We start from the raw sequence: 72,089 nt of genomic DNA, 5'->3' as shown, positions 1-72,089 counted from the left end.
GATTGTTTAAACCACATTTGAATAAACATCTAGGACATTCGGTATATTTCCAACATACAGCGGGCAATATCAAAACGATTTTTTGTATATTATAAACAACGAGTTAAGCCATAAGTGGTGACGCAACGGCGGACGGGCGTTTCGCAAACGAACCGCGCGCCGGCCGCCGCTGCCTCTACCTTATTATGTCATACTTTCACAGTCTATGCTGTAGGTACACTAACAACCTAGAGTTTATATTAATTAAAATAATGGTAGGTATGTGTCTTTATCAACGTAAAGATAAACACTGTCTATTTATGTCTCTTTCTCTGCCTTAATTCTTAAAAATATGTGTCATCAATGGCTTGAAAATATTTTCAGTATACATATTTTCAAGCCATTTGGTAGGTACTCTACATAGAGTACCGAGATATTTTTGTACCTTTTAACTTGCTCGCCCAGTTTGATTGAACATGTATGCCATGAATCGTGACACTATCAGAAAGGGATGTAAAGATGGAAGGATCAGTGTACATTTGGTTTTATGTTTAAAAAAAGTAAAAGAAACAGATATACAGGAGGCGAATGGAATGCGCTCGAGCTAGTCTTTGAAGTGACGCTCGATTATATAAATGTAAGTTTTCAAAGCACTTTTTGGTTGAGACCCTAATCGCAGTCGTTTAAACGCGCTCGGTTAGAGTCCCAGCTGAGTTGTTTTGCCTTTAAATTATCATATGACATTAATTTTAATTGAAGTGCACCGACAACACACTATGGACTTGTAACGAGTCTCACAGGGAACTCTGCGGTAGGTACACAATATAATAGTGTCGAATCGTGACGTAATATCATTAGTTTAGCTAGATGGTATGCTACATAACAATGGGACATAATCTCCATCAAACATGCACCCTTATATAACAATGAGACGTTTATATAACGATAGCTAATATAGAGCAGTTAATTGCGTACTTACGAAAAACATAGTACTCTTTAAAGTTAACAAGATTCAAGATTTCTGAGAATTAAAAAAAAAAAAAAAACAAATGTTAAACATTTAGTTAAGACATATGACAGGAATTAAAAATATTTAGTCTGCGTTATTACTTGTAATGAAAAAGATATTGGTATAAAATCTAATTTATTTTTGTTAACCTTGTAAGTTGTAAGGTAAGGTAGGTAAGGTAAGGTAAAGCACAAACTGACTGCAAAAATATTATAGTATGCACACAGATACTTATTTATTTTAGGCAGCGTCTATTACTAATCGCAACGGGTAATGGGTCTTATGAAAATGGTCTTATGGTCTTCAGGTTGGAACGCACTACAGGAAACAGAAGATATAAAAGACAATATTAATAATTTTATAGTAACAAAATTGTTAATAATAAAAAGGAATTTATTTACCTTTCTTTTAAATTGTTCTTTTAGATTTTTAGTTCAACTTCTCTTAATTTTTTTGTAAAGAGTTTATTTTTATAATTTCATCAAACTTTTGGCTAAAGTGATACTTGCATAGTATAGAATAGTTATAATATTCAGGTATATAACTTGTATCAACGGATGGATAAATGTCTCCTGTAACACAGGACATTTCCTAGCATAGGAGACATTGTTCAAATATTGCAATTAATTGTACCTACAGCTACTAGTATATATGTTTTACTTTTATGTAAGTTATCCCATAATTGCATGTACATGTATATTTTTTTGTTGTCAAATAAAATAATTTATTTATTTTTATTTTATTTATTTTTTATTTTTACACGTATACATATTGCCTACACGTAACATTATTATCTTCAATAACAGAGATGGTCGACGGTTTCGCTTTATCTACAGCTGATCTCAACGAAGAATATTCTCGGTTGATTCAGTTTTAACTGCTAACTGTCCCTCTTATCAAGATCTGTAAATGAAAGACAAGCATCAATCTTGGCATTACGTAAAGGATGCAACTGTTTTTTGCACGCTAACATACAGGAAAAAATTATTGGGTACTTGTTACTTCCTATTTTATACCATAACTGACTAAACGGGGTTTATTTATTATTTATTTATTTATTTATTTATACACTTTATTGTGCTGCCAAAATACATAACATACAAACAATACTTATTCTAAAAGAAAAACACAGAAGGCGGCCTTAAGTAAGAGTGATCTCATCCAGGCAAACAACTGATAAAAGGATAAATAATAAACTAGAAATAGGAGGTAGGTAGGTAGAAAGTATACGCAAAGATAAATAAATAATAATGTTATACAAAGATAACAAAAATATTATTAAATAAAGATTATAAATAAACTAAATACTATAAAATATATATTTTTAGGGTTAGGGTATATATATTTTTAGGGTAGGTTTATATATTTTTAGGGTTTATATGAGCTAATCTATTCCACCATAACTGTTGTTTATCTTCATTAAGAGCTCCCCCAGCAGTCATTGTTTTGTCTATTGCTTTTTCTTATTTACTCGCCATAAGATCCCTTGGTCGAAGCATTGTCGAGTTCTCTTGCGTATTACAGTTACCAATACATTTGGCGATTCATTTTTATAATAGAGGTACATTTATAGTTGGACGCAAATAGTAATATAAGAATACAACACAAAGTACGCATACATCGAGTTGTGGACGAATTCCACAAAAAACCTGCTACCTAACACCTAACACGAACACGAACACGAACACGAACACGAACACGAACACGAACACGAACACGAACACGAACACGAACACGAACACGAACACGAACACGAACACGAACACGAACACGAACACGAACACGAACACGAACACGAACACGAACACGAACACGAACACGAACACGAACACGAACACGAACACGAACACGAACACGAACACGAACACGGACACGGACACGGACACGAACACGAACACGAACACGAACACGAACACGAACACGAACACGAACACGAACACGAACACGAACACGAACACGAACACGAACACGAACACGAACACGAACACGAACACGAACTCAAACACAAACACAAACACAAACTCTCAAATTCAAATTCAAACCCAAACTCAAACACAAACAAACTCTCAAATTAATAAAATAATAATAATATAAGTAAATATATAAAAGAAGAAAAATAATAATAAGTAAATATATAAAAAAGAAAAAATAATAATAAGTAAATATATAAAAGAAGAAAGAATGTAATAAATAAATAAGTACGTTATTCCAAAATATTTTTGTCAAATCCGCGAACGTCTCGACACTTTCAGCGATTTCCTTATTGTTAAGAATTCTCCGAGTTCCCTTTGAGTTATTGCTTCAATCCTTACAATCTGCAATACGATCTTTATCGACTTTCACTTTCTCTTATCCCTCTGTATCTACACGCTGTCCACCAATTACACGTTAATGTTCACTATATTTTATACAACGATCGGAGTCGCTTGTTTATTAGCTAAATAAGCTTTATCTATACCATCTTAACTAGTCTAGATAAAAGATATCGTGATACATAGCTAGCATCTAATGAAATTGAGTCAGCTGAATTATAAATATGGGCTATAATAATGGGTTGTTTATTTATTTTTTTTTTATGGTAGAAGGAGGCAAACGAGCCGACGCCTTGCCTGATGGTAAGCTAAGTGCGCCGCCCATAGACTACCGTAACTGGGTTACGGGTGTTGCCTACTGGTAAAGGGAGAGGGACAGGATATTAATTAATAAAATGGAAAATAATATTAAGGGAAAGGCTTCAGTGGATCAGGGAGTGGCTTAATTTATTGGCCCTTCAGGTAGTCATAAGCTCTCTTTTTGAAGGCCTCCATATTGAAGCTGTTCGGGAATACAGACTTTGGCAGTTTGTTCCAAAGTACAGCAGTACGCAGAAGAAACCAACCGCCAACCGTCAACCGTCAACAAGCCAACCGTCCAAATGGTGTGGATGGTAGAGGTTCTTGTGACGGGATGTGCGGTGGTGAAACTGTGCTGCAGGGATAAGGTCAAATAGTTCTTTAGAACACTCCCCATAATAAAATCGGTAGAATATGCAAAGAGACCCTAAGTCCCTTCTTAATTACAGAGGGTCAAGCTTATTGGTAATCCTGGGATCGGCGATAATTCGAGCTGCCCGACGTTGTATGCGGTCAAGTGGAAGAAGTTGGCACTGCGGGGCGCCAGCCCATAGATGAGAGCAGTACTCCAAGTGAGGACGTACCTGCGCCTTATACAATGATAGGAGGTGACTTGGCTCAAAGTACTTTCTCGATCTATTGAGGACGCCCAACTTTTTGGAGGCCAGTTTTGCTTTTTCTTCCAAATGACCCCGTGGTCATTGCACGTCACTCGAAATATCGACGCCCAGAATTCCGATGGACGGCGAAATATTAAGAGGAGTATTCTGAAAGCGAGGTGAATGGACAAATGGGGACCGTTTCACGGAGAACGCGCAAACTTGAGTCTTATTGGGATTAAATTCTACTACTACTATTAATAATAGTAGTAGTAGTACTAATTAAGAATAATTTTGTAACTTATACATGTAATGTATGTGACGTAACTCAAAACTCGTTAAAGGCTTTTAAAACTTGATTAATTTAGTGTAATTAGTAATTAGTATTATTACCCTTTTGGGAATTGGCTAATATTGAATATTTAATTATATTGTAAGATATATTTAAATATCATAGAAGGTTACAAATCCGTTTCGACTGGTTTAATTCTTATTGCACGACCTTGGTTAAGCGCCAGTAAAAAACAAATAACGGACTTTCTTTCCATGTAAGTCTTATATAAGAAGTTATGTAGAAGTTACTAGATCACATCGCGAGCGAATGATATATACTTATTTCATATTTTATTTTCATCACAGATCTTAAGATATTCATATAAAAGATAGTATCTTTTATCTTACACAAACAAATAAAAACTTTGGAATGCAATAGTTTGAAAGTAAAATACAAATAAGTTTTAAAATTTGAAAGTTAATAAAGAACATTTTTTTACGTCTAACATAAAATATTTCATTTAAAGATTATTTAATCACAAAGGTATTAAGATTTCTTTGACTCTACCGTCTCTACCTACACCTTCCTACGTATATAGATGCCATGCTAATAAAATCGACTAGGAAAATATTGTAGAACTTATATGTTTAAAGTCCTCTTAAATAATTTCCTCCTTATGTCACCTCGTTGACAATCTGCGATAGTTTTGTATGACGTCATCATACGCCGAATAAGATGCGATTAGCGTAATATTTTATGTAAGAGAAAGGGCTGGGTCGGTCACTGTATTATTGACGGAATCAAAAGTATGTCAGTAGGTTCTGCTCAAACGTCGCACACGCATCGAAGAGGGGAGGACTTGTATGTAAATATCGAATATCTCACTTTTTGCTTGTGGAATGAAAGAGATGCAAAAAAAATGCGAACACTGTGTTAGTGTGTTTGTAATACGTTAGATAATATTTGTGACCTTTGAAATACAGGTAGAGTCTAGGTCAGGTCAATAGTTACGGTGAATACATTACGAGATGCTGTGCAGAAAATTAAGAACAACATTAATTGCTTAAAGTTTATTTTCAATTTCAATTTAGAAAAGCTAAAATTAAATTTCATAAACAAAATTATCCACACTATTCGTAAAATGATACTAATTTATGTGTTGTGATTGCGTACTATCAAATATTAAACAGTCGCATAGTTCACAGCATAATGTCATAAATGGGTTTCTATTACAGGACAGCAGTTGATGATTATTCGCTTATCATCGCCCTTTGTCCCTCACATTACAACAAGCGCTAATAAAATAATATTATAGTATATTGTTATTCCAATCAATTTAATTGGGTTTTATTACGACCCAGAAAAAAATATTTTTCTGATCAGCAAATAACAAGTAAGTAATTTCCTAGATGCATATATTATGTAACTAGAAATGACGGATTTCAAACGCGATTTTCGACGTTTCGAGCACAAAATAAAAATAATACGCGCGTAAAATGAAACTCAAGAAAATACATTACTATATATTGTTTGTTTTAAGTTTTAACTGTAGATTGTTTGGAAATAATATTTTTAATTTACTTGTTTCGTTCCACGCTATTTTCATTAATCACGTAAAACATTTACATCTTCTTTTGTAAATATTTAGTGATTATAAGGCAATTGTGTGACAATGACCGGATGTCACCTCAGCCTAGCGTTGAGTAATCTACTTAAGTTTTAAATTATGAGTACCAGCGGGATTTATCTAAATTAAATAACTCGTTATTAGGATAAACTTCTACGAAAACCATTATGCGTCTCTTCACAACAATGCACAAATTGACAATAGATACGTACGCATTTTAAGAAGCTAAGTAGAGTCGAGATTTCGACTGATATATTTGTGCGATTAAATATTATGTATACGGAATAAATACGGAATAACAGACTATCAGTATTACCCGATTATGTATTTTTTAAATGATATATTTATAATAATATCGTACGCGTATCGCGTAATATCACTTCTTGCATTCCTCATAAATTACGCCACACCATCTACAACACGTTAGTCAAACCTCACCTAATGTATTTAATAGAAGTATGGGGTAGCGCTTACAAAAATAAATTAGCGCCACTACAAATTTTACAAAATAAAATTATTAAAACCATTTTTAAATATCCTTTTTTAACTTCTACAAATAAAATCTACGACGATACTAAAATAATGAATTTAAAACAATTATACTTTTATAATACGTGTATGTTCATCCACAAAGCGCTACATAAAAACATAAATACAAATATAATATTCTCAACATCAAATCGCCACTATCCTAATAGACGAGCTAGCTATCTTGCCCTCCCGAAGATCCGAACGAATTATGGAAGGCGAACGGCAACATACGAGGGAGCACGTTTCTATAACGGATTGCCAAGCAAATTAAAAAGTGTAAACTCATTCATTGTATTCAAAAAACAATTAGCGAAACACATCCTGGAAGACCACACGCTCAAACTTTGAATGCAATGAATGAGTACCTAACCTAAACTTATGTTTATAGTATGTAACTTACTCTAAATTTTTAACTAACGAATGATATTTTTTATAAATACCTATGTTTAAAATTTAAGTTTCTCATGTAAGTGACTTAATGTCTTAATGGGAATAAATGTCTTTAAACCTTAAACCTTAAACCTTATTTCGGAAACGTATTTAGACATACTTATTTCTTTTTAAAAGTTAACAGGTTTATGAAATTTTGATAAAATTGTTTGTAAGAGCATGGAAATTCAATAATTCTCCGACTAAGTCTGCTCAGGTATCGTTGATACTATACACACATACACACAGACCTGAATACCATACACACACATTTTACATTATTTTCGAATGGTGGATCCCCAATATTATCGATGTCAGTAATAAACGAGATAATTGGCTTACATTCAAATCTTGCTTGCGATTTCGGTTGCTTCGGAGGACGTTGACCGACATACTTTGTATACATAAATATTCTTATGACCACACAATTTAATAATATACCGTTATAACATTCAAACATTTATACATTCTGTACTTATTGCAGTAACAATTGTTTGTAAATAAGAATGTAGGTATGCCGTTATAAATTACCTACAATTCGCGGTATTCGCTTTCGATTGAGCTTACATGATCATCTCTTCCTGATATTATTTCATAGGAATGTACGATACAATCGCATGTATATTTTTTATATTGTATGGGAATTGACATGAATGATATTTCTTATATTCTTTATTCTATAGATATGTGCCTGCCTATTTTTATCTCAGAATTATATAAGCTGCATCGTAAACTTTATCCGTTTCGTAAATGCTTTCCAGATAAATGTTAAGTAATCCGGCGACATAATTATGGGGCAACTAATAGAATTTTCTAGAATTAGTTCGTAATAATCATTACCTAATACTAAACAAACAACATTTTATACGTTATGCGCATGTAAGGGCAATACATATGATATGAAGGGCCTCCTAAATCTCATCCATATATTGATGTTTACACGCCGCCACACGTGTTACGAGGGGTCCAGCAAATTGGCCATGTCCGTTCTCACTAATCATATCAGGCATTTACTTGTGAACGGTGTTGAGGCCTACGATCTTATTAATAGATCTACTTGTACACGCAATATGGAAGAGGATGTACGAAGAGTATTGTACGTTTATATTGAAGAGAGAAAGAACAAATAACAACCGCGTTTCTAGAAGCAACGAAACAGTCAACTAAACTCTCATAAGGAAATGGAAAAGAGGTTGGTTAATATTATATTTGATAACAGTTGGGATCATAACAGTAAAACACCGACGAAAATAATGAATCTAAACACCCATTTCCCACAGTTTCTGTCCTAACTCTAATTTCAGTTAATATTATAAGGTTACTGCGCTAAGCATTAAACGAATGGTTTTCAAAATGCCCAGTCATTTAATTGTATCCACTATCCATAGTTAAATAATAATTAAATAATTTGAATCACGTCGAATAGCATTATTTACAACGTTACGTGCACGCATTAATTGATGAAGACATCGTTTTACCCAGCTGTTTACGTAGAGGTGAATTCTAAGCATGTCCGTGAACTTAGCAGAGCATTTTTAGCAGATCAAAAAAATAATGTGAGTTCATATTGCGTGCAGTTGAGTTCTAGAGTTCCTGATACTTTTTAGAAATAGTTCTGGCGTTTTTACCTGAAAAAACGACATTTGAAAAAATGATCTGCCAACTTCCCGTAGCAGAGCATTTTTAGCAGATCAAAAAAATAATGTGAGTTCTTATCTCGTGCAGTTGAGTTCTAGAGTTCCTGATACTTTTTAGAAATAGTTCTGGCGTTTTTACCTGAAAAAACGACATTTGAAAAAATAACTTAGCAGAGCATTTTTAGCGGATCAAAAAAATAATGTGAGTTCTTATCGCGTGCAGTTGAGTTCTAGAGTTCCTGATACTTTTTAGAAATAGTTCTGGCGTTTTTACCTGAAAAAACGACATTTGAAAAAATAACTTAGCAGAGCATTTTTAGCGGATCAAAAAAATAATGTGAGTTCTTATCGCGTGCAGTTGAGTTCTAGAGTTCCTGATACTTTTTAGAAATAGTTCTGGCGTTTTTACCTGAAAAAACGACATTTGAAAAAATGATCTGCCAACTTCCCGTAGCAGAGCATTTTTAGCAGATCAAAAAAATAATGTGAGTTCTTATCGCGTGCAGTTGAGTTCTAGAGTTCCTGATACTTTTTAGAAATAGTTCTGGCGTTTTTACCTGAAAAAACGACATTTGAAAAAATGATCTGCCAATTTCCCGTACTAGATAATTTTTAGCGGATCAAAAAATTAATGTGAGTTCTTATCGCGTGCAGTTGAGATCTAGAGTTCCTGATACTTTTTAGAAATAGTTCTGGCGTTTTTACCTGAAAAAACGACATTTGAAAAAATGATCTTCCAACTTCCCGCAGCAGATCATTTAGTTGGCAGATCATTTTTAGCAGATCAAAAAAATAATGTGAGTTCTTATAGCGTGCAGTTGAGTTCTAGAGTTCCTGATACTTTTTAGAAATAGTTCTGGCGTTTTTACCTGAAAAAAACGACATTTGAAAAAATGATCTGCCAACTTCCCGCAGCAGATCATTTAGTTGGCAGATCATTTTTAGCAGATCAAAAAAATAATGTGAGTTCTTATAGCGTGCAGTTGAGTTCTAGAGTTCCTGATACTTTTTAGAAATAGTTCTGGCGTTTTTACCTGAAAAAACGACATTTGAAAAAATGATCTGCCAACTTCCCGTACTAGATAATTTTTAGCGGATCAAAAAAATAATGTGAGTTCTTATCGCGTGCAGTTGAGATCTAGAGTTCCTGATACTTTTTAGAAATAGTTCTGGCGTTTTTACCTGAAAAAACGACATTTGAAAAAATGATCTGCCAACTTCCCGTACTAGATAATTTTTAGCGGATCAAAAAAATAATGTGAGTTCTTATCGCGTGCAGTTGAGTTCTAGAGTTCCTGATACTTTTTAGAAATAGTTCTGGCGTTTTTACCTGAAAAAACGACATTTGAAAAAATGATCTGCCGACTTCCCGTAGCAGAGCATTTTTAGCAGATCAAAAAAATAGTGTGAGTTCTTATCGCGTGCAGTTGAGTTCTAGAGTTCCTGATACTTTTTAGAAATAGTTCTGGCGTTTTTACCTGATTTTTTTACCTGATAAGAACTCACATTATTTTTTTGATCCGCTAAAAATTATCTAGTACGGGAAGTTGGCAGATCATTTTTTCAAATGTCGTTTTTTCAGGTAAAAACGCCAGAACTATTTCTAAAAAGTATCAGGAACTCTAGAACTCAACTGCACGCGATAAGAACTCACATTATTTTTTTGATCTGCTAAAAATGCTCTGCTACAGCTCCGTCACGCTGGAACCCGCTTTAAAAAAAACCTTACTTTTTTTCAGCCTATTTTACCTACAAACGATGCTAATAAATGTAGTATAGGTCAATTTTTTGTAGTCTTATTAGTTACTTAGAAAACATCATTGATATCGTTCGAAGTAAAAAATATAAATAATAGCGTGTTGATTAGTTTTGGAATGGGTTCCAAATTGATTGTAGTTTATTGTGGTGGCAAGAAAATTCTTTATTTGCGTTGTTTTATCTCAAATTATTGCAAGAAGGTCACAATAACAAGATTTTAAAAAATAAATAACACTTGTTCAAAAACTACAAACGATGCCAATAAATGTAGTATAGGTAAATTTTTTGTAGTCTTATTAGTTACTTAGAAAACATCATTGATATCGTTCGAAGTAAAAAATATAAATAATAGCGTGTTGATTAGTTTTGGAATGGGTTCCAAATTGATTGTAGTTTATTGTAGTGGCAAGAAAATTCTTTATTTGCGTTGTTTTATCTCAAATTATTGCAAGAAGGTCACAATAACAAGATTTTAAAAAATAAATAACACTTGTTCAAAAACTACAAACGATGCTAATAAATGTAGTATAGGTCAATTTTTTGTAGTCTTATTAGTTACTTAGAAAACATCATTGATATCGTTCGAAGTAAAAAATATAAATAATAGCGTGTTGATTAGTTTTGGAATGGGTTCCAAATTGATTGTAGTTTATTGTAGTGGCAAGAAAATTCTTTATTTGCGTTGTTTTATCTCAAATTATTGCAAGAAGGTCACAATAACAAGATTTTAAAAAATAAATAACACTTGTTCAAAAACTACAAACGATGCTAATAAATGTAGTATAGGTCAATTTTTTGTAGTCTTATTAGTTACTTAGAAAACATCATTGATATCGTTCGAAGTAAAAAATATAAATAATAGCGTGTTGATTAGTTTTGGAATGGGTTCCAAATTGATTGTAGTTTATTGTAGTGGCAAGAAAATTCTTTATTTGCGTTGTTTTATCTCAAATTATTGCAAGAAGGTCACAATAACAAGATTTAAAAAAACAAATAACACTTGTTCAAAATCTACAAACGATGCCAATAAATGTAGTATAGGTCAATTTTTTGCAGTCTTATTAGTTACTTAGAAAACATCATTGATATCGTTCGAAGTAAAAAATATAAATAATAGCGTGTTGATTAGTTTTGGAATGGGTTCCAAATTGATTGTAGTTTATTGTAGTAGCAAGAAAATTCTTTATTTGCGTTGTTTTATCTCAAATTATTGCAAGAAGGTCACAATAACAAGATTTTAAAAAATAAATAACACTTGTTCAAAAACTACAAACGATGCCAATAAATGTAGTATAGGTCAATTTTTTGTAGTCTTATTAGTTACTTTTTGTAGTCTTATTAGTTACTTAGAAAACATCATTGATATCGTTCGAAGTAAAAAATATAAATAATAGCGTGTTGATTAGTTTTGGAATGGATTCCAAATTGATTGTAGTTTATTGTGGTGGCAAGAAAATTCTTTATTTGCGTTGTTTTATCTCAAATTATTGCAAGAAGGTCACAATAACAAGATTTTAAAAAATAAATAACACTTGTTCAAAAACTACAAACGATGCCAATAAATGTAGTATAGGTCAATTTTTTGTAGTCTTATTAGTTACTTAGAAAACATCATTGTTATCGTTCGAAGTAAAAAATATAAATAATAGCGTGTTGATTAGTTTTGGAATGGGTTCCAAATTGATTGTAGTTTATTGTAGTGGCAAGAAAATTCTTTATTTGCGTTGTTTTATCTCAAATTATTGCAAGAAGGTCACAATAACAAGATTTAAAAAAATAAATAACACTTGTTCAAAAACTACAAACGATGCCAATAAATGTAGTATAGGTCAATTTTTTGTAGTCTTATTAGTTACTTTTTGTAGTCTTATTAGTTACTTAGAAAACATCATTGATATCGTTCGAAGTAAAAAATATAAATAATAGCGTGTTGATTAGTTTTGGAATGGGTTCCAAATTGATTGTAGTTTATTGTAGTGGCAAGAAAATTCTTTATTTGCGTTGTTTTATCTCAAATTATTGCAAGAAGGTCACAATAACAAGATTTTAAAAAATAAATAACACTTGTTCAAAAACTACAAACGATGCCAATAAATGTACTATAGGTCAATTCTTTGTAGTCTTATTAGTTACTTTTTGTAGTCTTATTAGTTACTTAGAAAACATCATTGATATCGTTCGAAGTAAAAAATATAAATAATAGCGTGTTGATTAGTTTTGGAATGGGTTCCAAATTGATTGTAGTTTATTGTAGTGGCAAGAAAATTCTTTATTTGCGTTGTTTTATCTCAAATTATTGCAAGAAGGTCACAATTACAAGATTTTAAAAAATAAATAACACTTGTTCAAAAACTACAAACGATGCTAATAAATGTAGTATAGGTCAATTTTTTGTAGTCTTATTAGTTACTTAGAAAACATCATTGATATCGTTCGAAGTAAAAAATATAAATAATAGCGTGTTGATTAGTTTTGGAATGGATTCCAAATTGATGGTAGTTTATTGTGGTGGCAAGAAAATTCTTTATTTGCGTTGTTTTATCTCAATTATTGCAAGAAGGTCACAATAACAAGATTTTAAAAAATAAATAACACTTGTTCAAAAACTACAAACGATGCCAATAAATGTAGTATAGGTCAATTTTTTGTAGTCTTATTAGTTACTTAGAAAACATCATTGTTATCGTTCGAAGTAAAAAATATAAATAATAGCGTGTTGATTAGTTTTGGAATGGGTTCCAAATTGATTGTAGTTTATTGTAGTGGCAAGAAAATTCTTTATTTGCGTTGTTTTATCTCAAATTATTGCAAGAAGGTCACAATAACAAGATTTAAAAAAATAAATAACACTTGTTCAAAAACTACAAACGATGCCAATAAATGTAGTATAGGTCAATTTTTTGTAGTCTTATTAGTTACTTTTTGTAGTCTTATTAGTTACTTAGAAAACATCATTGATATCGTTCGAAGTAAAAAATATAAATAATAGCGTGTTGATTAGTTTTGGAATGGGTTCCAAATTGATTGTAGTTTATTGTAGTGGCAAGAAAATTCTTTATTTGCGTTGTTTTATCTCAAATTATTGCAAGAAGGTCACAATAACAAGATTTAAAAAAATAAATAACACTTGTTCAAAAACTACAAACGATGCCAATAAATGTAGTATAGGTCAATTTTTTGTAGTCTTATTAGTTACTTTTTGTAGTCTTATTAGTTACTTAGAAAACATCATTGATATCGTTCGAAGTAAAAAATATAAATAATAGCGTGTTGATTAGTTTTGGAATGGGTTCCAAATTGATTGTAGTTTATTGTAGTGGCAAGAAAATTCTTTATTTGCGTTGTTTTATCTCAAATTATTGCAAGAAGGTCACAATAACAAGATTTAAAAAAATAAATAACACTTGTTCAAAAACTACAAACGATGCCAATAAATGTAGTATAGGTCAATTTTTTGTAGTCTTATTAGTTACTTTTTGTAGTCTTATTAGTTACTTAGAAAACATCATTGATATCGTTCGAAGTAAAAAATATAAATAATAGCGTGTTGATTAGTTTTGGAATGGGTTCCAAATTGATTGTAGTTTATTGTAGTGGCAAGAAAATTCTTTATTTGCGTTGTTTTATCTCAAATTATTGCAAGAAGGTCACAATAACAAGATTTTAAAAAATAAATAACACTTGTTCAAAAACTACAAACGATGCCAATAAATGTACTATAGGTCAATTCTTTGTAGTCTTATTAGTTACTTTTTGTAGTCTTATTAGTTACTTAGAAAACATCATTGATATCGTTCGAAGTAAAAAATATAAATAATAGCGTGTTGATTAGTTTTGGAATGGGTTCCAAATTGATTGTAGTTTATTGTAGTGGCAAGAAAATTCTTTATTTGCGTTGTTTTATCTCAAATTATTGCAAGAAGGTCACAATTACAAGATTTTAAAAAATAAATAACACTTGTTCAAAAACTACAAACGATGCTAATAAATGTAGTATAGGTCAATTTTTTGTAGTCTTATTAGTTACTTAGAAAACATCATTGATATCGTTCGAAGTAAAAAATATAAATAATAGCGTGTTGATTAGTTTTGGAATGGATTCCAAATTGATGGTAGTTTATTGTGGTGGCAAGAAAATTCTTTATTTGCGTTGTTTTATCTCAATTATTGCAAGAAGGTCACAATAACAAGATTTTAAAAAATAAATAACACTTGTTCAAAAACTACAAACGATGCCAATAAATGTAGTATAGGTCAATTTTTTGTAGTCTTATTAGTTACTTAGAAAACATCATTGTTATCGTTCGAAGTAAAAAATATAAATAATAGCGTGTTGATTAGTTTTGGAATGGGTTCCAAATTGATTGTAGTTTATTGTAGTGGCAAGAAAATTCTTTATTTGCGTTGTTTTATCTCAAATTATTGCAAGAAGGTCACAATAACAAGATTTAAAAAAATAAATAACACTTGTTCAAAAACTACAAACGATGCCAATAAATGTAGTATAGGTCAATTTTTTGTAGTCTTATTAGTTACTTTTTGTAGTCTTATTAGTTACTTAGAAAACATCATTGATATCGTTCGAAGTAAAAAATATAAATAATAGCGTGTTGATTAGTTTTGGAATGGGTTCCAAATTGATTGTAGTTTATTGTAGTGGCAAGAAAATTCTTTATTTGCGTTGTTTTATCTCAAATTATTGCAAGAAGGTCACAATAACAAGATTTAAAAAAATAAATAACACTTGTTCAAAAACTACAAACGATGCCAATAAATGTAGTATAGGTCAATTTTTTGTAGTCTTATTAGTTACTTTTTGTAGTCTTATTAGTTACTTAGAAAACATCATTGATATCGTTCGAAGTAAAAAATATAAATAATAGCGTGTTGATTAGTTTTGGAATGGGTTCCAAATTGATTGTAGTTTATTGTAGTGGCAAGAAAATTCTTTATTTGCGTTGTTTTATCTCAAATTATTGCAAGAAGGTCACAATAACAAGATTTTAAAAAATAAATAACACTTGTTCAAAAACTACAAACGATGCCAATAAATGTAGTATAGGTCAATTCTTTGTAGTCTTATTAGTTACTTTTTGTAGTCTTATTAGTTACTTAGAAAACATCATTGATATCGTTCGAAGTAAAAAATATAAATAATAGCGTGTTGATTAGTTTTGGAATGGGTTCCAAATTGATTGTAGTTTATTGTAGTGGCAAGAAAATTTTTTATTTGCGTTGTTTCATCTCAAATTATTGCAAGAAGGTCACAATAACGAGATTTTAAAAAATAAATAACACTTGTTCAAAAACTACAAACAATGTAGTTGATTGTAGCTAAACTCATATGTTTGTAGTGGCTGCTAAACCCCTGTAAGCAATAAAAAACAAAAAATTTAGTGTTCAATAAGTTAATATATTCAAAACAATTATGAGCCTTGGATTTCGTGTCGTTTGTAGTTTTATTATTAGTTGAAATTATAAAAAAATAACAAATAGTAGTACTTAGTTATATCACATATCACTCTTGTAATTGCATATAAATATTTATGATTATTTTATTACATAAAATAGCATATGTATTGTTTTTTTCTTCATTAAATCTTTTTTAGACACTACTTTTTTCTTAGAGCTGCTGGATTATTTATATTTTTTACTTCGAACGATATCAATGATGTTTTCTAAGTAACTAATAAGACTACAAAAAATTGACCTATACTACATTTATTGGCATCGTTTGTAGTTTTTGAACAAGTGTTATTTATTTTTTAAAATCTTGTTATTGTGACCTTCTTGCAATAATTTGAGATAAAACAACGCAAATAAAGAATTTTCTTGCCACTACAATAAACTACAATCAATTTGGAACCCATTCCAAAACTAATCAACACGCTATTATTTATATTTTTTACTTCGAACGATATCAATGATGTTTTCTAAGTAACTAATAAGACTACAAAAAATTGACCTATACTACATTTATTGGCATCGTTTGTAGTTTTTGAACAAGTGTTATTTATTTTTTAAAATCTTGTTATTGTGACCTTCTTGCAATAATTTGAGATAAAACAACGCAAATAAAGAATTTTCTTGCCACTACAATAAACTACAATCAATTTGGAACCCATTCCAAAACTAATCAACACGCTATTATTTATATTTTTTACTTCGAACGATATCAATGATGTTTTCTAAGTAACTAATAAGACTACAAAAAATTGACCTATACTACATTTATTGGCATCGTTTGTAGTTTTTGAACAAGTGTTATTTATTTTTTAAAATCTTGTTATTGTGACCTTCTTGCAATAATTTGAGATAAAACAACGCAAATAAAGAATTTTCTTGCCACTACAATAAACTACAATCAATTTGGAACCCATTCCAAAACTAATCAACACGCTATTATTTATATTTTTTACTTCGAACGATATCAATGATGTTTTCTAAGTAACTAATAAGACTACAAAAAATTGACCTATACTACATTTATTAGCATCGTTTGTAGTTTTTGAACAAGTGTTATTTATTTTTTTAAATCTTGTTATTGTGACCTTCTTGCAATAATTTGAGATAAAACAACGCAAATAAAGAATTTTCTTGCCACTACAATAAACTACAATCAATTTGGAACCCATTCCAAAACTAATCAACACGCTATTATTTATATTTTTTACTTCGAACGATATCAATGATGTTTTCTAAGTAACTAATAAGACTACAAAAAATTGACCTATACTACATTTATTAGCATCGTTTGTAGTTTTTGAACAAGTGTTATTTATTTTTTAAAATCTTGTTATTGTGACCTTCTTGCAATAATTTGAGATAAAACAACGCAAATAAAGAATTTTCTTGCCACTACAATAAACTACAATCAATTTGGAACCCATTCCAAACTAATCAACACGCTATTATTTATATTTTTTACTTCGAACGATATCAATGATGTTTTCTAAGTAACTAATAAGACTACAAAAAATTGACCTATACTACATTTATTAGCATCGTTTGTAGTTTTTGAACAAGTGTTATTTATTTTTTAAAATCTTGTTATTGTGACCTTCTTGCAATAATTTGAGATAAAACAACGCAAATAAAGAATTTTCTTGCCACTACAATAAACTACAATCAATTTGGAACCCATTCCAAACTAATCAACCCGCTATTATTTATATTTTTTACTTCGAACGATATCAATGATGTTTTCTAAGTAACTAATAAGACTACAAAAAATTGACCTATACTACATTTATTAGCATCGTTTGTAGGTAAAATAGGCTGAAAAAAAGTAAGGTTTTTTTTAAAGCGGGTTCCAGCGTGACGGAGCTCTCTGCTACGGGAAGTTGGCAGATCATTTTTTCAAATTTCGTTTTTTCAGGTAAAAACGCCAGAACTATTTCTAAAAAGTATCAGGAACTCTAGAACTCAACTGCACGCGATAAGAACTCACATTATTTTTTTGATCTGCTAAAAATTATCTAGTACGGGAAGTTGGCAGATCATTTTTTCAAATGTCGTTTTTTCAGGTAAAAACGCCAGAACTATTCCTAAAATGTATCAGGAACTCTAGAACTCAACTGCACGTGATAAGAACTCACATTATTTTTTTGATCCGCTAAAAATTATCTAGTACGGGAAGTTGGCAGATCATTTTTTCAAATGTCGTTTTTTCAGGTAAAAACGCCAGAACTATTTCTAAAAAGTATCGGGAACTCTAGAACTCAACTGCATGCGATAAGAACTCACATTATTTTTTTGATCTGCTAAAAATGCTCTGCTACGGGAAGTTGGCAGATCATTTTTTCAAATGTCGTTTTTTTCAGGTAAAAACGCCAGAACTATTTCTAAAAAGTATCAGGAATTCTAGAACTCAACTGCACGCGATAAGAACTCACATTATTTTTTTGATCTGCTAAAAATGCTCGCTACGGGAAGTTGGCAGATCATTTTTTAAAATGTCGTTTTTTCAGGTAAAAACGCCAGAACTATTTCTAAAAAGTATCAGGAACTCTAGAACTTAACTGCACGCGATAAGAACTCACATTATTTTTTTGATCTGCTAAAAATGCTCTGCTACGGGAAGTTGGCAGATCATTTTTTCAAATGTCGTTTTTTCAGGTAAAAACGCCAGAACTATTTCTAAAAAGTATCAGGAACTCTAGAACTCAACTGCACGCGATAAGAACTCACATTATTTTTTTGATCCGCTAAAAATTATCTAGTACGGGAAGTTGGCAGATCATTTTTTCAAATGTCGTTTTTTCAGGTAAAAACGCCAGAACTATTTCTAAAAAGTATCAGGAACTCTAGATCTCAACTGCACGCGATAAGAACTCACATTATTTTTTTGATCCGCTAAAAATCTTGTACGGGAAGTTGGCAGATCATTTTTTCAAATGTCATTTTTTCAGGTAAAAACGCCAGAACTATTTCTAAAAAGTATCAGGAACTCTAGATCTCAACTGCACGCGATAAGAACTCACATTATTTTTTTGATCTGCTAAAAATGCTCTGCTACGGGAAGTTGGCAGATCATTTTTTCAAATGTCGTTTTTTCAGGTAAAAACGCCAGAACTATTTCTAAAAAGTATCAGGAACTCTAGAACTCAACTGCACGCAATAAGGACTCACATTATTTTTTTGATCTGCTAAAAATGCTCTGCTAAGTTCACGGACATATTCTAAGCGGCGTTTAAGTGACCCAAGATTCAAGAAAATTATGTCCGAAATGATGCAATTGTGTTCACGCTCGGATGCGAATTGGGGACGGAGCATAGCGTACTAGCTGAGACCTCGGCTTGAATGTGACACGCATAATTTTCACTTTTTATTACCCGAAACAATAGTTTTGCTAAAAATAGTTTTTTACCATTGATTGGCTGAACGGTTTACTGAAATTGATCAGTCAATCAATGATATCGCGTCCATTACCTGGTTAAGGTACTCATAACATATTTGTTATGAGTAAAGAGCAAGAGATCAGTGACCGTGATCCATAAATTGTTTACTCAGCTTTTATGTCAAATAGTAGAAACATTAATATGACGGTTCTAGTACAGTATTCCGTTATCTGTGATTATGGTATTGCTTCCACCAATACAATTGTTGAATACTTATAACTGTACGAAATGTCCAAAACGCAAGTAGGTATAATAAAATATAAGCAATCATAGTTCACATTAACCGTATAGATTACCTATTAAGTAACAGTTCTTTCCCGTTATCGTTCATCTTTCTAAGATTTAACAGTGCAGTGCAGAATAGCTTGCAGCCAACATCGTGCAGGAATTCAGTTGATCTCATCAACGCAATTATAAGCGTAGCGTGTGCCTATAATTCTAGATAAACTAGATACAATATAATGCTCATAATCATTCTTTATTCGGATTTATTATTATAATTTTACTAGCTTTACGCCAGTGACTTCGCCCGTTAAGTCAAAGAAAAGCCCGCATAGTTCCCGTTCCCGTGAGATTTGACAATAAAACCTATTCTCAGGTTTCAAGCTATATCTCTATGCCAAATTTGAAGTAAATCCATGCAGTACTTTTAGAGTTTAGCCCGAACATACATACAAATAAACATATAAACAGGAAAAAATTCTGAAAACTATATTTATGGCTTTGGCATCTATTATAGATCACGCCCCAAGTATTCTTTTAAAAAATATTCAATGTACAGTTTTGACTTTCCTACGATTTTATTATTACTTATAGATAGAGAGAGTAGTAGAGTGACTCTTGAAGTGTGATTAATAATAATACTAGATCTTAGTTTGTTTGTACTAATAGTACATTAAACTTCAAATTAGAATTAATTGTCCGTAATCAAGTTTCACATTAGCTAAAGAGGTCTGCAAGTTGCAACAAAAATGTTAATCAGAGGTTTTCCCACTCGCGAGAATTAAACACGTTCAATATTTACCGACTTTATCCTCGTGGCTTTCTCTTTCACGAGTTATTAATAAATATATTTTTTGGTAATTGCTTTCGCTTTTATAATAGATGTTTAAAATAACTCACTGAAAATTTTACATTCTAAAATGTTGTAACCATACATCGCACGTTCACTCTTCAAGTTGTTAAATAGGTATAAAAGTCTAGTTTCAAAATAACTTTATAAAGATTAAAGTGCAAATGATCTCTATTAATCTATTTTGAAACTAGGCTCTCATTTTTAATTTATGTAAATTTATACAAGTTTTTATTAAATCCGTAGTAGGGTTAAGATATATTTTTTATACTACCCACAACATAGTAAATTAACGTATGAACCTCAAAATACTATGCATTTCTTCAATCTAATATGTATATTAATTTAAAATTGTACTACATGAAATTATAAACATTTATCTAGATGACAGAAAAGTATCAAGGAAAATCCTAACCCGAAGGTTGTTCGTCGCTATAATTTTTGGATTGTTTGTATTTGGTAATGTTATGTGACTGGGTTGTAAATGTGATATTTTGAAAACGGCTTAAATCACACTAGACAATTATGTATTCTTTATGTCTGCGGTCCGTGAAACCACATCATTCCTTGATGTGGTACAGATTGATGCAATATGTATTATTAAGCCATCTTATTTTGTTCCAGATCTTATCATTTGGTCACATTTAGCAAGCTATGGTAATTGCTTGCCTCGTTTGTGTTGCGGTTAGCATGTTTGACTGTTTGTTAGATGAAGGTCCTAGTCCCATTGAATTTAGAGAGTGGCGAAATAGTAGAGCATAATTATCATTCTTATACACAGTGTATATTTTCTAAACAAATGAATAGTTTCTTATGCTTTAAAGAGATTTATGGTATAACTAGATGCAGATCAGTAATATTTAGGTAATAATGATTGATAAAAATTTGATAAATTAAAGTAATTTCATGGTAGAGCCATTACGCCTTTTGTAAATATCTATCGTTTACTCTTCAACCATATTCTAACACACAATGAAAAGCATTGACTTCTGGTATTATATTTTTAATATACCTATAGGTTATACTTGACAATTAAATTTCAAGTATCTTACAAAACCTTAGTACTGAAATTAATCAACACGCACTGGACCAGCGCGATGGGTTATTATTTGTCCAAACCTCTTCCCTTATAAAATACATATTAGAATACAAAATTACTAAAATTGCTCACAATAGGAAAACGTGGATGAAGGGAAGAGAGGCCTTTGCCCAGCAGTGGGACAGCCATGGCTGAATAATAATAAAAAAAAATTATACCTACAGGTGCGTATTTCTTATTTCATTTGATAAATCAAATTAATTATTTTCTTTGCTTAACTTTTAAAAAGAGAATAATTCGAATTTATATAAGTAAAATATTCTTAGTACAAACGCACCAAATATTACATGATTATATGATGTAATGTCTACTCATGCGGCCGGAAGGAGGTCGTAAGCAGGATAACTAAACAATTGGGACTAAGGATGTGGATCTAATAATGTCTTAGAGCTGTCGTGCATCTTCAAATAAAATTTAGCTTTCACATTTGTTTAAAAGTATATCAGATAAAAATAATAAATTGCTACTTAATAATAATTATGTACTCTACAGGAAGCCTATGCTACAGCATATCTATGCTTAATTTACAGAAAGTATATATTATGTCTACATGTTCAAACTGAGGAGTCAAATCTATATGATAAACTAGCTTTTTTCCCGCGTTTTCAAAGAAAAGCCTGTTCCCGTAGGATTTCCAGGATAAAAACTATCCTATGTCCTTTCTCGGGTTTCAAAATATCTCTATACCAAATTTCATGCAAATTGGTTCAGTAGTTATGGCGTGATTGAGTAACAGACAGACAGACAGAGTTACTTTCGCATTTATAATATTAGTATGGATATAGATACCTAACCAAAAAAAGCACTCTAGGTTAATCAAATGGAAACAGCCATAAACAATATAATGATTTGTAAATTAGAATACATTGAAACTAGAAGGCTAGTGTTCAGGTTGAGTAATTAATTCACCGACGTATGTTTAATACTTCATGCCCTAATTCCCTTCCATTAATTATACATGAATCATTTTCGACATTGGTAATATTATCTACATGCAAAAGCGTAAGCTGTTTAAAATGGACAATCTATAACGCCCTGTAGAACATGATTGTTATCAAAACAACGCGAGAGGAAGGAATATTTTCCCAAGGTTTTCAATGTTTTTACTTTTCGATTTATATATTTGATTCGGTTTATGTTATTAGCAACTGATTAAAATAATGAAATTCCCGATACTTCCTGACTTGACTTTCTTTTGTATTCATTAGGCAATCCGCTTTGTCAACTTATTCGATTTTGTTTTTAGAAAAAATTGTATGAAAACCTAACAAGGGACTCAGATTTTAATGAATATTTTCAGTTTCTTTAGTAAGTAGTGATGAGATAAATTATTAAGCTTATTATATTATGTTCAGGAGGGAGCTGTAATTCTTCTTATATCTATTCACATTTGACAGAAGTTTATGACCAACACCAAGTACTCACAATTAATATGTAACAAGTTCTAAACTAATCTAAAGGGCAGTACTCACTTGAATCTATAAAATGTTTAAGTATTAACCATTTCACATTTAGGTACATATAAAATCGCTATGTGTCATTGACAAAAGTTAATCATATTCATTGAAACTGGTTGTTATTTTATGAACATTGAAATTAAAAAACGACAAAAGTAATTGCAATATGTATTTTATTTAAAAATAAATAAAGTCCTACAAATAATAGTACTGGGAAATTACCGGATTGCCTGTAACTACTGGCTGTTCACAATTTAATAAAACGATTGCGCAGTACTTCAGGTATTGACGGTAATAATTTTCGTAATTTGTGTTAAAATAAAAAGTAAAAAATACTTAGTGGAAACATTCACAATGAAATTTCCAGTGAAAATTGTGCTGCGTGGATAAAAACTGTTATGTATAAGTAGATACATGTTATACCTACTTCTATTTTAAACAAAAAAGAACAATGTACGAAATATTATACTCCATCCTTCATATGAAGAGCGAACTTCGGCACTTATGCTTACTATAAAAACTGTGGTTGTTCTGCTGAAAGCACATACGCAAGAGCTTATTCACTGAAAGCTCGAAAAATTTATTCATACAATGATATAACTCAGAACATTTGGATCCAAATATTTCAGAATATGTATTCTGATGTTTATTATATTATAATGAAGCATATGTGTATTCCTCTTAATATACATATACTTAAATAATGTGGGTGTATGGCCCCGCGTGCCGAATGTAAGATGTAATTCAATCATTACGATTGTTCCCAAGTCCCAACCGACCACAAGGACCACGATCCTTGTCTCCAAGCAATTTCACATAACTGTGATCAAGTTTTATTACAATTCTGAGATATCTATAGTGGAATGAATGGAATTTTGACAAGTCTAGGTTACCGTTAATAACAGGCGCGAAAAGACAAAATTATGGTCATTTTAATGATATACTATAAGAATAAAACTGTATTTTGTGTTCAATAAACAACATTTTTTGTTTCTTGATGTTTTAAATTGAATTTGACTCGAGTTTAAGATGCATTTTTATGAATGGGTGCCAACGCCGGTGCCGATGCCATGCCCGGTCGAAGAATCTGTAGAAATAGTAATTGAAAATACAAGCATGCACATTACTATGGTACAAGTTTAATTGCAACATAAAAGTTACTTAACATTTATTATATGTACATACATATATGAATACAGAGTTGTAACATGTAATTGCAAAAGCCGCTATTTAACATCGTTTAACAACTTGGCATATTATTGTCATGCAAATGTTTAGAGACATTCAAAATTTAGGAAAAGCAATATTTTTTTGATCAATATGCTCTTTGATCTCAAATTAAACAGGCTGTTATCTAATCTTAAAATAATACTTAAAGCAATTTAAATTAACCTCTTATTTGTTAAAAGAGGCAAAATCTTCTAATCGTAATAATATTGAATGCGATTTAAGTTTATCCTAACAAATCTGTTCAATAGACATTCCGAGTGTATCATTATGTGGTCAGAATACGCGTGTAATCCTAACCATTACAATATATTACATTAAGGCCTTTGTTTTGCATAATTGATACGACAGCTCAGCATAGCCTATACACATGAGTCCTTGCATCGTAAAATCCAGAAAGAATTTAATAACTAAGTGAAACTGTGTCATTTAAGATTTTAGCATGTGCCCTGGTACTCGTTTACCTTGTCAGCAGTTAACTTTTAAATGGTCCATTGAGCGCGGTTCGACATGGGTCACGATACTTTACGGATCGACTTTTAGCACCTGATTTTACAATTACGCAATACAAGAATAAATAGCGTGTTATTCATGGCGTCTATTGATATAGTTTAAATGAAATATGTAAGAATACGATTTTCACACCAATTTTACGGTGTCCAAAATGCCCGACTCAGAATTACTATTGTTATATTTGTGCGGCTCGGAAATAATGAAAAGCGTTTAATTATATAATTGTTTCTATGCTGAATTCAGACGATCTTGCAGATAAAATAATATAATATTTTAGATTTTCCGTTACATTTAGGGAAAAGCCTTGTTTGTACCTATTATTGTTTCATAAATTCCCAGGATACAAAGGAAAAGCATAAAAATGGAGGATCAATAAAACGATTCCAGGTCTACACAGATAAATGTAGTTACTCGCGGCATTAAATATACTTTTTTTTTTTTTTTTATGTAAGAGCAGGTAACTGAGCAGGTGGATCACCTAATAAAGTGACACCACCGCCCATGAGCACTGACAAAGTTACCTTTGAGAGGCTGTTACCGGCTGTCGAAGATGGATATAGGCTCTCTTTTTGAAGGAATTTAAGTCATGCACGTGCGGGAATACAGAAGGGGGTAGACTGTTCCACAAGGTGGTAGTGCGGGGTAAAAAGTGTCGCGAGAAGCGTACGGTACTCGTTCGCCAGCGGTCCAAATGGTGTGGATGGAAGTGTGCTTTATGACGGGCGGAGCGGTGGTGAAATTCCACTGCAGGTATGAGGTCGAATAACTCCTCTGAACACTCCCCATGGTATATGCGATAAAAGACACACAGTGAAGCAATGTCTCGTCGCAAAGCAAGAGGGTCAAGCCGATCGCTAAGTCTTGGGTCGCCAATCATTCTAACTGCTCTACGTTGAACGCGATCAAGTGGAAGGAGTTGGTATAACGGGGCGCCGGCCCAGAGATGTGAGCAGTATTCCATGTGTGGCCGTATCTGAGCTTTATATAGTAATAGAAGATGGTCAGGCCTGAAATACTGCTTCGCTCTGTAAAGGACGCCCAGTTTTTTTGAAGCTAGAGAAGCTTTGCCTTCCAAATGATCGCGAAACTGAACATCGTCAGAAATACTGACGCCAAGAATCGCGATGCTAGACTTGACGCTGAGGGGAGTGTTCATAAAGAGGGGAGCTGATTCAAATGGCTTTTTTTTGGCCGTAAATGCACATAGTTGCGTCTTAGTGGGGTTAAACTCTACGAGGTTTTTACGACCCCACTTTGAAACTTCTTCCAAAAGAGTTTCAATCTTGGACACCAAAGTGTTTCTGCACTCATCGACATTTTCTCTCGAGAAGTTAGCATGGCCAGAGTAAGAGGCGTCACCAGTACTATCATCTGCATAACAATGAATGTTACTAATTTGTAACATGTCATTGATATGCAGAAGAAATAGTGTGGGTGAGAGAACACAGCCTTGGGGGACGCCAGCGTTTACAGGCATAAACTCCGAGCACGATCCGTCGACCAAGACCCGAATATTTCGTGCTGCAAGAAAGCTGGCTATCCATGTGCGTAACTTCTCGGGGAGTCCATATGATGTTAGCTTCGATAGTAGAGCCCGGTGCCACACCCGATCAAAGGCTTTTGCGACATCAAGACTAACGGCTAATGCTTCCCCTTTACTCTCAATAGCGGCAGCCCATCGGTGAGTTAGAAAGACCAAGAGATCACCAGCCGAACGTCCATGGCGAAAATCATACTGATGGTCACTGATCAGCTGGTTCTCCTCCAGGTAACCTAAGAGCTGACGGTTGATTATGCTTTCCATGACTTTTGAGAGCAAAGAGGTAATAGCAATGGGCCTGTAGTTAGAGGGGTCTGATTGATCGCCTTTCTTAGGGATCGGGTGCACGGCGGCGGTTTTCCACGAAGCTGGAGCAATGCCGACATCATAAGAGTGCTGAAACAAATGCGCAAAAACGGGAGCCAATTCTGGAGCACACGTTCTCAAAACAATGGCAGGGATACCATCAGGGCCACTCGCTTTATGGGTGTCAAGAGAAAAAAGTACCTTACGCACTTCACGTTGAGTAAAGCGTACATCGGACATAAAGTACTGGCACCGCGAGATAGTAGGCGGTACCTTTCCCCTGTCGTCCAAGGTGGAATTGGACGCACAGAGAGCGCCCAATAAATCGGCTTTCTCTTTGGGCGAGTGGGCTAAGGTATCATCTTCCCGGCGCAAGGGTGGGAACGTCGGCTGACAAAAGTTTCCTTGGATGGCTTTAGCGAGCGACCAGAAAGCTCGGCTACCGGATGGGAAACGTGTCAGTTTTTTGCCAATTCCGCGTATAAACTCGGACTTTGCTATGCTAATTTTCCTTTTGTACTGCCTGGAGGCAAAGTTATATTGTTTTTTAAGAGCACTGGCATTCGGATCCTGTTTTAATAATGCATCTGCCCAGTTACGGAAACAATCTTGCTTCTGGCGAAATGCCTCTTTGCAAAGATGACCGTACCAGGGCTGAGACTTGCCGCCGATGGGTACTACAAAACTCGGTATGAAAAGTTCCATTCCCTGCAGAACCACATCCGCGACAGAGTCAGCATAAGCACTAGGATCGTGTGCAAAACAAACTTGCTTCCAGGGATAGGATGAAAAGAACTCCCGCATTCCATCCCAATCAGCCGCTCTGTAGTGCCAAACGCGACGGCAGCCACCGGATCGGGGCCGCCTTGAGCGCAAGATTGGCACCACACTGCGAACCAGGCAATGGTCTGATGTGCCTAAAGGGGCATCAGTATTGACCTGATAGTTATTTGGATGGGAGGTGAGCAGGAGGTCTAACATGGAAGGGGTATGTTCCACGACATCAGGCAGCCTCGTGATCGAAGTCACCAGTTGTCTTAGACCATTAGCCAATGCAAAGTCGTAAACAGATCTCCCCGCATGGTCAGTAAGTCGTGACCCCAACCATTGAGTATGGTGGGCATTGAAATCGCCTAAGACGATAATTTCAGCAGAGGGGATCTGTTCGAGTGCTGCGTCGGCTGTGATTTGAAGGTGCTCCATAAGCCGATCGGTTTCAGCATCACCACTATGCGACCTGTACACGCACGCATAGACCCGTGGATGGTCATCGCAGTCTATACGAAGCCAGAGAGTTGACAGGTTGGAATTAACGAGGTTGTTGATGCGACGATAGCAGATATCCTCCTTTACAAAAACACACACACCAGCTTTAGGGATAAAAGTGTGCTCCAGTTTGTATCCTGGGTAGTGAAGGTGTGATGTGTCAGGTGGAGGGCAAATTTGAGTCTCCGTCAGAAATAATAAGTCTGGCTTTGCCGTCTCAAGGTGGTGGTGGACGGCATTGAGGTTGGAGCGTAAGCCTCTCACGTTACAGAAGTCCACTGATAGCACTGGTGGTGGTTTTGATGACTTTTTGCGCCGTTTGCGCTTAGGTGGTTTTTTAAGCGGACTTTTGCCCTCCCCAGAGTACGTAGGGCAGCCTGAGTTTTGATTCTCAGGGAGGGATTCTCTAACACTAGTGAGGTTAGTACCCTCCTGGGGTAGTCTAAAATTTAAATCCGCTGCCATATCTTTTTATTTTAAGAGGAGGATGTGAGGAGAGGAAAGGATAATGGAATTGTAAAGGATTAACACGGGAAGTATAGGGATAGGATTGGGATAGGTAGGAGAGGGATACGGGCCTCCGGTGCCCCCTCTCATCGTACGAAACACAGTGGCATTTTCATGCCACTATTTCACGCCGATCTTCTGTGGAGGTGTGGTACCTTCCCCGGTGCGAGCTGGCCCAATTCATGCCGAAGCGTGCTCGACTCCCACTCAAAAATAAACTCAGAAATATACTATTCTAAATATTTTTTTTCTAATAATAGTTATTTTTAGTTATATTCGTCATGCATTAAAGTGTATTCTACAGAAGTTGAAGAGGATAAATAACAATTCGTTGTTACGCTTGAACAAAACGGATGGCGTAAATACCTACACTCGTCAACTAGCCTTTAGGTGTCTATACAAAACTAATTTCAACATTAATAATCAGCTCTATATCTTCTTCTCTGACGATTCACTCTTGGCAGAGTGGTCGTGGTCACGTTGAGACGTCCACATCGGTGGACATAGGCGGGCACAGCTCTATATAGAGCTACTTTATAGGTACTACATATTTTTTATTAGACCTAGAGACATATAGAGCAAGAACTATAGCAGCATATGTACTAACTATAGCTATACTTTGTGTACCTGATTTAATTATTATATTTTTCAATAGAAAATAGGAATAAGTATGATTGAAATCAAATAATGCGCTGAGCCAACAGGAACAGGAAACAATTTACAGGAACTTTAAAACACGTGAAGAAATAATATCAGTTTGGTTTTCTTCATTTTCTTATTTATGGCGCTAGTTTCTACAAGTTTTCCTTTCATAAGTTTCTACTCCTAACAATAACAAACAGGGAATTAGTGAAATCGTTCCTATTCACGATTGATTTAGTAACCAAGGGAAATAGGGCTTCATTTATACGTATAGATTGCTAGCTTTCATAGATAAGATTAAAACCTTCTCTTTCAATTAAAAAATCGCATCAAAATCCGTTGCGTAGTTTTGAAAATTTAATCATACATAGAGACGGATAGACAGCATATAATGATTCTCGTATGTGATATTAACTCAGGTAACTCTTTTCTACTTTCTGACTGGATCGTATTGTAATATCAGCTGTAGTTAAAAATTGTTAATTTTCACACGAATTTTTCTCCTTTCTCTAGAAAACAGTTTTTTTTTAATCTTTGTATACTCGACTACTTTGTGTACTCTATATAAAAATATAGACGTATAAAATGGCTAAATATATTTTGTTAATGTACCTTTCATATTTTATATGAAATGATTGGCATAATCATTAATCTGTATCTAATAATATCAAAACAGTATTATATTAGGCAAGTATTTTTATTCATTATTTTTATCATTTTAATAGGAAATATATTATATCTATAAGATTTTATTACACGGAAACTGTAACACGGTATATTAAACATAATTTAAAAAAAATCGTTTTGCATATTATTATATCTATTTATACTTTGATTGAGCATATTAGTACATTTAAGTACAAAAAACGAATATCGAGGTCGTCAACTTATAGTTTTTTAAAGAAATAAAAACATGACTGAGCTCATAATTGAACGTAGTACGTACTTAAAGGTAAAATGACCAATCTATTGAAATTAATTTTATGTGATTTGTCTTTTCTGTAGCACTTGGATTACTGATATAATATTCAATAAATCTTCGGATAAATAGTCTAAATGTGGATAATGGTTATATTCCAATAGTTTGCTCTACATGAGTGCTTCATAAAAATATTCCCTGTATTATGAACCATTTTTAAATATATTTTGGCTTATCATATTTAATACGATTCCTACCACCAACCAATCCAAAATAAAAGTCTCCATTTTCAAAATTGGTACCATAAAATATAAATTTCTTCAATACTCTACGCCCGTAGTTTTAGGTAATGAGCAAATACAAAAGCTGGTAACAATGTACCATATTTTGTAACCCGACTACCTACTCAAAAAACAACTATTCCGGCCACCCACGAGTAGGGAAGCTGGCACAAAGGCTCCTATCGACCATCCCCTTGATCACGCGTCTCTCTAATCTCTGCACGATTTTGTAAGTACTTATTAATTTCATTGTATACACCACTTAATTGGTTTTTTATTCCACGGGATGTTACCATATCAAAGGCATGGTATTATGTACATATATGAAAGTGGACTTATTGCTGCAAGGATATAATAACGCAGTTATGTAAAAGTTTTAAAAATGCTTATAGACCTGTTTAGTGTATAAATGCAAGCCGAAATTTGACACATTACACATTAGATATACCTAAATCAAGAAGTTATAAACGAATTCTGAGATAACTGCGTTTGGAAACATAAGTGAATTACGAAAGTAATGACTATTTGTTCAGAGACAGCACTTAACATTTCTAACAACAGTGCTTAAATCTAAATCGTCACTATAAAGATAGACGAAATTCCAAGCTTGACAATGAAAAAAGTTCATGGACTTTAAAGGATTAGGGTCTAGCGGGAAGTTGTGGAGGTGGTCCTTATCTACGTGCCGAGTAGAGGGGCAGCCGACAGCGCTCTCGAACACTTTGCGCTGAACCGCGACTACAAGTTGCCGCTCTGCGCCCGCGCATACGATCCGAACCGAGTTTAAAAATATGTATTCGATTTCAGTGCTGAGGTGAAAATTGTGAAACAGTGCGTTCGAACTAGTGCTCAATTTAACAGGATTTATTTTTTGTGTATAACGCGATCGTGCCCACTATCAAGGTAATTTATTATTTTTCACTATTGATTATGTTATCGCAACTATTTGGGTCCTATTGCGATGTGCAGTTTCATTTTGCGGACACTTAATTGCAACACTTCTTGCACGTCCGGCAATACTTACTTTCACGGTGAATGGTGATCGTTAAAGATTCATATTTTATATTTCATCAAGTTAAATTCGTTACAATTTTTTAATAATGTTATTTAAAAATAATTTATAACTTCTCGAAATACTTAGATATAATTAAATAGTTTTCTAAACGCATTTTTTTATTTTTAATTTACCAATTTGATACCGACTCTACTAAAAGAAGTTTACATCTAACAATTACTCTACATGATATAATATAATGAGGTATTATTATATCATATATTTAAGTGGAGATATAATTTAGTGGAGGTTTTATTTAATCGGCCCTGATAAACAATAATAAGTCCTACGTAGGTATCTACGTGTTTTTATCATATTAGTTTTCTGCATAGATATGTGCATCATATACATATACATTTATACGTTGTACACATACGGTGAAGCCTCGATTTATTCCAGTGATTATTAGTTACAGAGAAAGTGTGTAACACTTGTCTTACACAAATTATACGACAAGACCTCAATTCATACAAATATTTTTATATTTATTGAATTAATAATTCCGTACATATGCACATAATAATCGATTAATAGCTTGATTAATAATATAAATCATTAGCCCTAGATTACTAACCTTCGTCGATTCGACGACGCGTCACCAAAAAAATCGCGATAACTTTTACGCGCGCGACCGTATGGTTTTCTAATTTCAGCTAATCTCAACCGACCCGTTGGGCTTGCGATGGACAGTAGTGCTTTTTGCGTGGAAGGCCCACACGTGCTGTTCCAGAAACCATGGCTCGTCACATCGACGAAGGTTAGTAGTAACGTGACTTTTTGTACTATTTAGTTAAGTTAAAATTACGTTATTTTCTTTTATAATGGTGCCTATTATTTTATTTTTTAGATGAGATTCATTTGTTATTATTAGAAGTCAAAAGCGATGAGGAAAATTCAGCTGCGAGAGAGCCTGAAGACCACATTGAGGCTGATCCAGTGCATGAAATGGAGGATGATGATGAAGTTTCTATTGTTAATGAAGAGCAATTTCCAGATCAAGATTATGAGGCAAGTAGTAATACATCTTCGCAACGTTCCATTGAAGACGCGACACCTAGCACTTCAGCTGACCCTAGCGATTTGATTATAAGACCATCGCGTCCCATTCTTCTTGGGAAAGATAAACACATATGGTCATCACAACAGTCAAGATCACAAAGCAGAAGACCTTCAAGGAACATAGATATTTAAGACGTAGGCCTGTACGCTTTTTCAAGATATTTTAGATCCTCTTCGATGTCTTTCAGGTATAATTACTGATGACATTACTGATACTCTGCGGGACTCAATCACATAAATTTTAAACATGTCAGGAAGAAGTAATGTGAGTGTTATAAGTGAGACTGAGCAAAGTAATGCTGCTGATGACTCTCCACAGCACAATAAAGAAACATATGTGCTATATGTCCCTCCGTAAAGCAAAGGCAGACTAAAAATAGGTGCACTAAGTACAAAAAATCGTTATGAATGGAACACAAACTTTATGTGTGTCACAAATGTTTTAGTTCCTAAGCTATTATGAAAATTATATTTTTAATTACTTTTTCCGATATTATTTTTGTAATAAATAGTTTATTTCAAGCAATTTGGATCTATATTTTATATGTATGGTATTTTTCAAAAAAATAAAGAAAGTTCATAAAGCGTGTACACTATGATCTCATTTTGATGATTGTTGAAATTAAAATTTTGTTAAAATAAATATTTTAATATTTCTATACGTAGATTAATACATTTTCCTGAAAATAAAAATATATCTACAAATATTTTTTTTTAATTAAACCCCTAAATCCCCTCCAATAAACAGCGTAGTCGAAACGACGAAGGTTAGTATTAAACGTCGAAAAATAAGGTTAGTGTTCTAGGGTTAGGATCTTATTAGTCACGATAAGTCACAAAGCTCTATTTACAAAAATACCGTAATTAATAAATTAGGTTTAATTCTTTGGCCTTCCTATTGTTATTGTATTTAATTTAGGGATTAATATAATATTTGATGAATACAATTCTAATTCATAATAAAATCACTCATTTATTAAAATTGCTTACGCATACTAACGCTCGTTTCTATTGTATTTAAACTCCAGAAAAATTTAAATTCATACAACCCTGACAGCTCCGCAAACATGCAATCGCAGCCCTTGAAGGTGCATTAGTCCCAAGTCAAAAGTTGCGTGGAGTACCTACAAAAAATGTCGTACACGGGAGTAAACAATGCTCGGGACGCAGGTAGAAGTTTGAAAAATACATTATCGACTCAGACAGTAAATTGATTCTTTGTGTATGGACAATGGTGTCGGTGGATGCTATTTCGTGTCAGGTGTCCGATACCATCCTTTTGTGGCTGGCGAAACCTCTTAGCCGAATTGGTCACGACAACAATAAATGGGTATTGGAAATTTTTATCTATCAGCCCACTAGCCGTAGCCCGAATGAGAAATGGCTGCAAAAAATTAGCGCTCCGTCGTGATCTGAATAGTTGCTATTGAAAAAAGAATTGAAATAGAGTTTTGCTACAGTTTTGCAAGCAACAATGTACATGGAAAATTTTAGAAAATATGAACATAACATAAGAGAGAAATATAACTCGAAACCACAAACCCAGAGATACCACGCGGTTTTTGATTACAAGATAGAGAGTACAAACGTATAATGTATTACATGTTTCAAAAGATCAAGCACCCATAAACCTTTTGATCCATACAAATTCGGATTGATTTATTTCACCTGTGGCTCAGTCACGGAACAATACCACCTAATTTACAGGCATGTCACGTTAATTTGTATAATTGTGACGCCGTATCATTAAGAATTAAGGCGCATACAAACACAAGCCCATCAGTTTCGAAAACGACCTCAGTATATCAAGGTTCTATTGGAGAGTGATTGCAGACATAGAGTAATCAGTTAAGAAACATTTTATAGGGCACTTACGCCTGACTGTTCGATATTTAATTACGTTTACAACATTACTGAGAGCCAGTCACATATTTTACCAACTTTGTGACGCGAATTGTTCATTGTTATTTTGGCTTTTATGTTCGATGCTTGGCAATCACTTAAGTAAAAAGACTTCGTAATTAATAATTCAAAATATAAGGATATTCAAAATAAATTATATTATTTTAAATGATAACATAAAAAAAAGTTTATATAAAAACAAATTGTGTTTCAATGGTAAATCGCGAGAAAGTGATTGGAACGAAAAAAGTTTTCATAAGGAAAATTTTTGTTTTCAACTGATCGGCTTCTGTTTTTGGCACAAACTCGTTGAAGCAGTAAGCACTCAATTCAAGATTAATTGTTTTTTTTTTTATGAAAACTCAGCGCAAACATTAGTTGGAATACCTTCTAAACTAAATCGTGGTTATATAAAATTAATGAAGTAAATAGGTAGGTACTAGGTATCTCATCTGTGTCCGTTTCTAAAAACAAAGCGATGGATATCCTCTACATCGTTGTTTCGCTATATGTTTGTAAGAAATATTGATATTATTTATAGTTTAAACGCTGGTGTAATATGCAAATTATCTCTAAAAAATATTACTCTATAATTGCAAAATATTTTACTATTGAATTCAAAATATAATAATAAGTTACATAATTCAAATAAAAACATTTAACGCTTTTCTGTGCGTGTTTAAAATTATTATAAAATAGATTAAGTGAATGTTTAAACCTTGCTTATTTAATTGTCAAGGACAGGTATCTGTAATTTTAATATGAGGCAATTTATGTTTTTAAATTCTCCAAGTAATTCAATCCACGCTAATTGCACACCGAAACTAAATACATATATAGAAGTTCGAGATATGGGTAGGGTAAGTAAGAAATATGATGTTAAACTGGCAAACTCAATTGTCTATTTTCTGTTTTTGAAAGACGATAAATATATCACTAATAAACTCCTTTAACTTTTGATTATCATCACAAACGACAATTTTTAATTCACTTTATAGGTACAAAATTATTATTGGACAAGCATGATAAATTATTTCTTACACATATTTATTATAAACTCCTTTCCTTCCTTTCCTCGCCGACGGAAACATTTTCATGGTCGTATAAAAATTCTCATATCAACAATTTCCGAAATTAAAAAAATGTCGTATTTCGTAATGCGTATAATAATATGTTATCTTGATTATTTCACATACGAGTACGTACATGTAACGGGGCTACAATATGACGTAGTTAGAGAGACTACGGAATCAAAGGATACTACCGCAAACAATAATTTTATGGCGGAAGCCCAGTCAATATGAGGAAGTATTCCGAGTCATGCCTGCAGTTCTGCCGCGGTTTTTGAACTCTGAAGGATATCGCCTTTCAGTAATTGACGTATTCGTCAAAAATCTATAAGTCTTTGTCATTACCTCCCCTTCCTACCCTACCAATGGGCCATAAGGAAACAATTAACTATAGTATGATAAGTGGTTAAATAAAATGCTTTATGTTGCACCTTGCGAATAATCATGGAAATCTTATGGCTTTACAACACTGTAAAATGTTTTTACTACGCACTTTTTTATTACTCTAGACAATCTCATATATAACTAAATAAAATCGAATCGCCGATGTACATCCCGAGGGCTGGCTAATTGGCTTCGCTGTTTCTATGAAATATAAATTATTTCATGCTATAAAATTGAAATAAAATTTGCAGTAAATTTTATTGAACGTTGTGTAATATGTTATTTAATATTCAATATTATACACATTTTTTTCAAAACCTTGTTCAGTAAAACAAATATTAGAAAGTATCAGAAGTATGTGATTCTTTTCTAGCTACATAGAAAGATTTTAAACGTAGAAAGACAATTAAGTTCCTATTCATTTTATAAGGGTATTAAATACTTTTAATGTATTCGAGGAAGCTTTCAACGTTTTGAACAAGAAATGTTCGTTCGTAGAATTTTACGCACGACTTATTTATAAATGGATTTTCAGCAATTCAACTTCCTTAATAATGACGAACATGACGTAATTTATTTTGAAGAGTCCTTTGGAAATTCGGATTATAATAAAAATGAAAGTAAATACTAGATACAAATTTCCGTCATGATGTTGATATTTGGTAGTTCGTAGAGGGCGATGAATGAGAGAAAATTGAGGCAAAGGCCTATAATAAACTTCACGATTGTAAGAATCATGGATGATACACATTACAATAATTATAGATATCTACTGTGACCTGTAGACTAGCATAATCCTACTAATACATAATATTATACGAGTATGTGCGAAAGCTTTTGACGATGAATTAATGTAGTTTTGTAACTCATTCACGGGAAAACCACTGAACCAATTTTGATCATACTTGGCAGTGATGTAGTTTATGTATCAGAACAAAATATTACAAGCTATTGAAATACTTGCTTTTGTCTATGATTTCGTCTGCGAATGAAACTTAATCGAATAAGCTTCGATAATAACAACTTTATAATTGACTAGCTTACCGGCGCGGCTTCGCCCGCTTTGTCTAAAACCTGATAAATTAAATACCTTCCTCTTGAATCACTCTATCTATTAAAAAAACCGCATCTAAATCCGTTGCGTAGTTTTAAAGATTTAAACATACAAAGGGACATAGGGACAGAGAAAGCGACTTTGTTTTATACTATGTAGTGATGTCAGATGATCATTTTATCCTTGTTTTATCCTACAAATCGATAATATTACTTCAATTATTTATTTCACTTTTTATTTGATTGTCAAAAATCATAAAGAGCTTATTACACGGTCGCGTACCTTTTGGATATTTGCGATTTGATTGCTGCGTGGCGTTGTGACCTGCACAATGACAGATCCTATTTAGATATCACGCTCCACTGCGTACCTACATATTATTTTATAAGATCGTTATCAAAATATTGCTTTACGTATGATATCCTTAATGCAATGTGAATTAAAATACAATAAATAAATATTCATACTAAAAGCTTACAAAATATATTACTCACTAAAACTTAATTTAAGCTTATTAAAATTCAAGAGTGCATTGTAAAAGTGATATGATGCATTTCAAACAGGTTTTATCGGAATGGCTATGGTATTCCTAATCTTTTAATGGTAAACGTTGTAGCATTAGAGATTGTTTGTTTGCGCTCAGGAACTGGTCCAATTTGAAAAAAATCTTTCGGTGTTAGATAGCCCAATTTTATCGAGGAAGGCTATATATAGGCTATATCTTGACGGACGCTAAGACTACCAGGACCCACGCGGGTGAAACCGCGAAGCTGAGCCAGAAAAGACATACTTAAAAAATATCAAATATGTAAAAAAAATACACTTTAAGCCAAAACCTATAATAAATTTAACGACTTTTAAATTTAAATGATTTGGTTGAGTTGTGGGTTAAAAGGCATGTCAGTATCCGTTACAGAGTAATAAGTTAAAATGATGTATTGTTTGAAGTCTCAATATATAATAACTCATAATATGTTATATGAGTATTGTTATATTATGTGTTTTAAAGGTATTGTTTAGTTCTCTATTGTAAGTTACTCTTTACCCATCTTTGTTCTTTCATTTGTGTTCCTTTTTTGCTTTGCAATCTATTGGAAAACGTTGCCAGTCATAATCAGTGCGAGCTGATATCTCTTCATTCTTAAAACCATTTCATTACTTTTATACACAATAATAACAACGAAAAATTACTTTATGATTTTATTTACCATTAAATTCGACATTAATAACATTTGGTTATATATACAACTCGATAAAAACAAAAAATTCCCATCATATTTTTCTCCAGACATTTTTATATCACTTTACATAAAGTCTTTATAAATTTAGATCGTACATTTCCCTAATCTCCTCAATTATGGCGCGAAATACAACACCGGATTGTGAAATATCTCCGTGGGACAAAATTAGACATAAAATTTTGTATACTCTAGCGTTTATGGCTCCATTAGAGTCTAAAAGATTGTGAAAGAAAATTGTACAGCTACTTATAACGAATATGTTTACATTTACGCATAGCATTAGGCAATGAAGATAGAGAAAAACAGAAGACGCAGTTGGTACTTACTTTTATAAGTCCTTGAAATTTTATTTTATTTATTTAAAGGCGTAGGGATGTGACGACCCCACCGCCCACGGGTTGGATAACTGTGTGACAGTAGTTATCCAACCCGTGCAATCAGTCATAAGGCGTAGGGATGTGACGACCCCACCGCCCATGGGTTGGATAACTGTGTGACAGTAGTTATCCAACCCGCGCAATCAGTCAGTACCCATTCCCAGCAAGTGTGCAAGCCGTGCTTCAGCTGGGGAGTACATAGGGTACTAAAAATATATGCAACTTAACGGTTTCCTCGGGGAAGTGGGCGACCCTCGAGTGTATAAAGCCTGTTATATGGATGGAAGAGAATAGAATGCGAACTGGGCCGCTTCCTGGGGGTCGCCAGGGCGCGCCTGGAGCTGGCGCTGGGCGCGGCAGCATGCGGGACGCCAGCCAATCCCGCCGACCGACCCGACCACCTGGTCGGTCGAACCCACCATCCCCACCAGTAAGCTTGACGACAGCAGGGCCGGCAACGACCCAGCATATGGAGTCCGCTACTGGTGGAAACAATAAAAAGACTCGCATGAGATGGTCAGCTGACCAAAATAAAAATGCCATGCGAGCATATTATAGGGCGACTGAGGGTGAAACCAACCGGACTGGGTACCGAGTGCGACTGCTCCGCGAATTCAACATCTTGGAACCCAACATCACCCTCACTGAACAAAATCTGGTGGATTTTATTTATTTATTTATTTATTTTGGTCTACCAACGTTTGTTTACATTACATATAAAATATCAAAATACACATACACAATTATAAGATCAATGTAAAAAAAACACTTATAGGTAAACACAGCATGCGAAAAATAAGTTTTAAGTTTTAAAGTATACAATTACACCAAACAATTTTATTAGTGAAAAAAAAGGAAAACCAATGATTATATATAATGTACTTAATCTATTCTATTCCTTAAAAAGTGAATTAAATGTTTTGCGGAGCTTGTTGGGGGAATCTACAAATATATCAAACATCTGACTGTAGTTATTTACAGTTTTACAAATTCTCGGAATGGGTGAGTTCCGACCCGATACGGTTCTGCGTTGAGGAGGACACAGCGGCAACAAAACCTTACGAGGATATCTGGAAGGGACCTTTAAGTGAAAAAAATAGACTTGCGTTTAGCTCTAGCTTCATTCATTTACGTCTGAAAAATTTCAGGGAATCTAGTTATTTTAGGACTTGGACCAATATTAGCGGAGAATACTTTTTTAAAAGTTATACTTAAGTTACAATTATGCCACCGCGCGTAGAAATTGTCACATTGAATATAATATGTTGAATTGCTCCAATTTCTATTCCCTCCTTTCCTTCTTAAATGCAAATACTTCGTTTATTTTTGCACATATCAAGTTATGAGTCAAAATTATACAATTCATCTATTTCCCCACATAAGTGAGGAATAACCGATCGAGTCCACGTTACGTCAGCGCGTTGCAGCACCGCCTTGCGACACGACTGGCCATTACCCCTTGCGCTTAATAGCTGAGGAAAAAATAAATTACTTAGAAAGTGACTCTTATTAATATCTACTTCTCCACTAGCTAAGTGCGTAATTCATATTGTTTTTGTTAATGCCATAATTGCACGGAATGTATATAAATTGCAATGGCCGATCGGATTCCGATTTATCGAAATTATAAATGCTAAAATTTATATAATATAAATGATATAATTATTTCCTTCTATTTATATGTACAATTAATACATATTACATTATTTTAGCGTTCATAAAAACATTTTTACGTAATAACTCTTGAGCTGATTTACAACAACATATCCTTATGTTGTGACCTATAATCGAGGTTTTTTCCTATAACCTGTGGTATCAAATAACACCATTTACTGTTGTTTATAATGTAAATCGAGACACAAAATAGATACTTATTCGGAACAGAAACTCACTGCACCGAGCGCAGCCACTCGCATAGCTATGCGTGCGTGAAAATGTTTTCATTTTCTTCGAGATACTTCTCTGCATTGAAATGAACGAGGAAAATGATTGGAGAGACGTTCACCTGTCCACATTGACTAATACTGCACATTAATGTACTTAATGTTCGATAATTTCATTCAATACAATCTTACCAAAAGCGTAGGCGCGGCATTGAAAAAACAGTCACTTAAAAATGATTACATCCCTAATAAAATGTCACAATTGAATAATGACGAATGATTGGCAAAAGTAGGCCGATTACTTGTTAGTTACTTCAATTAATGTTAGAGATAAGACGATTACAAGACAACTTACAAGTTACAAGAGCAGATTGCAGCCAACTTCAATAACATTGAAAACTGAATAAATTTAACCTTTCATTATATTTAGCCTTTAAAACTACAGATACAGTCAGAGTTTTGTACAATATTCTTATTAATTTTATATAATAAAGGTTATAACAACTTCGCCAAATACAAAAATACTAAATCCTAAACTGAATTATTATAAGACGTATAAACAAACGTCGTGTAGTGAATCGTGATAGGTATTTTAATACTTACATTTAAAGCAAACAATTCATTAAAGTCGCATTATTCGTAGAAGCTTTTACATTTTCATTCTGTAAAGCTTATCATTAATTGAACTAAGAATAAAGCAGTTTGAAAGATTCCCTTAATCCTTCAAGTAGGTATTTGATTTATATTCCGGCTTCCGCTTAGAAGATAAAATAATACCGAAGACATTATAGTTCCAAAAAAGTTTAACCCTTATTAGTGAGCGTGTAATGTTTTCGCTAACCTTTTAAAACAGATGAAGAAATTAAGGAAGATTTCTATGGGTCTGTAAATGATAGGTTTCACCAGTCCTGTTCTAATGCCGTTAGCTTCCTCTTTATGCAAGATACACGTATCGCTTACTTATTACTACATTCACCTAATATGGTATTGCTCTTCCTTCTTATATATGTAATTACGGTCTTATGACAAACTTATAAAATACAGTCGCAAACAGTATTTAATTTAGCTTTTCACTTCAATCATTTACAAAATTATTTAATGTTATATTATTTGTTATTTATACTTACGTATTCCACATACCCCGGGGATGGTAAAGATCCTTACCTATTCATTCATTCTTTACGTTTTTAACTATCAACCTTTTCGATAGTGTATATATTCGATATTATATAATATGTAACATCGCGATATAGTACAAAACAACAACTTTAGTAGACCGTGTATATTATAGTAGATATGTACTATAATTGGTTTAAAGTTGTCTTAAATACGTAATCGGTCGCAGGTCAAACAAGACGGAAATTTACTTTCACTGCCTTGAAGCAGATATTCTGTAAAAGGACAAAGCCAGTCCATTAAATTTATACCGTTATATTAAACAATATAGAACATATACAGCCAAAAGATTGGAATACAGGGATCATCTGCCCAGTGCATAAAAAAGGTAGCAAGAGGAAATGTAGCAACTACCGCGGAATTGCTCTGTTGCCAACAGCATATAAAATCCTGTCGTACATATTGCTGGATAGACTGGAACCCTACGCGGAAAAAATCCTCAGTGATTATCAGTGTGGGTTTCGTCGAAACCGAAGTACGATCGACCAGATTTTCCTGCTCAAACAGATCATGGAAAAGAGGTGGGAATACGCTCTGAGCATGCACGCGCTATTTGTGGATTTCGAGAAGGCTTACGACAGTATTGATAGGGGCGCCCTGTTTGCAATTTTAAAGGAACTTGGAATTCCAGCCAAACTGGTGGACTTAATTAAAACAGCTATTGGAGACAGTAACATGCGAGTGAGGGTGGGCAAAGAACTAACAGAAGAGTTTGCGGTGTTCACCGGATTAAAACAAGGCGATTCTCTGTCGCCTGTGCTATTCAATTTGGTACTGGAATATATCCTGCGGAAAATGCTTGCATTGGACTGCGGAGTGTTACTAAATGGAAAGCATTTGGTGATTGGATATGCTGACGACCTCGCATTGCTTGGTGAAAACCGTGACGAAGTGGGTAAAGCCGCTGAGACCTTAAAACAAGAAGCTGAAAAGGTCGGACTAAAAATAAACGGAAAAAAAACGGAATATCTCCATATGAAGCGCTATAGGGACACACGAACTCAACGCCAAAACCTACAGGTTGGAGATACGACGTACACGGGAGTAGCTAGCTTCAGATATCTGGGTTGCACGATAACGGATGCACACACTAGAGAGGAAGAAATTAAAATCCGCATACAAAATACCCTCAAGTGTGGTGCAGCCTTGCATAAAGTCCTCGTGTCCAGGCTTCTAAGTAAAAAAACCAAACTGCGGATATACAAAACGGTTATAAGACCAATACTTACCTATGGTTGTGAAGCCTGGACCCTAACCCAGAACGAAGAGCGTAACCTTTTAGTCACAGAACGAAAGCTTCTTAGGAAGATCTTTGGTCCTATCAGACAAGAGGATGGAAGTTGGAGAATCCGGAAGAATGCCGAATTAGAAAAACTCATGGCCGAGCCAAATATACTTGGGGAAATAAAAGCGCATCGCCTGCGTTGGCTTGGTCATGTAGAGCGAATGGGTGAGGAGCGAGGTCTGAAGAGAGCATACTTGGGCCGTCCCTCGGGCCGTCGGCCGGTGGGTCGACCCAAGTATCGCTGGCGCGATCAAGTGGAGAGGGACCTGAGTGCGATTCAAGCCAGTGAAAACTGGCAAGTGACCGCTCAGGACCGGGGAAGGTGGAGAGTTCTCGTCTCGGAGGCCAAGACCCACTTCGGGGTTTCAGCGCCACAGGAGTAAGTAAGTAAGTTATATTAAACAAAAATAAATTATATAAAAGAAAGTCTGTCAGATGCTTCACTTTCTTCGCAAATTAAATCGGTTTCTGTGTTTTATATCTAGAACTTGTTTATTATAATTTTTAATTTATAATATAGATAGTCCATTGAACTTTAAAGTCTCAGTTCTAGAAGTTGTTTCAACCTTGTATAAGTGGGGGCAATCGTTCATAATTTTATGATTTCAGTGATGTTTTTCGAAACGATCCATAAATTAATGCAACATGTTACTTACATATTACAAAAGTTATTTTGACTTTAATACAAGGTTTTATAAATCTATCCTGTTATAACATTCTCTTTAATCATAGAATAGGTATATATATACTCCATCACGACCTTTTTTCGAGTGATACTTTCATAGGACATATTTACCTATAACTTTACAATATACCTTGACAGCATTGTTTATTTTATCCTGTGTCACATATAAATAATTGAAGCAATTAGTATTTGAACTACATAATCATTAGATGGACGGAAGCATGTATGAGGAAAGCTTGGCAGCCTCGGTTCAACCTCACATTTGCCTTAACATCTGCCAGCCTTGGAGACGACCTTCTTCCTTCTATTGGTGAGGCACATTATTGCCATACTTCCGTTTCTCCCAAACTTTGACGGTATAATAACTAATTGGGCTATTACTGCGTCAAAATAATATCAAAACATGATTTACTTCAAGGCAAAACTCCATATTATATCGGGCAAGTGCAGAAAATAATATAGAAGTCAACAGCTCTCCCATATGACTCAAATGTTGAGTAAATAAATGTTAAATAAATTTGTTAAATGCTAAGTAAATAAATAAAGTTTAAATGAAGGTTAACAGTGAAAGAGGTTATCGTGTGAAAATTCATCATCGCTAAACAATGGAGATATATTGTGACAAACATCAATAGTATGTGTGAATTTGTAAAATGGAAACTTTTATAGTAGCAATTAGAATACAATTTTGTAGAGCGCGATTGTGTAACTAAAATCCAAAAAAACAAACTTTCAAATTACGCACATTAGTGTGATGATACCCATTTAGCAACATATCCAAAGCTGATTTTAATATTAAATTAAATACATATTATATATTTTGTAATTCAAAAGAAGATAATGTACATCAATAAGAAGGTTATTAGATAAACGAAGTATTATTTCGTTAAGAATTATTACTACTAAACATTGGATTAACGGTGATGATGAATGGTAAATGGCGAATTAGGACAATGTAATAAGTCAAGATTGCGATAATTTCCTGCCCATTTTTGGTAATATTACTCCATGTTTGAAATAGCTTTACCGTTTCTTTTTGAATATGGTTAAAGTATTTTAAAAATGCAGTTCAACAATACATGTTAATTTTATATCCATGCTTGCAACTAGATCAACGCGTCTATCACACATAATGTCGATGTTAAATTTTTTTACTTGAGAGTTACCTATAAGGCGAACTACCTAAATGCAATTATCTAAACTCTAAAGATTCTGCGCCAACTCAAGCGGCCGCGGCATGCCTTCATTTCAAAATTATATTGGAAATTGATATGTTAGACATTGAAACTTCTATAATATTATCTATAGATTTTATGAATAGATTCTTATACAATAGATAATATGTAACCTAGTCCTTATATTATGTAGTCCTACATCTAAAATGTAGAGTCATTATTTAGTGATGTCTTATAACATCAGTTTATAAGCTGATATTGATAGTAATCGTATATATACTATACGATCACTATTAATATTTTTAGAAATAAACGGAGGTTAGTCCTTATTACTAATAATACTTTATAGTTTATACAATATCCTTTTATTTACAAAAGCAAGTTTACTTGACCTAACCGTTATCTTTTGTGTAAATTAGTAATGATGTACAAAGTATCCTTTAGTTAAATACATTTAAGGATGTTTGTTTTACACTAATCATATAAGGTAGGTACATACCTATCTATACTGGGTTCAGTTTCCTGTGAACTTAGATAGAAAAAAAAATTGTGTGGTTTTATGAAACCACGGCAAAAGTGAAACTTTTTTTCACACTATAGACATTTAACTAAAAATTATCGTATTTGTACGATAATTATCGTACGTATCGTGCGTCACGCGACATGCGCTACACAGACCAAAAAGCTTGAGACGATGTAATAAAAGTTTGACTTTCAAAGATTATTCATTCTCTGAAAATTTGATTTATGTCATAAAATAAGTACCTATTTCCGATCTAAAAATACGATAGCACATCTTAAATATTTTAGCAATGTCTTTTTATAATGTTGAAAATAAATATTTGCGTTTATTTATAGGTTTATCGAGTTCTTTTATATGTAGAAACAGAGAAGAAATAGAAATCGTCTTATGCTCCAATGAATCAAATCAGCCGGTTCCTTTCCAGTGACTATGAGTTTTTTGTGCTTATTTTAATAGTGAATTAGACTTATTTATCCCCGACACTTTAAATGTCAGGTTTAATTTTGGATGAGAAACCATAGAGCTTAGAAGAAACCATAGATAAAAAAGATCTTTGAAAACAAACATTTGTTTTATGGAAAATGTTGTCCATGAAACCCTTTCCAAGGACTCATACGCACGTGTAATGAACAACAAATCAAAACATGACCAATACTGCGTAAGGGCACGCAACTAGCGGATTTTTACGTGCCAAGATACCAAATCAGCTGCAGATTTAAATTAGCTACACATCAGCGATTACAATCACGCAAATGCGTGTAACCTTAGCACCGTATCTAGAAACTCCTTAACAATTTTATGCTATTTATTGCCCAGTACCTTATAATCATTACGAAATTGTCGTTAGTTCAAGTTTAAACACAGAACGACCTATGTCAAGGATGTCTTGCAAATCAGTGAGTCACTCTCGGTCAACGATTAATTAGATAAGTTTTCTTAGCTGTTTATTTTCAGGTATTGATTTCGAATACAAAGTCAAACATTAAGAATTTATTTAAGGATTTTCCTCTTATTGTAGCAAATGCAATGAGTCAAATAGATGTGTGTAGGTGTTCTATATAATACATAATATATCATTTCACGATCTACTCTGTAACGATATAATTACTTATGTATGTTTTTTTTATGACTAAAACCAGACATTCTACAAGTTCTAGAGCATCATATTGTACTTAATCAATAACTTTACCTTTAGCAAAGATAAACTAAGTAATTCCTTACATAGAGTTCACAAATAAGCAAACGATGTTTTAATGAGTGAAGTACAATATAAATATTTAATTCGACATATTCTTAATCAAGCCTTAAAGTAAAATACAATCGTAATGAGAAAAGACATAAAAGGCATTATATAACCCATGAGAATTATGTGTATGTAATGTAATTTCACATAATTTCCTATTCTATGCTGATTATAAAAGGAGCTCTATTAGTTCCGCGAATCTCGATTTTCTTGTCAATAACAATCGATGTGAACTAGGACAAGCAGGGGTAAAGATGCGCTCTCTAAAAACACACTCATTTTGCGTGTAAAAAGCGAAAGTTTCTAATTCATTGTTTTAATAAACTCCCGCCCAGATAATTGGCGTGATTTATTTAAGGAAACTCTATGAACATCGCGATTCTAAATCAACATGCATTGATTCATTTGACTGACAGCTTAACAATAACATGATAATGAATAACTGACATAAATGAATAATACACACACACTTTATTGTATAAAGTAATTCATAAAGTATTTGATACTAAATTATCAACATTTATTATTTGTTGAAAACCTTTAACAGGAGCTTCGGCGAAACGTGTAAAACATATTATCTAGAGAGCTCTTTGTTAAAATACAGTTATTTGCTGCACGGCGTACACATAAATGGTATTATAGAAAAAAATATTAACCGCCGATTCCGTTCACACGATCATACTCGCGTATAATCATCAATGAGCTGTCATTATGTCTTCAACTCAATAAACCACCCATTCCGCACGTGTAGAGTCACTGACCTCTCGTGTTTACTTTCACAAACATAGCCTAGACTTATAGCGTAATTGTAAACAAATCATATTGGAACAAACTTTAAAGGACAATTAATAAGTGTACAGGCGAGTTATAAATGGATACGCCTAGCAATAAAATAACGAGGTCGCGTTTAATATGGCATCAAACGCATTACTATGATCGACCATTAAAGATCTCGAGTAGACAGGAAAATCTTCGGAAAACTGTACACATTCATACTAAGTAGCTAAAAATTACAATTGCATTAAATCGTGATAATCATGGAACTGTAATTGTTGAGGGCATACGAGGTTAATTGTTTTGGAAGAGTTTATGTCATTAAATTTTATCTTAAAATATAATTATTATAATTGTTACTTTGTACAAAACATTAAGTAGATTGTCTATATTTACTTGACATTTACACATGTAATGCTGGCAACGAATCTGAGGTCTTAAATATAGTGAGTTATAAAATTATAACTCACGCAACGATTGCAGTAACCATGCGATTAACATTTGTAACATTGCACTGAGATGAGATGTGACACAATCATGTTCTAACGGTTCTATATATTGTATAGGAAGGCAGTACCCAATACCCATACATAGATACAGGTAGTTACGTCTGTGTGTGAAGAATAATATACAATAATCTATCGATACAATGCCGATATTATTATAATTAAACTATTGATTTTCTTTTCTAACAAATTTTCTCAGACAATTTATTGTTATAAACTTGATATTTTACCAATATGAACGTAGATGATATCTAAAAATTACACAATATTTAAATAACAAAAATATTTAAATCATATATTATTCATTCGATATATTGAATTTATCTTCAATGTAAATGAAATTAGGGCCAATGTTATTTAGAGTTAAATAAATAAATAAATAAAATACTACAATTGATATTTATTTTATACGTACTACAGTGAAAGGCCTCTGTCGGTCAAGGAATTCCACGCGAGTAAAACATAGCAATCATAGAAACGCCTCGAAACATCGTTTAATTTAGTAATTAATATTATATAGCCTCTGTTTCTAAATAGTTAAAACTGACATCTGACTATTTATTATAGAAGATAAGATCTTAATTTAAAATTTACATTTTGTAATGATAATAATATAGTGAATTAGTTAAAGTCATGTTTCCATAGAGCGAGCGAAGCAACGCGGTCAGTGTGGACGTGGCTCGGCTAAGGAAAATGGTTTGTGCTTTTCCTAGCAAACACAGTTTAAGCAATCATTATAATGTTCTTATTTCCATTATATTTAAAATCGTTATTATAAATATTAATAACTTAGAGTAATAAACAACAATGTGTAAGTATCATGCACCTACGTTCATGATAAGTGTCATGAATGGTTCAACGTAGATCATTTAACAAGAAGTTTACCGCACCCCTTTAGTCAGTCACACAATAAGCAATCCTGCGAATTGCTATCGTTAAAAAACCACCAAACACAATATATTGTCGTGGTTTTACACCAACTATTGTTTCAATATTACTCATGTCATAATATCTACCATCTATTGTTGCGACCCTCGTCATCTAAACTTGAACTTATGCACGTGCTAATGATTCAAGAGTTTAATATTTCTATGTTTTACATAATATTATGGCGATAGCATTATAATACGAAGGACTGAATATTAAGTAGGAAGGATTTATTCAAACAAATTCAAATGCATTAACATTTGTTACTAAGCCCTATGAATCCTGAAAGTTAAAACGAACGACTAAAGATACTACAGCATTTAAAAAAGTATTTGGATGGTGATAATGTGTCCAACGTTTGCTTGCCTTTTGATTTAATTAATTATTATTTAATACTTTCAGAAAGAAAGTAGTTATTTAAAATTCACTGACGAATTAAATGAAACAAATCAATTTAAATTCCAACCCATGTAAATAATTTAAAATAGGCAGACAATAAAAATAAACATTGTAATATCCAATTTGAACAGATGCCATAAAGTTTTATCTGCTAAATAATTTGTGTACCTATTAATTAATATAATTTATTATAAACAGAAATCTCCAAAAGTTCATAATTACTGTCTAATCATTAAGATTAAAGATATAATGAGCCAAGGTCTTCATTAAGATGTCGGGCACGCAAGTTTCATAATTGCATACCGACGTGCTCTACATCTATTTGCAATCATTGCTTTTTATACATAGTTGAAGAATTTTGCAGTCTATAAATTTGTATGAAATCCCGGACATGTTTCTTGTTCATTTCTTCGAGTGGTTGATCTTTTGATTTGATTAAGGTGATTGTTTTGACTTTTGTAGGAAAATCTTTTTAATACGCAACTTGTTTCATATTTTGTGTCTAGGATTTTTAAAATTAAACATTTTTTTTAAAGTTAACATTACATAGGTACCATTAATTAAAAGCTTATCTTATTTATCACGGTATTAAGTATATAATAGGTAACAACTTTAAGCAAATATTAGATATTAGTGTAGGCGTTTTAAATTGAGTTTTCTCATTGCTCTACGCTTTGTTAAATTTAATAGCTCAATAAAAGTGTACGTGACATAACACAATGTGTAATTTTACTGTAATAAGTTTCTATTCATTGTAATACATTTGCATTTACTGTAGATCGGATCCTATGTATTTATGCGGTTTGTTAGTTTGATAGAATTAAAACTTAACCTTTAATTTTTTTTTCATGTAAACTTTTATAGATTATTTTTTTATATGAATATTCTTATTTATGAACATTTTATGAATAGTTTATTTTTAAACTACTACCGATTCGGGATGTCGCTTCTACCATAGAATATAATATATTCTAACTTCTACCGAGATAAATTCAAATTACGTGAACATTTTATGGAGCCATTCATATTTAAATCTCAATTATTTATGGATATTGATGGTCGTCTATACTCTATAGTCTATCTAGACAATCGATTGTTTTATAAAAACTATGAATTTTAACAACTCCAGTAGACATCACAATAATTTTTAAAATCTGTATAAAATAAAACGGTAAAATTAAATTAACAATTTTGAGTCAAGGCAAACAATAATCGTTAAGGTCAAAATTACTTGCTCTGAATTATTTCACTTACCTTTATTTATAATATTAAGAATTTAAGTACTATAATTTTTTTAAGACCATAATATTGCAATGCAATGAAAACAATGTTATGATGAAGATCACATTATTTTAAAAGTACAGATTAAGAGAAATATAATATAGGTACTTAGTTAACATCATTATATTATAATTATAATATTAATAAAAAGACTCGTTTTTATGAATAAGAGTCTGTTCACAGAAAGCAATTTCCGGAACTAATAACTAAATTATTGCTCGGTGACATAGTAAATAGTAACCTATATTTTAAGCTTTATACCGCATCAATGCTGTAGGGGTAGGATTAGCGGTAAGTACCTAATTAAATAATTATTGTGTTACGAAACCTTACGTTCGTTTTCAACTAAAAAAATAATTATATTGTATCTAACTGTCTTGTTAGTTGTTACAAGAACCAAATACGCAAAACAAAACAAGTAGTGGACTGTGGAACACGTGAAACATTGACAACCAGTTTTTCATTACGAAACGAGGACACGCTTACCACGGACACTTGCTTCTAATATCTTCATGTAAACAATTAAACCTGATATATTACTAGGTAGGTACTAATAGCCACTTATCCGGGCTTTGAACGAGTTAATCCGTGACTTCACCAATATGAATAATACCTACCAGCTTACTCGGAAAAGATGCGTAGCTTTCGTAGAGGTAAAATAATTTTAAAGATCGGTAGAGCAGCTGCTGTATTAAATCGAAACATTAAAAATACACACAATTCTTTGATAAAAAAATCAAAGCTTACCTCTTTATAACTTTAATATTTGTTTATATTTAACTATCAAATAGGGAACACACCCGCCGGGAATCCTGTTCCGCATTATAAGACACTATTTTAACTTTTTTTTTTATAATATTCTAGGTTACTTAAGTACAGTTTTGCTAAGGATATTATCTAACCAAAATAACTCCTTCAATTTATAATATTAAGGGGTCTGTTATATTCATCGACGAATGTACGAAAAATGTTTAGGTATTCCTTGCACCAATTTCATGATTTTTTTATAAGAGCACGGCTATGGTTGGTCGTGTAGCATGAAATCGATATTATACATCTTTTTTACATTTTTAGCAAAAAGTGTAATGAGTACGTTATAAGAAAAATCCGTTAATACCTACTGAAGAATTTCTCGTGCATCTCGTGATAATTATTCTTCAAGTGTTGATCTAATAGTTTTCCGACTATTTACCTACCTATCTAATTTGATATAATTGCTATAAATACTCAGAACAAAAAACAAAAAGCAATTTGTCCATATCTGAGTGAACGGAAAAGTTATCTAGGTATTATTCAATTAAAATTAAACTTAATTGTTTTGTTTCAGATGGGCTGCAAATTAACATTCGTCGACGATGTACTAAATCGATCATTCTACAAACTCGGCCTGGTGGTCGGCAAACAGCCGGGCTACTTCATCATCATCCCTGTGCTTCTTACCCTATTAATGATCACTGGATATCAACGCGTTTACTATGAAATGGACCCAGAATACCTTTTCTCGCCAGTCAGTGGGCAAGGAAAGTTAGAAAGACGGATAGTTGAGGAATATTTCAAAGTTAACTATTCGCATAGGTTCAATGTTGGCAGGATAACACGACCAGGTAAATATACATAATGATTTATTTATTTTTGGTTTAGATAATAAATGAAGATTTGCCTACGAGAAATCAAAATACTATTTATGTGAAATTGAGTAAATCATTCAGTTAAAATCCTAAATTTTTCAGGTAGATTCGGTCGCGTGATCATCGTTTCAAAGGACAACGATACTAACATGCTACGAACAGAAGTATGGAAAGAGCTAAGAGAATTAGATGACTTGGTTCAAAATGTGACCGTCACCATGCCGACCGGAGAGACGTTCACCTACAGGGAGGAGTGCGCGCGCTGGGAGGGACAGTGCTTCGTCAACGATATACTCAACTTGGACAAAATTATAGGAGAGGTACGTGTTTCAAACTACCCTCGTTGGCAGTGGTATTATTTCCAACTTTTTAGAGATACCTTCTTTAGGACTCAAAAGAAAAGTACTTAGTAATCAAACGCGGTTAAGTATAGGTAGTTGTTAAGTGTGTTATAAGTTAAAACCCTCAGAGATAATGTCTATTCAAAAGGACAATAGCAACAACTAACGCATACATTAGTGTTTTACCGTCGTTTTGAAAGCTCTGTAGAATTATAGTAACAAGTACTTTCTATATTACAGGTGGAGCGTGGCGAATTGAACCTCACGTTTCCCATAATGTTCAACCCCGTGACGTGGGAGGCTCACGCTTTTCCCGTATACTTCGGCGGTTCGAAGATAGTGGACGACACAATCGTGTCCGTCCCCGCCGTGCAGCTCGTCTGGTTCGTGAGGACTGATACCAAACTGCAGGAACAACGGTGAGGATATCCATAAGTAATTACATATATATATATATCTTACCTATATATCTTATATATATCATACCTTTCCTTCCTAGTAAATTAGCCTTTTAGTAGTTACTATCGGTGCTTGTTCCTTCTCCTACTTTTTCTTTAAGATGATAATAATCAACAATAATAGTTATGTTTTCGTTGAGTTCACTATCTCTATTAACTCTCGGGAAGTATGTAGGTAGGTATTACGGTTTGTCAAAAATATTATCTATGAAAAATCTGGTACGGATCAAGATCCGTCAAGACAAGTCTTGCAGAAGGACATACATAACTAATTAATAATTAATTAATGAGGTCGTATAAGTGATATAATACCTTCACATTGTGGAAGGAATGACAGACCACAAGCCGCACCTGTATTCTAAAGTGAATGATATTATAATATTTCAATGCCAATTTACAAATTAACAGCTACCTACGGTAATAAAAAATTGAATTTTCAAGGCTGATTAATTATAACGTATATAAACTTCGATTGCTTTTCTCATTAGTGTGTTTATGTATGCGTCAAAAATAAGCTTATACTGTGGCTTATACTGAAGAAAAAAAAACACAAAATAGAATTAGTTTACAAATAAGGAAATCATTATGTGCACAATTGTAGGAAACACATTTCAGCATTTCTAAAGTCACTATTGTGTTCGGTGTAGCGTACATTCATTTTTATGACTTGTTTTCAATTTCAATAGAGTTAGATTTAGTAAACAAGAAACAACTGAAGTTAAATAATAAGTTTCGATCTTGACACGGTTTGAAAAGTCGTTTCGAATACTAAACACTATGTAATGTTTCGAGAATACGAATAGAAAGGTGATTTTCAGATAAAACTTGCAATACTTTTTGTAGTTTGGTTTTATTGTCTGCTGTAATATGGATTTAAGTACTCCGGGAGTGCCGGCAGAAGTGAAAACTTGATTATTAACGTTGAGCATGTTTGATATCCATCAGCTGTCTTACGCTTTTTCGATCAGCCGTCTCGCCGTTTCGTCAACGCCGCTAAAGAAGTTTTCACTTCAAAAAATTATTTGCTTTAACTTAAAGATTACGATAATATCTATTAAGATAATGATAAATGACAAATAACTGAAATGAATATTGTTATAGATATGTATAGATTTACTATCAAGTATTAGTCTAGCTTTGCCCGTGGTATTTACATAGCCTATGATAAAATTTAAATAGCCCATAGCATAGAGCTCATGGATCACACGCATATCCGACGGTGAAAGAATAATTGAAATCGGTGCAGTAGTAACAGAGATGAGCGCGTTACATAATACAATCATAATATGAAATCACTACGTGTAGACATTCCATTACTTTAAACCGTATTTCTCATTATTTTTCCTTACATTTCCAGAGGTGCAGCCTGGGAAGACGCGTTTTTAGATGCTGTAGGTGTGGCAGAGGACACGGGGCGATTCAAACACATTTCAGTCGCGAGATTCGCGTCACGAACACTCGACCACGAACTCGAAAAGAATACGAGGACCGTTATACCGTTTTTTAGCTCCACCTTCATACTGATGGGGATATTTTCTATTGTTACTTGTATGATGGGTGACTGGGTCAGATCAAAGCCCTGGCTCGGTTTGCTGGGTAACATCTCGGCGGTGATGGCAACCGCAGCTGCGTTCGGCTGTGCTATTTATTTAGGGATATCGTTTATAGGAATCAATTTGGCCGCACCATTTCTTATGATTGGTAAGTTATTGAATTTTTTTTTTTATATTATGGTAGGTAATTGATATTGTTTTAAATGAAGTGGGTTTTGCCTTTTTGTACGCCGCTGTTAATGTCAAGAAAGCTATTCGTCTAGTAAGTCAATTCAATAAATAGTACCTGTAGTATTTTCTTACTGGTATATAATAGTAATAGGTACTGTAGATTTGTCACAATTCACAAATTAAATTTAAAATTTAAATAACAGGCAGGTAATATTAGATTGGCCAAAAAAATCTTCCTAAAGCTTTCATAATTTGATATTTGATAAGTACAAAATTCTATTTTGAAAAATAACTCAAAAAATATACCTATACAGGTTAAGAGAGCAAAACCCGAACTTTCATGGCTCTTTACAGTATGTCAACAACAGAAATAGCTAAATTATGTCCTTAAGTACCTACCATAATATGTAGTAATTTAACTCTGATTGTAGGCATCGGTATCGACGACACTTTCGTAATGCTAGCGGCGTGGCGGAGGACGTCGCCGCAGCTCCCCGTACCGGAACGCATGGCAATCATGCTGTCGGAAGCCGCTGTCTCTATAACCATCACTTCGGTGACGGATATGCTATCGTTCTTCATTGGAATATTCTCGCCTTTCCCGTCTGTGCAAATCTTCTGCATGTATTCAGGTATATTGACTTTGTGTTATTAATATTAAACATTCGTTGATCTATCAATAATGTTACTGGAATATTTGTTTAAATGTTGACGCTCTTTGGGCGATTTCCGTCTCAACTTACTGTAACTCGTAATGTTCCCAAAAATCCCATAGCATTTTGATAATTGTTGCTCTAAACAAAGGTTTACCTATGATGATATTTATTTTAAAACATGTACCTAATATTTGTATGAAATAAACACGATGATATAACTAGTTAAGTAGTTAAAATATTAAAAAAAAATCAAAATTAAAATTGAATACATTTAATTTGCAGGATTAGCGGTATGTTTCACTTTTGTGTGGCATTTAACATTCTTTGCTGGTTGCGTTGCTGTATCTGGATATAGAGAAAAACAGAACCGACACACAATCACTTGGCTTAAAGTGCTACCAGAGTCTAGAGCGCGAAAAGGTAAGAAAATATATAGAGAAATATAGTAAACTTACAATATTCACAGTTGATTATAAACCAATCATAATGAAATCTACTTTATTTTCAGAAGAAAGATCCTGGCTTTATCGAATATTCTGCAGCGGTGGTATCGATCAAGCAGATCCAGATAACCCTATTGACAACAAGGAACACTGCATCATGTCTTTCTTCAAAACTACCATGGCCGATTTGCTCAATAACAACTTTATAAAAGCAGTAGTTATCGTAGTATTTCTTGCATACCTCGCCGGAGCTGGATATGGAGTAACAAATCTCAAGGAAGGTTTGGAACGAAGAAAACTGTCGAAAATTGATTCTTACTCTGTCGAATTCTTTGATCGTGAAGACCTTTACTATAGAGAATTTCCCTACCGAATTCAGGTAAAATTGTTTATAAAATTATCTATACATATAATAAATCTGTAGAAGGGTCAATTCTGTACATTGAAAATATTGAAAAAATAAATAGCAGGGGGTGTTACTGGATCGATACCAAACCCAAATATGTGATTAAAAAATTTTTTGTCTGTCTGTCTGTCTGTCTGTCTGTATGTGAAGGCATCAAGTGAAAACTAGCGGTTCGATTTCGATGAAACTTGGTATAATTATACCTTAATATCCTGGGCGTAAAATAGGATACTTTTTATCCTGGAAAAATACGTAGAAAAAAAATAATCTTAATTTTTCAGTTTTATCCATAGACGTTGTTCCGTAGAACCGCGAATACACGTTGCGTATTATTATAGGCCTAGCCGTATTTGGGAATTGGGTCCAATAGATATTTATAAGATTTTATTGTCAGAGGTACCTACTCAAAATGGAGAAATAAACCATCCACGCGAAGACCGACATCCGCGCGGACGGAGTCGCGGGCGGAAGCTAGTCTTTAATAAAGACATCTCTGTAATTCATATTATAATCTTGACTGATTATTATTACTTTTTGTCATCAGGTTATTATTAGCGGCAGACACAATTACTCGGACCCAAAAGTTCAGGATGAAGTAGAAACTCTAACGAAAAGTCTAGAAAATACATCGTATATATCGAACTCTCTATACACTGAATCTTGGTTACGAACCTTCGTCGACTACGTTGAGAGAAATAATGACTATCTAAACATTTCTATAGATTCAGAAACAGATTTCATTAAGAACCTTAAAGAGGTAAGTTCCGATTTGAATTTATTCACAATAATTAGTTAGTAGATATTCTTTGGCGTAGGTAAACGTTAACAAATCTTTTTCTTTTTTCAGCTTTGGCTTTTCCCCGCTAATCCATTTTCTTTGGATGTGAAGTTTGATGAAACTGGAGAAAATATAATTGCTTCCCGATTTTTAGTTCAAGCTATCAACATAAGTGGAACTAATCATGAAAAAGAAATGGTAAAGGCTCTCCGAGAAGTTGTTGCACAATCACCACTTAACGTTTCCGTTTTCCATCCATACTTCGTATTTTTTGATCAGGTATATTGTGATGTTATTTTATTTTTAATTCAATTATTGGATCATATCAATTACAGATTTTTTACTGAGAATGTTTTTTTGTTTCAGTTCGAGCTTGTACGACCGACCTCAATCCAAAACCTTTGCTACGGTGCCCTCATGATGATGATAACATCTTTTATTTTTATACCCAATATATTGTGCTCCCTATGGGTCGCCTTCAGTATAATCTCCATTGAAATTGGAGTAGTCGGGTACATGGCACTCTGGGATATCAATCTCGACTCCATATCGATGATCAACCTTATCATGTGTATAGGATTTTCAGTCGATTTCACCGCTCATATTTGCTATGCTTACATGTCATCCAAAGCCAAACGCCCTAAAGACAGAGTCAGTGAATGTTTATACTCTTTGGGTTTGCCCATTGTTCAAGGTTCCTTCAGTACGATCTTGGGAGTGGTTGCGTTATTATTGGCTGACAGTTACATATTCTCCGTGTTCTTTAAAATGGTATTCATGGTAATATTTTTCGGTGCAATGCATGGTCTATTCCTTTTACCGGTGCTACTGTCACTTTTTGGACCTGGATCTTGCACGAAACACGATGACGATATAAAGTTGACTAAGATTGAGAAATGTTACCCAAATCCATATTGCTTACCTCATCCACAACTTATGCTTAATGATAAAATCTATAATGGAAAAAACGGAAGCCCAAACGGTATTTACAAAATCTACGGTGAAGATAAAGACCTCGGCATTGGAACATCGGGTGAAGACACAAGCGAAAGTAGTTCCAATCAATCCCAACGGCGTCAAATCGGAGATGAGGAAAGCAAAAGGAAGAGATATGAAGATGGCTGGAAACGATTCAATTATGGACAAAGCACAAGTCAATTTCAGCCATCTGGAGAACTAGACATCTACGGACAGGATAACGACCGCACTTGGCAAAGGCAACGATATGAAGCCAACCGCAGGGCCTTTGATAATCACAGAAGAATCCCATATAAAGAGGATGATTTCGGAAAACCGCGTAAATCAAGTGATACGAGTCCACGGCGGGACGAACCGTACAGAGTGACTCGAACTCATTCTCATCATAATTTACACAGGCCCAGAGCTCCAAAACGTTCCAACTCTCACCAAAACCTTGAACATATGGATTACGTCGCAGAAATGCGCTTTCCTTGACATTAACCCTACGACCTCTCCATGAAATATAAAAGTTCAAGAACATTTATTTCATGTGCTCAACTTGTGGACCAAAGTATTATTTTTGTATGAGAATATAAACAATTAGTTAATTTTCAAGTATATAAAAGACTTTGAAGTGGTGTCATTAATTATTAAATCTAGCTATAGAAGAGTGAAGTGTTAGTTTAAGAAATTAGTGCGGAAATATTATCAAATATTTCACTTGTGAGGTGATGGAAAATATTGATATAATACGTAATATTATGTAGAACACAGATAGGAAGCGAAACAAAAAATTAATTTGGATTTAAACATAGTATTGCTCAATTTTTAAATAATAAGCTGCAATGCTCTCAATGAAACAATTTGTATTTTCTGTATTAATTTATTTAAGTAATGAGTTCCTACAATCTATCTTATCTACATAACCTAAAAGAATACAAAACATAAATCAGTCGAACTTAACATAAAGAAAATTATGAACATGCATAAAGTTTTGACATGGTTAAGATCTAAGCAATTAATGATGAATAGTGTGATATTTACAATTAAAACTGGGTGGGTGTGTTGTTACCTAGTAATGTGTACATATGATTTATTTAAAATAATTAAGTCTAATATTTTATAAAGCTTTAACTGTATCTTATACTGCTGTAAATAGTGTGATACATTAAGATGCCATGTACCTTTCTCCACATTTCGATTTCTAAGGTACCCATTTTATTGTATGTATCTTTATATTTAAAATAAAAAAAGAATGGGCTTAAATATTTACGGGCAATACTTTGCCTTGCATTTTGTTTGGTTACAAAATATTTTTGAATTATATACATTTGCATGTATGATATTTAGTGGTATTGCCACAGCTCATGACTGAATACTGTAAATATTTGATGTGTTTTGTATTAAATAATCTTAGTTTTATAAATTTGTTTTATTTCAAAATAAAATTAACTCAATAATTTAGTTTCACACAGATTACATAATGTAATTCATAACACAGTAATACAAAACAGAAATTATTTTGAATGAACATTCATTTTGTAAATCATTCTGATTGTCAAGATTTATCATACACTTTCTTTAACAGCCCACTACAAAACAGCATCAAATCTCTACTTTCAAATTTATCACATAAATATTGTTGCAAAAAGGAAAACCTTTTGTCCTCAGATAAGTTAGTATCCGTTTCACATTGTCTTTCAACTATTTTATCGATGATCTGGCTGGATTTACTTAGTGGTAATCTCTCTACAAGAGTGTCAGTGAGTGTTTCAAACACTTTATCGTCCAGTTTATCCAAAATATCAGGTTTCTGGAAAAAGAAAAAAAAAAGGATATATGATTAAAAATACATATAAATCAAACTTACATTACATATACAAAATATTCATATTAGGCTTAGAAAGTCAAAATACTCACTTCATTTATGTGCATTGGGATGTCATGTTCATAAATCAAGGTTCCCATATCTGTCTGTACAGAACTGTCAAATTGTTCCGTTATATCAGTTTGTGTACTATTGGATGACACATCCAAAATGTCTGTTTGTATTTCAACATTATCACTTATTTTTTCTGCTAAATCTATATTTTCTGAATTAGGAGTTTTTAAGTCATCTTCGGTATTAGATAAAGCTTCTTCATCAGTAATCTCAATACTTGGTATACTGTTAGCCTCTTTTCTTGGCAAGTATGTACTTAGTACTTCCTTTACAGTTTGTATTTTAGGTGACTTTATAGACAGCCTGTTCACTTCAAGTTCAGTCATCTTAGCGAGGTCACCAATAGTTTCGATTTTACCTGCAAGTTGTTTGACTAGCAATGCTCTCATCACAGGTGATGATAATTCAGTGGCAATGTTTTTAATAGAGTCTGTGCAGTTTACTAATTCAGGACATATTGGGTCGGTATCATTAAGATCACTTGTTTTAACAATTTCAATTACTGGTGTTGATTCTAATGTGCTCATTTGTGTATCTTCACTACAATTCTCACCAACGAAACTTTCTATAGTCTTAGTTAAGGCTTTGTCAAGTCTCCGCTGTGATTTAGGCGTTTGATTTTGGAACCGTAATTGTTTCTCTTGTCGTTTACCCGCGGAACTGGGAGACCTACTCCCGCATGGTTCAATATATTTCTTAACACAAACCGTAGTTGATACAGGCGGATCATGAAAACTTACGCGTTTTCGCTGAAAATAATTAAGGAATAATATAAATATGTGATTTTAAGCTTTAACAGCCAATGTTATTCACATGTTATTTATAAATATCAAATAATAAAGGAATTGTTAGATATTATTATTATCACAACTTATAAATATTTACCTTACTAGCAGGAGATGGAGTAGCTTCATCGGCAATGTCGGCTAATTTACGTTTTAATATAGGCCCAGAAGGGCTGCAGTCGGTAGTGGGAAGATCTCGTTTAAATTTAAGAAAAAGATCACTATCTTCATTGTCATCTGTGGCTTCGTTATTATCGGTAGTATTGTATAATATTCTTAAATTTCTTCTAGCTGAAGTATTAATAGGAGTAGATTTTTTTACTTCATCACTCTCTGCCATTTTCTCAGAAGCATTAATTTTTTGTAAACTATCTGGCACACAAAGCCCTAACATTTGAGCTCCCCTTCCACCCGCACGTACTTGAGGTCTATTTTTTTTCAAAGATAAAGAACTAGGACTCGTGCTAGCAGCTGTTATTTCTTCTCTGGGAGGCGAGATATCTCTCTTGTCAGGAGACACTTTATCTTCAGTAAATATTTCTGGTGAATTACACTTTTCTATTGGTTCCCCATTACATTGTACAGGTGAAGCAAGCTTTATAACGACATAGTCATTGCTAGTTTCTGGAGATGGCGTTCTCTCGTCTCTGACAGGGCTTAATATTTTTATTGGAGATATTTCTAAAGTATTATTAAGAAAATCTTTCTTCCTCTGTTCGTCATCTTTAAATGGCGAAGAAGCTGCCTCCTCTTGGCTTGATTTACAAACAGTTAAATCAGTTATTGTCTTAGTAGTCTCATTTGCCGTCGTTATTGAAGCATTTGTAGCATCATCATCAGTTACTGTGTTAATTGAAATATCATTATTTATGTCATTTGTTACCAATATATTGCTATCATCAGCTTTGTCGTTACATGCTATAGGTTTTTCTTTTACTGCTGTTTCATCATTATCTAAGGTAAAATTAGGGTCAAGTGGTTGAGTATCAGCAGTAGCTATACCCTGTGAATCAAGTTCCATGCTTAAGTCATCATTCTTAATTTCAACTATTTGCTTGTCAGATATTTCATGGATTTCATCATCATTAATTTCAATGGGTTCAGTGTCCATATTTTCTGTTAAATCAATAATATTACTTTGTTCCTCAGCAGTTTTATTTTGAGGTAAAACAGTGTCATCTTTATCATTGCTATTTGCCAAGTCGTTTTCCTTCTCTAATTTGTCGAGTTTATCCGATTCGGAAGAATTATCTATACTATCTTGCTTTTTAGCAACAATTTTATCAATATTATTAATTTGTTCCAGTGCCACTATAGGAACTTTTCTTGAACTATTTTTTGTTGATCTAACTGAAATAGTTGTAACTGAAGAATCTTGAGAACTTTCAATTATATCTTGAGATGCTGTTACGTCTATATTTTGAGATTGGGTTTCATCAATTGAGATATCTGTTCTATCTTCCTTACTTTGACTGTCTTCTTTTGATAACATCTTCAATTCATTCGTTTTAGTTTTATCGTTTATTTTCTTTCTAGTTGATGGAGAGTTAGACAATACTTTTCTAGTTAACCTTTTCTCAGGCTTGGCATTTAAAAACGGATGTCCCTCTACCATATCTATTGCTAACTCTTTTTCAATTCGGGATTTTTTCGACGATGGTTTTTTAGTTGACGATTTGGATGTACTCGCTTCATTTTTTGTATCAGTAGCTTTTGGTTTTGAAGGTGTGCTAACAACATTAAGTTTTGGCATGCTTGCTTCCGAGTCTATTGTCTCTTTGACATTGTGGTCATTAGAACTTAATAAATTATTATTTATTAGCATTTTGGGATCATCAATGTCAGTTTTTTCTAATGTCGATCCAATAACTGATGATTCCTTAATTGTTTTTTCTTTAGCAATGTCTTTACAATCTGATTTTAATGTTATATCTGTTTTTTTCACCTCATCCACTGGTAGTTCTTTGTTAATTGTAGGTTTATCATTACTGACTTTATTTGTTTCATCGCTAGTAATTACTTGATCCGATTCCTCACCATCTTGACCCAGGGATGGACGCCTTCTCTTTATGGAAAAGATTTCAGAATCATCAAATTTCTTAGGTGGTCTCTTAGTACGTGCTGGTCTTGAACCGTTCAGTTGGGAAGGTGCAGAATTAATAATATTAGCATTGGCTATTATTTTGGCTCCCATAGGCGTCTTCGATCCATTCTCACTTATGCTGGCTGTAACTCCATTTTCATCATTTAAGTTCGACTTTTCAATTAAATTTCTAACATTACGAAATACTCGATCTTTTAAGGCCATTCGAGGTGATTTTGTATCTTTGGTTGTTGTAGGTTGTAAAGTACTTGGTGTGGAATCTTTCGGGTTTTTAATTATATTTTCAATGTTATTTTTTTCGTCATTGATAGGGTTGTTAGCATCACATTTTGAAATATTTTCCATTATTTTAGGCATCATTTCTTGGTTAGGAATATTCGTAAGGGCTGTAGTTACATCTTCACAAGCCGAAACACTGGTAGACTTGCTAGATGAATTGGCATCATTTGATTCAGTTTTCCAAGCACTTAGTTTAAATTCATCTTGAGACTGTGACAAATCTTGGTATAATGCAGGAATGTCTTCTCGTTTCCTTTGAAACTTCTCCTTTTGATTATCAGTTAACTTTTTCGGATTGAACTTCCAGTTGGATTTGACCACAACAAATTCTTCTCCATTTTCTACAACTGTGTTTACAATACTAACTTCTTTTTTCGTTGTTCTCTTTGTGGTTTGTTTATTATTAGGAGTTGTAAATGAATGATTGACTATTTTATTTTCCTCTGATTTGTTTTCTTTAACAGTTAACTTCTCGACAAGTTGCTTAATATCAGCATCTTTATTTTCATATATTTTTAAAATAGAAATAATATCCACATTATTTTCTATATGTTTAACTAATAGAGGAGCACTTTCCTTAATCCCTTCAAGAATAAGCATATTAAGTTTGGAGTAGGCATCCATTTTTAAAATTAAACCAATACTTGTTAATACCTTTTCTATACAGGCAAATATGTCCTTTTTCTGAAAATATCAGGAGTACTTATTAAAAAGTGTTTTTATTGACTTAAATAAATAATAATTAATTAAAGAAAAAAAATCGCATCAAAAAGAAAAATATGATAGTATATAAATTATGTCTGTGCTACCATAACTCTACTAGGAAAGCAGGAATATATTCAAGTTAAAAAGGCCAAGTAATAGTCTGCCTGTGTGTTTTCATATTTTTAGTTCGATTTATGACTCCCAAATATTAATTTTGAATAATAGGTAGCTATTTGTATTCAGTGTATAATATCAGTTAACTGAATGCTTGTTTACATCTTTTGAAATAGGAGTGTTGTTTGCACTCACAAGGGTCACAGGGCTTTACAATTGTTTTATTTCCTACTAGCGGTCCGCCCCGGCTTCGCCCGTGGACCCGTGGTACATATTTCGCAATAAAAGGTAGCCTATGTCCTTTCTCGGGTATCAAAATATCTCTATACCAAATTTCATGCAAATTGGTCCAGTAGATAAGGCATGATTGAGTAACAGACAGACAGAGTTACTGTCGCATTTATAAAATTAGTATGGATGATATTGATTATCATTACTTTAATTGTCAACCAATTTATGCATAAATTCAAATAATCATAAAATAGTTCTTTACCTCATTTGTATCTTCATTTATTATATTTGGTGTTACTTTTAGAATTTTGTTGATAATTAATAACAAATGTTTAGCGCAAGCGACACTTGTAGTCTCTGTTAATCTATTTAATATCACAGCAATATGTTGTAGCAACTGCATATAAACTGGCTGGATATGTTTATAATTATCAACTTGCTTATGTAAATGCTTGAGTATAATCTCAGTCTTTTTCTCGAATTTCATATCTGAAAGATTGAATGTATTAGTTAAATATATTAATTTACGATATATTTAAACAATATGAAGTGATAAATACAAACCTTTATCTTTTACTAGGACTTCTCCTGCAATGGTCAAAATAGCAGTCAAGCTAAATATTGTGCAGGTGCCTTTATTTGAAGTATAAAATAGTAAAATAACATCATTTACACTTGGAGATGTTACTTTCTTACTAACATAGTCATATATTGCTTGCCATGTTAAGACATATTTATTTACCTGTAACATAAACAAGTTAATTATAATTTACATACATATTTGAATGCCTTACAACTAAAATATTGAATATATTATATTGATAAAATGAAAATCATGTACTTAAGTATATAAAAATAATAACCAAAACTTACATTTGAATGTAAATTCATCTTTAAAGGCCACGAAACCATGTTAATTAAAATTCTTGGACAATTAGTGAATTCAAACTTCAGCGTGGACTCAACAATAGCTGTCCACAAAATAAGACTACTTTCTGTAGTTGGCAAATCTTTGACAATGCTTTCCAATATAGTAGATGTCTTATGTGATGCCTGTATCAAATAATCTGTACATGACCTTATGCTTGTAAATGTTTCTTCAACATTACACCTGAAAATTAAAGCAAGACAACTTAAATTATATACTGCAGAAAACCTACTATTTAACCTTTCTTGTTCTGGATTGCTATGAAACAGCCGAAAAACATTGAAATTTTTATGAAAAAATATTTTGTCATATTATTAGCCAAAGTAATTATGTATTTCCTCAAGTTATATATCAATATCATCTAACGCTATACATAGTAACAATTAAGATATCCAAATTTACAGTCTAATATACATATTTCATACCTTGAATAAAAGTTGTTATTTGATTGGTCAGTTAATATTGAAAAGATTTTTAAAATTGTATCTTCATGCTCTGATTTTATTTTCAAAAGTGGTTTGATATTTTCATCTTCTTCAAATAAGGCTGGTAATAAAACATTTATTACAATTTCAGAGGTCTCTGCTTGGCAATCCTAAAAGAAATATATAAACAAATTAAAATTGCAAATTAAAAATAAATTCGTATTCATTCACTTCCAAAGAAATTGTTCTACCTGTAAAGATTTCTGTATCATGGTGAGAAGCTCAATAAAAAGATCTCTTCTGATATTATTCTCAGGCAGTTCACCAACTGTAGCAACAAATGACTTCCAAGCACACTTTACTTGCTTTATTAATATCTTATCACCACTATCAGATCCAATTTTAATCACCACACTGAGAGCATTTATCCAATGTTTCCAATTTGTTACCAAGTGTGTGGTTGTTACTAATTTACTTTCCAATTTTGGCATATCAACACAACCTGTGCAGTTGTAATGTGCAAATATATTTGCAAAACATTGGAGACTCAACTTCTTTGTTTCTTCAGTGAATAATCCAGGAATGATCGCAGGTTTATTCGATACAACTGGTTTTCCAAAACAAAATTGTATAAACGGCAGTAAAACTGTATCAGAAAACTTTGTCATTTTCGTGTGAAACTTGACTATGAAATGCCACCATGTGTCAAACTTTGCGAGCGCAGTTTCTTCCACTTTAGCATTATTAGATATGAGTGGTATTAAGAGCAATTTGACTCTTTTATTCATGTATACTTCATTAGTCTCTGTGGAAAAATTGTCAATTAAGACATTCCAGCACTTAAAAGCGCGACATCTGTTTTTAACGTCCATTTTAAATGCCATTTCAACCACTGGCAACATGGAGTTGATGGGACAAGCAACTGAATTTATGTTTTTTGTGATTTGACTTTTCAGCAGCTTTACACATACCATCCATAGTCTATGCCAGTGATTAGATCCATCTTCAAGTAGGCGTTTCATTACCAATGGATATCTGTAATTCAAACATGTGTTATTCTTTATGTAGGTTTGAAATATAATTTTATAATTCATGTGGTAATTTGTAAAAGAATGTAAATTAGCCTTCTAAAAATAGCTATTTGGTACTGAATTAAATTTGGAACCGAGATAAATATTAAAGTGGTCATTAACACATATGACACAGAAGTAAATTTTCTGACTTCACATAGTACATATTTAATGTAATGTTTAGCCAAGAGACTCGAAACTTTCTAGCAATATAAATATTCACATCAAGTTGCAGCATATAATCTAGGAAGCTCTACAATCTTAGTAAATACAATTTATACAATCATTGTTTACATTTTAGTTTCTAAAAACTGTTTGATTAACAAGTTTACTATAGTAGTGCATAAAACTATTTCTTTATAATATTTATTTAAAAAGAAAAAAAATTATCACAATGCAGGATTTAAAGTTTAAACTTTAAACCCGTGTCTCGATATTTGTTTTAAGTGACATTAATTACAAAATCACAACTTACTTATTTGGTACATAAATACATTCTAGTATGACAAGCCATTTTGAATTATCAACATAATCAAAATGGAGAAGATCCTCTGTCAATAGCTCCAAACATAGCAATGCATTTTGCACAATATTAATGTATATTGTTGATGAATTAAAAATTGTTGGAATAAGGCTTGAAAACCAAGTGGTAATTCCATTTTTGACAAACTCCACTCTATCACTGTGTGGCATAATTTGCAATAGTCGTAAAATGAAAAATGTTGGCTGTAAACAAACAAATTAGTTTTTTCAAATATGCAAAATAAGTATTTAAATTAAACATAACTAGCTTTCCGCCTGAAATCAGTTCAGTAGTATTTGAGTGAAAGAGTAACAAACATACACATACACATCTATCCTCACAAACTTTCGCATTCATATTATTAGTATGTACTTCATTCATACTAGGATTCATATACCTTACAGTTTGCAACACTGAAGCATGTAAGCAACAATGCAAGTTAATCTACACTAATATTCTACAGAGGAAAACTTTGTTTGTTTGATTGTAATGAATAGGCTCATAAACTACTGAACCGATTTTAAAACTCAAACTCAAACATTTATTAATTCAATTAGACTACTTTTAGTAGCACTTTCGAATCGTCATTACATAAGTATTTTTAACATTTACCACCAATTTGGAAAGCAGTATCTATGGAGAAGAACCGGCATGAAACTCCATAGTTGCTCTTTTAAAATCATGTCAATATTACATAATCTGTAACTTATATCTAACTACATAATATATCATAATAAAAATTCTTTCACCATTCGAAAGCTACATTATCCATGAGTAATATTGCCTATATAATATTATCACGCTAAGACCAACAGGAGCGGAGCCACGCGGGTGAAACCACGCAGCAAAGCTAGTAGATGTAATAAATTTAATGGTTTCCAGAATTATCATAAAAAAACTTCATATACATATGTAAAAGATAAACTTACCTGTAAAATAACTTCAGTTGGTGCTCGACTATTACAGTATATTTCAACTATTTCATAAATTTCATTAGGATGTTGGACAGCTAATGATATCAATGTTTCATCTGGATATATCATTAAAATTTCAAAGCATAGTAACCTGAATGACTCTATGTTTTGAAGAAATGAAACTGTTTTGAGAGTGCTTAGAATTCCATGTGCTGATGGAACAAAATTTACAGTAGTTGATAATTTTTCTTTCTGTAATAAGAAAAACCATTGTTTACATTCAACTGCTACATAATACTGTGAATAAGCTATTTTATTGAATAAGTGGAACATTACCTTAATTTTATTTAGAAGAAATGATAAGATATTCAAACTGTTAATACCATATTTTTTATTATCTTCATTTATATCTTGAAGACATATTGAAACCAATTTTTCGGCGTCTGAACATTTTATTGGCTTATCTGTTTGTAAAACTTTTTGAATTTCATTGTAATGTGTAGTATTGAATGTGAAATCATCTAAATTATCCAATATACTCTCAAGATCGACTGAACACTGTTCTTCTGGCATGGCTGAAATCAATAATACTATGTAAGTTTACAAATTTTCAATATATACTTTTATTTCAAAGAAGACGATATAATTATTGAATACAACATAACATAAGAGAAATTGTATAAATACTTGAAAAAAGAAACTACCACGACATTGGCGTCTATCATATATACCTATACCTACCGTATGAAAAGCAATCTTACCAATTTAAATCTAACACAAACACTTTAATATGTATTCGGTTTGTATTTGAAAGAACATTTAAGAATTAAGATTATCGTTGTCTTTTCGAGTCACTAAATTAGACGAAATTCTTTTAAAATAACGTGTAACATTGAGAAATCAGAATAACAAAAACTGACATTTTGTTGATTTTTCTGGCGCGAATTATGCGGTACAATGTCAATTGTCATTTGTCATATGTATGTGACATGTGTCATTATTAGACTATAATATCATCATCATCATAATCTAAGATCATCATCATCATCATCAGCCCATATACGTTCCCACTGCTGGGACACAGGCCTCCTATGAGGGTACAGGCCATAATCCACCACGCTGGCCAAGTGCGGGTTGGCGGATATAATATAGTCCTCTATTATAGGCCTCAGAGCAATAATAGGCATAGGCCTCACTTAGGCCACAGGCCTTGCTTTAGGCGCATATTTAAGAACGTTTCCAGAATTTAAAATTAATCTAATTAAACCTCGGAATTAAACATTAAACAAAAACCGGACATATTTTACTAATAGGTTCTAAAAGCATCATTTATGTTATCCTAAACTAAAATAACAAAATGTCTACAATACAACAATAAGTCATTGAGCTATTATTACTACGTATGGAGGAGACACCACGAAGAAAATCTGTGCGCCAAGCGCGGCGGCCGCGGCGGCGCGGGGCGGCTAGTGAGTCAAATGACGCAACATGGCGCCCACCAAAAATTTTGCTCGGACCAAGTTTTAAAAATGATTATCTAGTTAATTACCGATGAAAAGTTATTTCTTTGCACTTTGCCTCATTACTTGAATTATTAGTGCAATATCGTAACACAATCGAGGGTATATTTGATGAGTAACATGGTTTTTTGCTATAAAACCAACAATACATGAACGCGACCATCGCGCTGAAGCGACTGAGTGCAGTTTGGCCATATGGCTTATGTTGAGCGGAACATAAGTGATGTAGGCGGTGTCGTCTCCATATGTATATCTCAATGCAATAAGTGTTGTTTTTGGAAGGAAGTTCCATATCGCGTGTTGCGAAAGGGGGCTAAACGGAAAAAATTAAGATGAAAAGTTGTAACGACACTTTTTTCTATAGTTTTAAGCCGTGCGGCGTGCACGTGTTTCTCTAACGGTCTCTCTTACTTAAAACTTCGTTCCATCCGGGTGTCCCTTGACAGCCTCTGAGTTTTAATTTTCTCATGTGCATGCATTAATTTATATATTTAGTAGAAACGACTATGTAGGTGTATGAGACTGTGTGTTTATTATGTAAAAAAAAGTAAGTACGCCGTTACGTTAATACCATAATTTTTACCTGAAAACTGAGTTTTATACCTTAAATATTCATAATTTCCTTATAGGTACTTGCGGCAACCCTATAACGCCCATAGACTTCAAGGGACTTTCATTCATTCAATAATAATTTCAGCTTGAAACCACGCCAAGTCTACGCGTTCCTGAAAAAAGGACAGACTTACCTATAGACGCACAATAAAGTGATCCACAATAAACGGTTCCGTTTTTTCTTTTTGAGGTTCGGAACCCCAAAATAAATAAAATTTGAAATAAATAATTAAAATCCGTCCTTGGGACATCAACTGACTATTTTTTACCTCTCTGTTAAATTTCAAGATTGTAACCAAATCTGTGATTGTAACACAAAAAAATGAATGACATTCATACAAACTGTTACAGACTTGACACATTTGATACAGCTCTATTGAAAAAATTGCTGATCTGATGCGCGCGTCTACCACTAGTCACTACCAAACAAACTACCTACCAAATTTCATCTTTTATAATGTTCAGCGGTTTTGAGACTTCATGATGTGACCTTACGCTTTTATACATAAGCAGGTGTCCCACAAAAGACTGTTTAATAATTAGTAATATTATCTAGTCCAGTATAAAGGATGTGTAATGTAAGTATTTTTTTGAAAACTTCTATGTGTGCTTAGTTACCTACTACATTGCTAGTAGGTACCCTACCCGATTGTTTTTTTTTGTGATGATAAAAAAACAGATTGTGCCTTCTGAGTTCTTCTAAGTAGATATTTGTGTTTGGGATAATGTAATTTGATAATTTTATAAAAATATGTTCTTATTTGAATAGGTACTTACTGTGGGTTTTTTAGAGCATTAAATGAAATTTATAAATAATTCAATAAATTTGAGCTCACAAATAATAATTGGAGACTGGAGAGATTCGAAACCCCGTCCTTCTTCTTATTCTGGCGACTTATATTGCTAGGCCACCCATGATACCACCTTATCAGTATATATTTTCCAAAGACCTGTTTCATTATTCTTTGATAGGAGAACTTAAATTGAACTAATTTTAAAACCTATCAAGCTTCTATCAAGACGTAATAATTAATACACGATCACAAATAATGCCAAAGACAGAATATAATGGAAGCATTTCTTGATTATCCACCCACCGCCTAAAGTGAAAATGAAAATTGTAATGCAACATAATGAGTAGTTATACTATTACAAATTCAAACGATTGTATAGCATTAGTGTGCAATGAGCATGCACTTGAGGAGTGAGAACCAAGCACACGTTGCTTGCTTATTTTAAAAGTAAGTGCCGTAGTGTGTGCACGCGATTGTAACATAACAAATCCGAGGCAAATTGAATCGTATAGCTGTCGAGGTCCGTGCGCATCGTGTTCAGAATAATAAAGAGCGAAGACAAACAAACTCTCAAGACCATGTGTGGTTAGGTCGTGAGTGGTGATAGAACATTCAAGTTGTGTTCTCAAGGGTAATTTAGCAAGTATCTAATTGTGTAAGTGATTAATTAATATGCCTGGACACACCAGTAGTCCATATTGGACCGCAGTGGATTTCGACAGTGAAGAAGACGAGCGTTCCGCGCCCAATAACAGAATGTATCTTGATCCCTGGGATAACGATGCTTTTTCAAGAATGAACGAAGAATCGATAGATTCTAGTCAGGATCAATTCAATTCCATAGCTGGGGAGCCAGTTAGTGCTAGTTTTTACTATGTACCAACAAAAAATTATGATTCGTCAGAGGAAAAGTTACCACCGCCTAAAAGGATTATACCAGAAGAAGTAATAACTCCCGACCATTCAATCTATAATCGAAAGACATCCAGATCTATGATTCCCGACCATCATGACATACCGATTTATGCTCATAGACCCGTGGGTAAGTTTATGAAAAAAAATCTCTGTAGCTATGCATAATTTAATTATATACCTACGTATATTTTTATATAGATAAGTACCTATATTGAAAACAAGCCTAAATAAAATGTAATTACCTCATACATTAATAATAACTGCGTCCTGGAATGTTCATAAAACAATTATCTTATTATTAAGACAATTGTAAATATCGTCTGTAGGTACCCCAAATAAAATATTCGTTCAGTAATATTTGCATAAATAATTTGACTGTCTTTAAAAAATATTTTTTTTATTTGATTAGCTAATAAGTACCTACTTAACTAGCAGAGCTGTGCTATGTTGCAGATTCCACCTAATTTTTTTCTAATTTATCATTTTTCAATAAAATCTGCTATTTTTAATCAAAATGTTAAGTCAGGACGGACGGTGATAGGACACTCAGCATTGTTTATGTACCAACTATGGTACATAAACAATACGAGTGTTCAGTGTTTTCACAGATGCGTAGGTATAAGTTTAAATTGAAAAAAGAAAAAACGTTGCA

General features: G+C 33.0%; 4 protein-coding genes across 5 annotated transcripts in view; 3 read left to right on the top strand and 1 right to left on the bottom strand.

The window, feature by feature from the left end:
- Nucleotides 1–30,892: 30,892 nt before the first annotated feature.
- On the top strand, nt 30,893–58,998 carry LOC123691399 (patched domain-containing protein 3). The gene is made up of 11 exons (XM_045635770.1): nt 30,893–31,087; nt 51,510–51,786; nt 51,913–52,130; nt 52,392–52,570; nt 53,967–54,310; nt 54,765–54,965; nt 55,272–55,409; nt 55,498–55,811; nt 56,383–56,595; nt 56,686–56,895; nt 56,983–58,998. The coding sequence occupies exons 2-11, from the start codon at nt 51,510–51,512 to the stop codon at nt 58,069–58,071; spliced, it is 3,183 nt and encodes a 1,060-aa protein (XP_045491726.1). The 5' UTR covers nt 30,893–31,087; the 3' UTR covers nt 58,072–58,998.
- LOC123691402 lies at nt 31,815–32,761 on the top strand. The gene is made up of 2 exons (XM_045635774.1): nt 31,815–31,995; nt 32,086–32,761. Exons 1-2 carry the CDS (start codon nt 31,974–31,976, stop codon nt 32,427–32,429), a joined length of 366 nt encoding a protein of 121 aa, XP_045491730.1. The 5' UTR covers nt 31,815–31,973; the 3' UTR covers nt 32,430–32,761.
- Nucleotides 58,444–69,737, bottom strand: LOC123691398 (telomere-associated protein RIF1). Of its 2 annotated transcripts, none has more exons than XM_045635769.1 (12): nt 69,720–69,737; nt 67,933–68,171; nt 67,612–67,848; nt 66,635–66,885; nt 65,341–66,124; nt 65,090–65,259; nt 64,610–64,847; nt 64,301–64,478; nt 63,999–64,225; nt 60,404–63,370; nt 59,497–60,267; nt 58,444–59,389 (listed from the first exon to the last, which is right to left on the bottom strand). In XM_045635769.1, exons 2-12 carry the CDS (start codon nt 68,167–68,169, stop codon nt 59,135–59,137), a joined length of 6,315 nt encoding a protein of 2,104 aa, XP_045491725.1. In that variant the 5' UTR covers nt 68,170–68,171; nt 69,720–69,737; the 3' UTR covers nt 58,444–59,134. The 2 variants fall into 2 exon arrangements, with proteins under 2 accessions (XP_045491725.1, XP_045491724.1); XM_045635768.1 differs by lacking the exon at nt 69,720–69,737 and adding an exon at nt 68,358–68,525.
- A 1,144-nt stretch (nt 69,738–70,881) lies between these two features.
- LOC123691401 overlaps nt 70,882–72,089 on the top strand; it is a 5,880-nt gene continuing 4,672 nt past the window's right edge. The window contains exon 1 of the mRNA XM_045635773.1: nt 70,882–71,564. Coding sequence (XP_045491729.1) covers nt 71,195–71,564 — 370 coding nt within the window. The 5' untranslated portion in view covers nt 70,882–71,194. The remainder of the gene's footprint in view (nt 71,565–72,089) is intronic.

This window comes from Colias croceus, chromosome 4 (assembly GCF_905220415.1).
Source record: "Colias croceus chromosome 4, ilColCroc2.1".
Taxonomy (NCBI): Eukaryota; Metazoa; Arthropoda; class Insecta; order Lepidoptera; family Pieridae; genus Colias; species Colias croceus.
Note: the sequence above shows the minus strand (reverse complement) of the source record. Positions and strands in the feature narration are given on the sequence as shown.

Excerpts from the sequence above, each read along its gene's own strand:
- LOC123691398 (XM_045635769.1), bottom strand. The coding sequence starts at position 68,169 with ATGCCAGAAGAACAGTGTTCAGTCGATCTTGAGAGTATATTGGATAAT. Across the intron at positions 64,479-64,609 it reads AGATGAATTTACATTCAAAT|GTAAATAAATATGTCTTAAC; the intron begins GTAAGTTTTGGT and ends TTTATGTTACAG. Across the intron at positions 63,371-63,998 it reads TAAATGAAGATACAAATGAG|AAAAAGGACATATTTGCCTG; the intron begins GTAAAGAACTAT and ends TGATATTTTCAG.
- LOC123691399 (XM_045635770.1), top strand. The coding sequence starts at position 51,510 with ATGGGCTGCAAATTAACATTCGTCGACGATGTACTAAATCGATCATTC. Across the intron at positions 51,787-51,912 it reads TGGCAGGATAACACGACCAG|GTAGATTCGGTCGCGTGATC; the intron begins GTAAATATACAT and ends TAAATTTTTCAG. Across the intron at positions 54,966-55,271 it reads AATCTTCTGCATGTATTCAG|GATTAGCGGTATGTTTCACT; the intron begins GTATATTGACTT and ends TTTAATTTGCAG.
- LOC123691402 (XM_045635774.1), top strand. The coding sequence starts at position 31,974 with ATGGCTCGTCACATCGACGAAG. Across the intron at positions 31,996-32,085 it reads GGCTCGTCACATCGACGAAG|ATGAGATTCATTTGTTATTA; the intron begins GTTAGTAGTAAC and ends TTTATTTTTTAG.